Raw genomic sequence first — 72089 nt, 5'->3', positions numbered from 1 at the left:
CGCATAAGGCACTGGCCTGGCCTTAAGAAACTTTGGGCTTGCATTTTCCTCTATTTTAATCATTGCTGTTATGCCTTTTAGTGTTCCGAGACCCTCCTGGAACACTTCTTTTGCGTCAGTTAGCATTTTTGACAGTCGTCCAGGTGTGACGTCGTCATCCTTTTTGGTCTCAACCTTCAGTGCCTGTATGGAATGCCAATCTAATTGTATCTTCCGGATCCATTCACGTCCTAGCAGTGGTGGTCCTCCATCTGCCAATACATATATTGTAGGAGTCTACGTACTCCTAGCAAAGACTACTGAACTCGGAGAGGTTCAACAGAAAAGGTTTAATTGTTGAGACTGCATGTTGAACACAAAATGGCATCAGAGACTACAACAAGTCCAACTGCCTTTCATCAGTTCACAGCTTCGACTGGTCCTCCCCCGCTCTGGGCTTAACTATGTTTCAGTTCGAGTTTCTTAAAGGTGTGATCCTCCTTAAAGGCATGACGCCTGATTTATAGTCTACAGACCGAAAAGCGGATTGTGTCCTTTCTGTGATCGGTACGCCACAATATATCCATTTTAGGTATTTCCTGGCCTTTATATATCACTTTCACCCTTATTTTTCCTTTGGGGGTTGGCCCACTTGAACGGGTGGGGGTTGGCCCACTTGAACGGGTTCGTCGGGCTCTAGGTGCGCCAGCTTGAGCCGGTCGACCGACACCTTGTCAGTTCTGCCGCCCACTTCGAGGAGGAAGAACTTGTTCCCCGTCTGGAGTACCTTGTAGGGTCCGTCGTATGGGGGCCGTAGAGGTCCTCGGTGGGCATCATGGCACACGAAAACAAATTTGGCCATGTGCAGGCTAGGTGGTACGCGGGTTGCTGGTTCGCCGTGCCGGCCAGTGGGTACCGGAGCGAACTGTTGTGCTCGGTTGGCGAAAGCGCGGCGTTGCTGGTCAGCCGACCAGGGGGTCGTGGCGGTGGGCAGGAACTCTCCGGGTACGCGCAGCGGCTGGCCGTACACGAGTTCCGCCGCCGAGGCTTGCAGGTCTTCCTTGACCGCGGAACGTAGGCCAAGTAGCACCCATGGGAGGCGGTCGATCCAAGCCTCGTCCTCAAGGCTGGCGCGGAGGGACGCCTTCATGGACCTGTGGAATCGCTTGCACAGTCCGTTGGCTTGGGGGTGGTAAGCCGTGGTGCGGTGAACGGCCACCCCGAGGTTTCGGGCGATGGCGGCCCACAGATCAGAGGTGAACTGCGGGCCTCTATCCGACGTCATGTCGGAGGGGACGCCGAACCGAGTGACCCAGGTACCGAAGAATGCCCTCGCGATGTCGGCAGTGGTGGTGGACGTCAGTGGAATGGCCTCGGGCCAGCAGGAGGTACGGCCCACGATTGTCAGCAGGTGCGTGTGACCTTGTGATGGCGGCAGGGGGCCGATGAGGTCGATGTGGATGTGGTCAAACCTTCTTTCTGGCACGGTGAACTCCTCGAGTGGGGCTTTGACGTGCTGGTGGATTTTGGCACGCTGGCAAGCTATGCAGGATCTGGACCAGATGCGCACATCTTTGCGCAGGCCGCGCCAGACAAATCGGTTGGCCACCAGTCTAATGGACGCGCGGGTGCTGGGGTGTGAGAGGCCGTGGACGATGTCAAACACCCGTTTTCGCCAGGACGCCGGAACTATGGGGCGGGGTTGCGCCAAGGAGGTGTCGCATTTGACTGTGACGGCGGATGGGCCGCAGGCGACGTCGGTCAGTCGCAGCCCTGGGAGGGTTGTGGGCACGGAGAGCAGATCGGGGTCGGTGCGTTGCTCCGCTGCCAGTTGAGCATAGTCCACTGCCAGGTGGGCGCCGTGGACGGCGGGGCGGGATAGGCAGTCGGCCACCACGTTGTCTCGACCGGAGACGTGCCGAATGTCCATGGTGAATTCGGACACCGCGGCGAGCTGGCGTTGTTGCCTGGCTGACCACGGGTCCGCAGATTTCGCCATCGCGAATGTCAGGGGTTTGTGGTCGACAAACGTGGTGAAGGGGCGGCCCTCCAGAAGAAAGCTAAAATGGCGGACTGCCAGGTACAGTGTGAGGAGCTCGCGGTCAAAGGCGCTGTATTTGGCCTCCGGGGGGCGCAGTTGGCGGCTGAAAAAGGCCAGCGGTTGCCAGGCCCCGTCGACCCACTGTTCGTACACGGCGCCGACCGCGTGGTCGGAGGCGTCCGTGGTGAGGGCCACCCTGGCGTTGGGCTGTGGGTGAGCGAGCATGGTGGCGTCGGCGAGCGCCTTTTTGGTCGAGTCAAAAGCGGTCAACACGTCCGCCGACCACTCGATCGCCATTCTGTCTTTCTTGCCCCGGAGGGGTTCGTATAGGGGCCGCATGAGGGAGGCCGCTCCGGGAATGAAGCGGTTGTAAAAGTTGATCATCCCCAAGAACTCCTGGAGGCCTTTGATGGTGGTAGGCCGGGGGAACTGCTGGACGGCTTGCACCTTGGCGGGCAGGGGAATGGCTCCGTCCTGCGTGATGTGGTGGCCGAGGAATTCGATCCTGCTGAGGCCGAATTGGCACTTGGCTGGGCTGATAATGAGCCCGTGCTCACTGAGCCGCTGGAACAGGGTGCGGAGGTGCTCGATGTGCTCTTGCTTGGAGGAACTAGCTACCAGGATGTCATCCAGGTAGACAAAGAGGAACTTCAGGTCCTGGAGGACCGAGTCCATGAGCCGCTGGAAGGCCTGGGCCGCGTTTTTGAGGCCGAAGGGCATTCGGAGGAACTCGAATAGCCCAAAAGGGGTGATTATGGCCGTCTTGGGAATGTCCATGGGGTGGACTGGCACCTGATGGTAACCGCGCACCAGGTCAACTTTGGAGAAGACTGAGCGGCCGGCCAGTCTAGCTGAGAAGTCTTGAATGTGCGGTATGGGGTACCGATCCGGCGTGGTGGCGTCGTTTAGGCGCCGGTAGTCCCCGCAGGGGCACCATCCCCCGTCGGGTTTTGTGACGATGTGGAGTGTGGAGGCCCAGGGGCTGTTGGAGCGGCGGGTGATGCCGAGCTGTTCCATTGTGGTGAACTCGGCCCGCGCGATCTCCAGCTTGGCCGGGTCCAGCCTGCGGGCATGGGCATACACCGGTGGGCCTGTGGTGGGGATGAAGTGTTCTACCCCGTGCTTAGCAACCTTCGCGGAGAAGGTCGGGTTGGTGAGGGCTGGGAACTCAGCCTGGAGTGCTGAGTAGTCGTCCGTTGAGCGGGCGTGGCACTGCCACGCCATTTCGACGGGTTGGGGGGACCATGGCGCCCGGGATAGGTGACATGGTGTTCATGTCCACGAGGCGGCGCCGAGGCCTGTCGACCAACAGGCCGTGGGCGCACAGGAAATACGCACCGAGGAGCGGGGAGAGCACCTTGGCGGTGATAAACTCCCAGTGGTAGCGGCGGCCTGCGAGGTCGATGGTGACGGTGTGGGTGCCGTATGTCCGGATGTTGGTGCCGTTGGCGGCAGCCAGCGCAGGGCCGCGGCCGCCTCGTTGGATCTCGAGGGTGGACGCGGGGATGATGCTGCGCTGCGCGCCCGTGTCGCATAGGAAACGGCGTCCGGAGGCGCTGTCCGTAATGTACAGCAGAGCGCCTGCTTGCCCCACGGCCATCATGTAGGCCCGTGTGGGGGCGGTTGGAAACGTGCAGGGATGGCTGCAGCGGCGTGCCCGTGCGCCGAACCGGGTATGGAAGTAGCAGTAGCCCTGGGTCGGAGGGCTTGGGGGACGTGGAGGCCTGGGGGGCCTCGTGGCCGAGCTGTGTGACCGCGCGATAGAGGGTGGAGCGCGCGCCGACGCTGCGGAGGCCAGGTCGGGGGTGACGGCGTGGTTGGAGCCGGCGGACAGGAGCTTATCGGTTTCGTCGGCCAGGGCCTCGAGGTCCGTGAGGCTGGACGCCACGATCGCCGGGCGGATGCTGGGAGGTAGTTGGCGGATAAAGAGCGTGCGGAAGAGGGAGCCGGGCGGTTTCTCGTCGGTCAGAGCAAGCATGTGTGAGAGCAAGTCTGACGGCGTGGAGTCACCGAGGCCCGGGAGGTCGAGGAGGTGGCAGTTGCGCAAAAATTGGGAGGCTGTGAATTTTTTAAGGAGCGCGGCCTTGAGATGTGCGTACTTGCCTTCCTCCGAAGGGTTTTGTAGTGTTGTCCAGACTTTCGTGATTGTGGAGCTGCCCAGGGAGGTGAGGAGGTAGTCGTACATCATTGCGTCGGCGGTAATGCCGCGGAGTCGGAATTGCGATTTGGCTTGAAGGAACCAGGCGGTGGCTAGGTTCTCCCAGAACTCTGGCAGCTTCACAGAAACTGCGTTTGCGTCAGCCATGGTTACGCTTAGGAGTCGTCCTGAGCGTCGGGGTCACCAATGTAGGAGTCTACGTACTCCTAGCAAAGAATACTGAACTCGGAGAGGTTCAACAGAAAAGGTTTAATTGTTGAGACTGCATGTTGAACACAAAATGGCGTCAGAGACTACACCAAGTCCGACTGCCTTTCATCAGTTCACAGCTTCGACTGGTCGTCCCCCGCTCTGGGCTTAACTATGTTGCAGATCGAGTTTCTTAAAGGTGTGATCCTTCTTAAAGGCATGGCGCCTGATTTATAGTCTACGGACCAAAAAGCGGATTGTGTCCTTTCTGTGATCGGTACGCCACAATATATCCATTTTAGGTATTTCCTGGCCTTTATATATCACTTTCACCCTTATTTTTCCTTTGGGGTAGAATTTTTGCCCCCGTGTACGTCTTCAAGACAGTTTCTGTAGCTTTCAAGGGTATATGTGAAAATAGCCGCTTGTAGTCCCTTTGGTTTATGACTGTTAGGGCTGATCCTGTGTCCAATTCCATTTTCACTTGGACTCCGTCTATCTTGAGTGTAACCCAGATAGTCTGGTGATCCTCCATTTTGGTTACCTTATGTAGTTTCAGACAACCCAGCTCCTTGCTTCCAGAGTCTGTGTCACTTTTCTGTTCGTCTGAACTACTGTCCATCACCTTGTGTACCTTTTTGTACTTCTCCTGTGGAGATTTCTTACTGTTGGTTTTCTTCCCAGACCTGCAGACTCTTGCTATGTGTCCTGCTTTTCCACACTGTCTGCACACTTGGTCCTTGAACCAACAATCCTTCTGGTCATGTGTTGTTCTGCCGCAGCGATAGCACTTCCCTGTACAATAGGACATTTCATTGGTGCCATATTCTTGCGCTCTCCGTTGTATCTCTGCAGCGCCCCTTGCGGCTGCTTCGTGTGATACTGCCATACTGAAAGCCTTGTCCAGCATAAGATCCTTTTCTGATAGAAGCCGTTTCTGGGTTCCTTCACTTTGTAGCCCACACACAAACTTGTCCCTTAACGTATCTGCTAGTCCCGCTCCAAACTGGCAGTGTTTCGATAGCTTGCACAGTTCCATTAGGTACTCAGCATTGTTTTCGTCTTTGTGTTGGTTCCTTTTATAGAACTTAAATCATTCTGCTATCAGCAGCGGTGTGGGGTTTAAGTGGTCCTGTAGGATTTCTACTATGCTTTCGAAATTCTTGTTCACAGGCTTCTCTGGGGTTATTAGGTTTCGCAGTAACCCATAAGTTTTTGCACCCATGGAATTTAACAAAACCAGTGCTTTCCTAGCATCTGGCACTTAATTCGCCCTGCAGTACACCTCAATACGTTCCACATATGTCGCCCAATCTTCGACTTCATTGTCGAACATAGAGATACTGCCACACTTTGGCATCCCTGGGTGTGATTTAACTGTCAAAAATGGCGTCTCCCGTGCTTCTCCTTCTTCTCCGCTGGCACAAAATGGCGTCTCCCGCGCTTTCCTTCCTTCCCGCACTCGCCCTTCTTCTCCGCTGCGGCTTCTAAAAATTGCGTCTCCCGCGCTCTCCCTTCTTCTCCCCACGGACACTGTTCAGCCCTTGTGCCCTGGCTGTGCTCTGCGCGTTCTTTTTTTTTTTTTTTGTGCGCCTTTCCCGTTTCCGCCGCTTGGTCCTGAACCCGGCTGTTGCTTTACCCTCTCTCTCTCCATTTTGTTTTTCCTCGACGCCGCTCGGTTTTCAACCCTCGGCTGCGCCCTGTGCGCTTCACCCTCTGTCTTACCCCGTCGACGCTGCTCGGCTTTCTCTCCGCCGTCGGTCGGTTCCAGCCGCCACTGTCCGGGAAGGGTCTGCGCTGTACCTGTCGTCAGTCTATTGCTGATCGTCGTGGCTGGGAAACCAAGCCCGGCTCTCCACAGCCTCCCCTGCGATGTTCACTCTCTGCCGGACGACTGGGCGGTTGCTCGTGGTCGACGCCCGTGCTTCTGGCCTCGACTTTCTTCCACCGCCCTCCCGGAGCGAATCCTCAAAGGGAAATGCAGAGTTGCAGGTAGATTCGAATCGACACTCGTCGCCACTGTTAGATCCGTGATTCTGAGAGTATGATGTTTTTCAATAACCACACGGATGCTGTAACTGAACAATCAACAGATATTTACTGGAGTAGGGTAATCTCAAGACTGGGGTACAGAGGCATGCTCAAGGCTTATATACAGGTGTGGTCACTGCCGGTACTACAGTATACAGGAGCTGTAAAAGTAGTTCTCTCTTAAAGGTACATACACTACAGACCAGGCAATGACCGTTCATTTAAAGGAGGTCATTGCGGAGCTGGAAAGGCACGCTAAAACTGTTAATGATTTGATACGGGAGGACAGGAATACCTCAGAGCAGGCTGCATGGAATGAGATGTGTGTGTTGTATGGAGCATGGTTGCTGGGCGAAGGCCGCAGTAACCTGGAGGACCTGAGACAAGGTCGTGTCCCTTCATGGTTAAGCAACAAGCATCTCACCACGCTGCACCCGTATGGCAATTCGTTGAGCCCGTGCCAGCTTCATTTAGCCTCTGAAGCCTACCCTGTCCCTGTAGATTGCGGGTGGTCCAACCATACAGTGATGGGAATTGTAGTGAGGATGCCGGTAATGGGTGGGTTATCCCGGCCAGCACTGGTATACAGGGTTGAGAATATCGGGGTCATTCATGGAGGAGTACATGTTCATTTTAAAGCGGTCCCGCCATATGTCATAAAGTGGGAGCATGCTATGACAGGCATTGACCTCTCTGGATGCCAGAGCCAGGGTGCACATGTAATTCTGTGTCCCCAGCACTTGAATGCGTTTGTGCGACCAGAATGTGGGTTTGCTTCTGCAGGCATGGAACCTATCAATTGCACCGTGGAAGTGATGGCACCAGATCACGTACCTCCACAGGTAGCATACGTAGGGAGTGGGACATACTGTGCCACCACAAGTGCACTCCGCTACCAGTACAGCCAGGACATGTGATGATCGGTGAGCGAGAGCAGTTTTTGCTTCAAACCCAAGGCTAAGGTTCAAGTGGCACAAGAGTAAATTACTCCCATCCCCAAACCTCGACCATTCACCTCACTGTGAACAACACCTTCACGCGTCTCCAGGACTATGTGGAGCATTTCGGGTACCCGATTCCTTTTCTGCCGGAACACCTCACTGAGTTAATAAAGACCGTTGAGCTCTCCCAGAAACATTTTTACAATTTAGGGCAAAAGACAGTAGAAGTGGGGGAGGAGATCAAGGGGACTGTCTCGCCACCATGGTGGGACATCGGTCTGAGTAGAGAGATTCCTCCCTGGATCCGCATCTGTTCCCATGCATTAGTTATCATACAATTGTTGCTTGTAAGCTACTTGTTTTACACCAGCTGCAGGCGATGGAGCCAGATGCTCCAAGCGCGGTGGCAAGGGGTGTTAGGTCGATCCGGAAAGGTGTAATTCGATTTGTGTTGATGATGGTTTCTCCCTGCAAGACTTGTAATGTACCAAAGTTCTGTAAGCAAGTGTATTGTATTCTGGTTATAGTTTTACACTCTGTATTGTTGCATTTTTGTAATGTGTTACCACCTGTCAATGCTGTACTGTGTGATGTGCGTGGTGACTTTTTGGTAACGTCCTGTGGATCTTATTAATGTTCTGTATTTTGACTTGAAGTTTGTCGGTGGGAATTGGAACCCAGCCGCTTGAATGTGTTAAGAAGCCGTTTCGCTGACAATTTGACTTGGTAGAAGGGAACTATGACATGTAGTAAGGGGTACAGTTCTGGGGTTTAAAACGTAAAATCAGGGAAACAGCTTCACTTGTGGGAGACTTTGGCCTTTGCTCTCTCGTCGAGTGATGCTTTGTGGAAAGAAAAGCATCAAACGGAGGACTGAAGAGATCGTAAAGTCTCTGTTTGAAGAATGGACTCAGTCGAGAATATTTTGTGGACTTTATGGGAGTTTTCTGAGGGCATTTTCCCTGTGATGGGATCGCCCTGTGCAGATACATGAAAAGAACTGGTTTGTTAAAACTCCAGAGAATGCATGGCAGTTGGTTGTGACAAAAGAACTGTCAGTCACCCAGAATGTATGGGTTCGCCCGACAGTCCTGAAAAAAGGAAGGGGGCCATTGACGAAGGGGCTGAGGACCCTGAGGCACCCGTTGAACTTGAACCTATTAGAAAGCCACTCTAATATGCAAAAGCACTTCTCACCTCCATCTCAGAAGAGAAGCAGAATAATGAACCCACTAGCCTAGCCAGCCGCAGAGGAGCCAGTTTTTCCCAACACAAAGACTGAAGATATGTCCCAGACTTAGGGCCCTTAGTCCAGTCACGGAATACTCATGGGTCTGATGATAGCCCATTACTGATTAAGCACCGGAGTGCTTAGAATCAAAAGGATTTTAAAGATTGGCGGGAAAGATAGGGGTAGCCAGACTCCGATAAAGATAAATCCTTTTCCACCATTCTCTCTCTCTCTCTCTCTCGCTCCACCAAGATCGACCTAACAAGAAGAAGTACCAGAGGAAGAAGCCGCTGAGCGGAGCGATCGAGACCGACAGTGTGTGGTGGTAAACATGGTCTCGAGTGTCCCAAGCCGGTAACCAGATATCCCAGGCAAGCTGGGTGAGGTGTAACGGCTCAGGGTTTTTCTCAGAAGTGAAGTTTTTGGGCTATTCCGGGGTGGAAGCTTCATTTGGTTCAGCCAGGTGAAGGGGCTTATGTGACTGGGTAATTCATTGTTAGGGGTGGAGTTAGAGTCCACCATAGCAACAAGGGAGTTACTGCATGTTATAGTCCCCAGTTGTGTACTGTGTATATTTTGTTTGTAACCTGGATCTTATTCTCCACAGAGACAGTGATTTTGTTTAGTAGTGCATGTTTTAGCCAGTGTATGTTAGACCAAATAAATATAAGTACGATTTTTCACCAAAGCATTCCTGTCCATGACTTATTCCATTTACACTCTGAATAATAATTCCCGGGTATAGAACTTTTGTAAGGCAGGGGCGATTCGAACCGTCCGTCTAGCAATTGGGCTAGGATCAAAACCGCTTACAGCCCTTCGGCCCATCATGTCTGTGCCGGCCATCAAGCCCTGTCTATTCTATTCCCACTTTCCAGCACTTGGTCCGTAGCCTTGTATGCTATGGCGTTTCAAGTGCTCATCCAAATGCTTCTTGAATGTTGTGAGGGTTCCCGCCTCTACCACCCTTTCAGGCAGTGAGTTTCAGATTCCAACCACCCTCTGGGTGAAAAAGTTCTTCCTCAAATCCCCTCTAAACCTCCTGCCCCTTACCTTGAAACTATGCCCCCTGGTTATTGACTCCTCTACTAAGGGGAAAAGTTCCTTTCTATCTACCCTATCTATGCCCCTCATAATTTTGTACACCTTAATCATGTCCCCCCTCAGCCTTCTCTGCTCTAAGGAAAACAATCCCAGCCTGTCCAGTCTCTCTTCATAGCTGAAACGCTCCAGCCCAGGCAACATCCTGGTGAATCTCCTCTGCACCCTCTCCAATGCAATCACATCCTTCCGATAGTGTGACAACCAGAACTGCACACAGTATTCCAGCTGTGGCCTAACTAGCGTTTTGTACAGCTCCATCATAACCTCCCTGCTCTTATATTCTATGCCTCGGCTAATGAAGGCAAGTATCCCATATGCCTTTTTAACCACCTTATCTACCTGTCCTGCAGCCTTCAGGGATCTATGTACATGCACACCAAGGTCCCTCTGATCCTCTGTCCTTCCTAGGGTCCTACCATTCATTGTGTATTCCCTTGCCTTGTTAGTCCTCCCAAAATGCATCACCTCACACTTTTCAGGGTTAAATTCCATTTGCCACTGTTCTGCCCATCTGACCAACCCATCTATATCGTCCTGTAGCCTGAGGACCTGAGTACCTCCTCGCTATTTACCACTCTAGCAATTTTCGTGTCATCTGCGAACTTACTGATCATACCTCCTACATTCATATCTAAATCATTAATGTACACTACAAACAGCAAAGGACCCAGCACTGATCCCTGCGGTACCCCACTGAACACAGGCTTCCAGTCACAAAAACAACCTTCGACCATCACCCTCTGCCTCCTGCCACTAAGCCAATTTTGGATCCAATGTGCCAAATTGCCCTGGATCCCATGGGCTCTTACCTTCTTGAACCTGTCTCCCATGCGGGACTTTGTCAAAAGCCTTACTGAAGTCCATGTACATCAACTGCACTACCCTCATCCACACACCTAGTCACCCCCTCGAAAAATTCAATAAAATTGGTTAGACTTGATCTCCCCCTGATAAAGCCATACTGACTATGCTTGATTAATCCTTGCCTCTCCAAGTGGAGACTAATTCTGTCCCTCAGAATTTTTTCCATTAATTTCCAATAATTTCCCTACCACTGATGGGGACCTCCCAGCTCCCAGTGAGACAATTAAATATCAGCGACCCACATGTTATACAGCACTCAGTCAAGTTGACTTGATTTCAACAGTGAATGAAATACAATCATCTTCATAATGATACATTGCCACATTCTTACCTTGCCAGTACTAATTCATTACCTTTCTATCCTCCAGGGCCTTAACACATGCAGCGGCAGTCGGTGGACCTCCTGGACGACGAATCCTCAGAGGACCTGATTGGTTCTGAGGGTGCACCATCACAGGACTCATGCTTAGCCTGCACCAGCTCAGATACTCGCACTTCAGTGGGACCAGTAAGACAGATAGTTGGGTTTTCACCTGGTGATTCACACTTCACAAGTGACCAAGAGCAGATGGTGGTGTCAGGGACAGCGATGGAGTGTCCGCGTGGGAAGGTGCAGCCCTCTCCACGCTCTGATCAGCTGGACACAGATGCTGTACCCTGGGGGCTGTTGATGAAAAGGATAATCATTGAGCAGCAGCAGAGAATGTTCAATGTAGTGACAGGCCTTCCAACCGCACCAACCACGCCTACAGAAAGAATGGAGGAGTCCACCTCAAGCATGAGTGTGTTGATGTCTAAGGGCATTCAGAGGATGTCTTCTTCCATGGATAGATTGACCAGCTCCCTGGAACATCAAACGGGCAATCACATAAGTCCATGCATGCCTTGACCGTGAACCTGCAGAATCTGGATGACAACATGTCTGCCACCTTAAATAGGATGTTGTACGAGTCTATGCACTCCTAACAAAAACACTGTGAACTAAACTGGTAGTTAACAAACTTAGTTTAATGTACTGAAAGTATTACAAAACAAGAAACGCAGGAGAAACTCCAAACAGGTCTGTACACTAGCTCACTCCACGAGGACTAACTGGAAACGCCCTCCAACCCTGACGTCATGACGTCATCACGTTTCCCGCCGTTGGGAACGTCACGTGTCCCACGTGATGACATCATCGCGTCAGATCGCGATTTTATTGATCCCGCGCTGTTTAAACAGGGCAAACATTAAAAGGTAACAATAATGATTAAAGACAATTGTACAAGTTACTGTGAGAGTCTCTTTGGTGGCTTTGCCACATACGCCCCCCCAGAATTGTCTTTAATGAGGAAAGTCAATCGCCGAGGAGGTCGGACAAGCCTGTTTGACCGACTCCTAAATTCCCGGAGAGGAAAATGCTGAGCAGGTGGCGAGCTGGCAGGTAGCACGGCACGGTTAGGTGTAGCGGCGACCGGCGGCCAGCCCCGGCGCGGAGGCTGCACCAGTTCGACCGGCTGTTCGAGGTCCAGGTGCGCAGGTTTGAGGTGATCAACGGAGATGTGATCAGGCTTGCCCCCGATGTCGATCACAAAACTCTTGTCCCCGGTCTGTAGAACCTGGAACAGACCTGCATAAGGAGGTGCGAGCGGGGTACGATGGCCGTCTTGGCGCACAAAGATGAACTTGGCCTTTGACAGTTCCCCAGGGATGTTGGAAGAAGGCAAACCGTGCTGTGAGGTCGGAACTGGGCGGAAACACTGAGCCGCGTCCCGATGGGCCTCTCGCTGACTGGCTGCAGACCACAGCCGCGTAGGGGACGGCAGGAACTCGCCTGGAACTCGAAGTGGCTGACCATAAACCATTTCTGCGGCCGACGACTGTAGATCCTCCTTCGGCACCGTGCGCAGTCCTAGCATCACCCACGGCAGTTTATGGACCCATGCTGCATCCAGAAGGCTGGCCCTGAGCGACGCCTTCAATGAATGGTGGAACCGTTCGCACAAGCCGTTCGCTTGCGAGTGATAAGCCGTAGTGCGGTGTAGTTTAGTGCTCAATACTGAGGCTACCTCATTCCATAGTTCCAACGAAAATTGCGGCCCGCGATCCGACGAAATATCCGCAGGGACACCAAACCGGGCTACCCATGATGAGATGAAGGCTCGCGCGACATCCGCAGAGGTGGTGGACATCAGGGGAACCGCCTCCGGCCACCTCGTGGTGCGATCCACCATTGTCAGAAGGTGCGTAAAACCACGGGACGGTGGAAGTGGACCCACTAGGTCAACGTGAATGTGGTCGAAACGCCGCTCCGGTACCTCGAAGGTGGCCAGGGGGGCCCTGACGTGCCATTGCACCTTGGCCCGTTGACAAACCACACAAGTGTTCGCCCAGTCGCGGACGTCTTTGCGTATTTCTCTCCAGACGAATTTGGAGACTAGCAGCTTCTGCGACGCCCACACTCCAGGATGCGACAGCCCGTGTATGGCATCGAAAATGCCTCAGCGCCAGGTGGACGGCACAATCGGACGGGGTGCACCCAACGAAACGTCGCAGAGTAGAGTGGTACCTGCCGCATGGAACGGTACATCTCTCGGCTGGAGGCTGGCGGACACAGAACGAAAGGCCTGAGTCTCCGGGTCGGCAGCCTGGTCGGCTGCCATTCCTGCAAAGTGTGGTAAACCACGTTCACTATCGTATCACTGTTAGTAGTTAGCACTGTTCACCACTGTTCGTTATAACTGTATCACTGACCACTATTGTATCACGGTACGAGGTCGCCTCTTGCCACACTGCTATACCTGGGATGACCACTGCCGACTCCGCCTTGGCTCCACCCACCAGGCCAGGTATAAAGGTGAGCGACTGGCTGGTATTCCTCCTGCTTGGATCGGATCACCCACGAGAGTGGGCTCTGTTATTTAGTCAATAAAAACCTTTAGTCACCTTCGTAACTCTTCGCCTTTTATTGGAGGAATTGATAGGTATATCAATTTTATTGACTAAATTTAATGATGTCCGACAACGAGTCACAACCGGCGGAGGAGCCACCAGCGCAGCTCCCAGGAGCACAGCCACACCAGCCAGCTTGGCTGCGAGCCCTCAGACCGCCGTACCTGGACCTGAACCCACGAGCAGCAAACTCAGCCGCAGACTTTAAACACTGGCTGGTCTGCTTCGAATCATACCTGAGAGAATCCAGCGTCCCTCAGGCATCCAAACTAAGTGTCCTGCAGGCACAACTGAGCCCGAGAGTATACACTCTCATCGAGGACATGACTACCTACGAGACCGCCATCAACCTGCTGAAACAGAAGTACCGGACCCCGGTAAACTACATGTACGCTAGGCACCGCCTAAGATCACGGCCGCAACAGCCAGGAGAATCAGTAGCCGAATTCTCACAGGCGCTATATGCACTCGCCAGGAACTGTGAGTTTAAATCGGTGTCGGCAGCCGAAAATACTGAAGATAATATCCGCGACGCATTCCTGAAAGGCCTACGGTCCGAGTACTCACGGCAAAGACTGCTGGAAGCTAAAGACCTCAGCATGGAAAAAGCTGAAGCCCTCGCTATCTCCCTGGAAGTGGCCCACCAAGATCAGGAAGCATTCACCAGGTACTGCTCGCGACCCTGGGACTCGGGCCCGACCCCTACCACAGCACCCTTCCCAGCGCCGCCCCCGGGACCTACCTCTGCGTCGGCGTCCCGGACCCGACCGGCCCCGCCACCCCCGGCACCGGCCCCGACATCGGGCATCCGCGATCGAGCCGCCGGCTGTTTTTTTTGTGGCCAGGAGAAGCACCCGAGGTCGCGCTGCCCAGCCAAGAACTCCATATGTAAAACCTGCCTGAAGAAAGGCCACTTCTCCAAGGCCTGCAGGAGCGGATCCTCAGAGGCCAGCAGTGCCGCATGCGAACTATGGGGGCGGCCATCTTCGTTTAGGGCAACTGAGGCCAGCATCCCCACACATGAGTCATGGGGGCGGCCATCTTTGTTTAGGGCAACTGAGGCCAGCATCCCCACACATGAGTCATGGGGCGGCCATCTTTGATTAAGGCAACCGACCCCAATAGTGCCTCATGGGGCCCTACCTCGTGGGAGACGCCATTTTACTCACCACGCCCGACCGCCTCGCCCGCAGATGACAACGACTCGCTCAGCTACACACTAGCTTCCGTCACCCTGGACCAAGCCCGCCCGCACCATCTGTCCAAGTCAATGATGGACATCAAAGTGAACGGCCACGCCACGACCTGCCTGTTCGACAGCGGAAGCACGGAGAGCTTCATCCACCCAGACACGGTGAGCCACTACTCCCTCTCTGTCCTACCAACGCGCAGCCGAATCTCGATGGCATCGAGGTCCCACGCCACGGACATCAGCGGCTACTGTGTCGTGACCCTGTCGGTTAAGGGCACGGAGTATAAAAACTTTAAACTCCTCGTCCTCCCCCATCTCTGCGCTGCCGTCCTACTAGGGCTGGACTTCCAATCCCACCTCCAAAGCGTAACCCTAGCATACGGTGGACCCCTCCCCCCACTCACAGTCAACAACCAGCAAACGTTAAACCGCCCACCGCGTAACACCTGCAGCCTCTCCACCCTCAAGGTCCCGCCACCCTCTCTGTTTGCTAACCTTACCCCTGACTGCAAACCCGTCGCTACCAAGAGCAGGCGGTATAGCGCCGGGGACAGAGCCTTCATTAGCTCTGAGGTGCGGCGCCTCCTGAAAGAGGGCATTATCGAGGGGAGCAGCAGCCCCTGGCGTGCCCAGGTCGTAGTCGTAAAGACCGGCGATAAAAACCGCCTGGTCATCGACTACAGCCAGACCATAAACAGATATACCCAGCTGGACGCATACCCCCTCCCCCGCATATCTGACATGGTCAATCAGATTGCACAGTATAAAGTATTCTCGACCATCGACCTGAAGTCGGCCTACCACCAACTCCCTATCCACCCTGAGGACCGCCAGTATACTGCCTTCGAGGCGAATGGGCGCCTATACCACTTCCTTAGGGTCCCCTTCGGTGTCACTAATGGGGTCTCGGTCTTCCAAAGGGAGATGGACCAGATGGTTGACCAGAACGAACTGCAGGCTACATTCCCCTACCTAGATAACGTCACTATCTGCGGCCGCGACCGGCAGGAACATGACGCGAATCTGGAGAAATTCCTCCGTACGGCCCAACGGCTGAACCTCACCTACAATAAGGAGAAATGCGTGTTTAACACCACGCGCCTTGCCATCCTCGGCTGCGTAGTGGAGAACGGAATCATCGGCCCCGACCCAGAAAGAATGCGCCCCCTCATGGAGCTACCCCTCCCCCACTGCCCTAAAGCACTTAGGAGAACCCTGGGGCTTTTCGCCTACTATGCCCAATGGGTACCCAATTACGCGGACAAAGCCAGACCCCTCCTGAAAGCCACTTCCTTCCCCCTCACGGAGGAGGCGTGCGCGGCCTTCTCCCTCATTAAGGGAGACATAGCCAAGGCCACGATGCACGCAGTGGACGAGTCCATCCCCTTTCAGGTGGAGAGCGACGCATCCGACTTCGCCTTAGCCGCCACCCTAAACCAGGAGGGGAGGCCAGTGGCCTTCTTCTCAAGGACCCTACAGGGCCCCGAGATCCGACATTCGTCGGTCGAGAAAGAGGCCCAGGCGATCGTGGAGGCAGTACGGCGCTGGAGGCACTACCTGGCAGGCAAACGATTTACCCTCCTCACCGACCAGCGTTCGGTGGCTTTCATGTTTAATAACAAGCTGAAGGGCAAAATCAAGAATGACAAGATTTTGAGATGGAGAATCGAGCTCTCCACCTACGATTATGAGATCTTGTACCGGCCAGGCAAGCTGAACGAATCCCCTGATGCCCTTTCACGAATGACATGCGCCAGCGCGCATATCGATAGGCTTCAGACCCTCCACGACCAGCTCTGCCACCCCGGAGTCACCAGACTCTACCATTTCATTAAGGCCCGCAACCTGACCTACTCCATCGAGGAGGTCAGGACCATGACCAGGAACTGCCAGACCTGTGCGGAGTGCAAACCGCACTTCTATAGGCCGGACCGAGCAAGCCTGATCAAGGCCACCCGCCCCTTCGAGCGCCTGAGCATCGACTTTAAGGGGCCCCTCCCGTCCTCTGACCGTAATGTGTACTTCCTCAACATCGTTGATGAGTACTCCCGTTTCCCCTTTGCCTTCCCCTGCCCCGACATGACCAGTAGCACGGTCATTAAGTGCCTGAATGCCCTCTTCGCCTTGTTCGGGTTCCCGAACTATATACACAGCGACCGGGGCTCCTCCTTCATGAGCGAGGAACTCCGGCAATTCCTCCTAGAGAGAGGTATTGCAGCAAGCAGGACCACCAGCTACAACCCCAGAGGTAACGGTCAGGTGGAAAGAGAGAACGCGACGGTAAGGAAGGCCGTCCTCTTAGCCTTAAAGTCTAAGGGCCTCCCAACCTCCCGCTGGCAAGAAGTCCTCCCGACAGCGCTGCACTCCATCCGGTCATTACTTTGCACGGCCACTAACACCACCCCCCATGAACGAATGTTCGTTTTCCCCAGGAAGTCGACTACGGGAACCACTCTACCAACCTGGCTGACCGCCCCGGGGCCGGTCTGGCTGCGGAAACACGTGAGGACCCATAAAACGGACCCCCTGGTCGAGAGGGTGAACCTCCTGCACGCCAACCCCCAGTACGCCTACGTGGCATACCCAGACGGGCGGGAGGACACTGTCTCCCTACGAGACCTCGCACCCTCAGCCGATCCGGAAACACCGCCACCACCCCCCCCAACCTCAGTCCAGGTAGACGGCATGCCGGAACCCCACGAGCCCTCGCCGACCACGCAAACACCAGCATCAACACCGGATAAGGCACCAGCACCGGGTAAGGCAACACCACCGCTGCGGCGATCGGAGAGGCTTACGAAGCCTCCGGACAGACTGACCTACCAGAATTGGTAGTACACTTCACCCCGCCGGACCTAATTCTAAACAAGGGGTGAATGTGGTAAACCACGTTCACTATCGTATCACTGTTAGTAGTTAGCACTGTTCACCACTGTTCGTTATAACTGTATCACTGACCACTATTGTATCACGGTACGAGGTCGCCTCTTGCCACACTGCTATACCTGGGATGACCACTGCCGACTCCGCCTTGGCTCCACCCACCAGGCCAGGTATAAAGGTGAGCGACTGGCTGGTATTCCTCCTGCTTGGATCGGATCACCCACGAGAGTGGGCTCTGTTATTTAGTCAATAAAAACCTTTAGTCACCTTCGTAACTCTTCGCCTTTTATTGGAGGAATTGATAGGTATATCACAAAGTCAATGCCTAATTGAACGGCCTGGATGGCAGCGCGGGAGAGGCAGTCAGAGACGACGTTGTCCTTGCCGGCCAAGTGCCTGATGTCGGTGGTGAACTCGGAGATGTAAGTCAGCTGCCGTTGTTGCCGAGCCGACCACAGTTCCGCTGTCTTGGCCATTGCGAACGTCAAGGGTTTGTGGTCAACAAACGCAGTGAAGCGGCGCCCTTCACGGAGGAATCGGAAGTGGCGGATGGCCAAAAACAAAGCTAACAGCTCCCTGTCGAAAGTACTGTACCGACATTCGTGCCATTGCAGCTGGCGGCTAAAAAATGCCAGAGGCTGCCATGCGCCGTCGACCCATTGCTCCTGGATGGCCCCCACAGCGTAATCCGACGCGTCCGTCGTGAGGGCAATGATAGCTCCTGGCAGGGGATGTGCCAACATCGTCGCGTTCGCGAGCATGATCTTCGTATCCTCAAAGGCGTGACCCATTTCTTGCGACCAAACCACGGGCTCCTTTCCCGTTTTGCCCCTGAGGGCCTCGTAGAGTGGCCGCATGAGCTGTGCGGCCCTGGGGACGAACCGGTGGTAAAAATTAACCATCCCCAGGAACTCCTGTAAGGCTTTCACGGATTGCGGCTTCGGGAACGCCATGATCGCCTCCATCTTAGCTCGAAGCAACAATGCCCCTGCGGAAGTTATGCGGTGGCCTAGAAAATCGAGCTGCGCCAGGCCGAAACGACATTTGTCCGGGTTCACAATGAGGCCGTGCTGCTGAAGCCGTTGAAAAAGGACACGGAGATGCTTGAGGTGTTCATCCTTTGTGGTGCTAGCAATCAGAATGTCATCCAAGTAGACGAACAAAAAATCGAGGTCCCGCAGAACCGAGTCCATAAGGCGCTGGAACGCCTGCGCCACATTTTTAAGCCCAAAGGGCATGCGGAGGAATTCAAAAAGTCCAAAAGGGGTGATGACCGCCATCTTTTCGACATCCTGGGGGTACACTGGGACCTGATGGTACCCATGGACGAGGTCGCCAATGTAGGAGTCTATGCACTCCTAACAAAAACACTGTGAACTAAACTGGTAGTTAACAAACTTAGTTTAATGCACTGAAAGTATTACAAAACAAGAAACGCAGGAGAAACTCCAAACAGGTCTGTACACTAGCTCACACCACGAGGACTAACTGGAAACGCCCTCCAACCCTGACGTCATGACGTCATCACGTTTCCCGCCGTTGGGAACGTCACGTGTCCCACGTGATGACGTCATCGCGTCAGATCGTGATTTTATCGATCCCGCGCTGTTTAAACAGGGCAAACATTAAAATGTAACAATAATGATTAAAGACAATTGTACAAGTTACTGTGAGAGTCTCTTTGGTGGCTTTGCCACAATGTCATATACCTTAGCCTTGGCCTTACAGTGCCGCACTGATCTCCACCACTGTGCTCTCCACCACAGTGGTAGCAGTGAAGTGCGGCTGGGCCATGAGAGGGATGATGGCGAAAGGGGACATGGAAGTGGGGACTCCACTCAAAGTGCTTCCACTTCTCTCAGCCGTTTCCCCCTCTGAGCCAATACCCGACATGCTGCCAAGTCTGCCTCTGCACAGGTGCAGATGGAGCAGTCTTTGGGGGGCCCCTCAAGGGCTTCAAAACCCAGAGGACATCGGCCAAGAGCATCTCAGCAGTCAGAGCAGGGATCTGAGCAGCCTGCCTCTACCAGTGCTGAAGCTGCAGGGGTTGCACCATGTAGAAGCGGTAGGAAAAGGAAGAGTAGGGCTTTGTAGTAGCTCAAGGGTATGCATGGGCATGAGAAACTGTTCTGTTGTGAAGTTTCTGTTCTTTAGTTCAATCGCATAAATTTTATTCTTTTGTACCAGTTTCCCATGTTGCCCATTCTTGGGTGCTGGGTGACAAGTCGTCTTTTAACTTGTTTGATGATGAAAGGGAAGTCATGAATTGATGGGGACCAATGGGGGGATGTTCAAGGGGTGGTTGGTTATTTGCCGAACTGCTTTGTCAGTAGCACTGGGGGACGGGAAGAGTGACCATTGCATGTGCTTCTGACATCGGTCCACTGTGCAACCTAAGTGAACCTTGCATTAATAACGGCATCCCTGGCATCCTGGACAGCTATGTGAGCTTCTGGTGGTGTATTGCCCTCATTACCATCCTCCTCTTCATCTTCCGCATCTTCCTCCTCCTCCTCCTCCCTGAAATCTGCGCCTTATTCCTCCTGCAGGTCCAAACCTCGCTGCTGCACAATGTTGTGCAGAGTGCAGCACACCACAACCATTCTGGACACCCTGGCTGGTGTGTAATGAAGAAAGCCTACAGATTTGCCTAGGCACCTGAAGCGTAACATCAGCATGCTGATGGCTTGTTCGATCACACATCTGGTGGTGATATGGCATTCATTGTAGTGCTGTTGGGCTTCACTGGTTGGGTTTCTGATGGCTGTCATTGGCCAAGTTTGAAACAGGTATCCCTTGTCTCCTAGCAGCTACCCCTTAAGTGTGCTTCCAGGTCCAAAGACGTCAGGGAGCTTGGACTGCCACAGAACGAAAGCCTCATGGCAGCTCCCCGGGAATTATGCACACACCTGTAGAAATATCTTTTTGTGGTTGCACACCAGCTGCACATTGATGGAGTGGAATCCCTTGCAGTTGATGAATATTCCTGGGTGATCTGGGGATGCCCAGATTGCCACATGTGTGCACTCGATGACACCCTGCACATGTGGGAAGCCAGCCAGCGACGCAAATCCAAGCGCCCGCTCACTCTGACTGGCGTTATCGCAGGCAAGGTTCACATAATTGCCAGCCCTGGCAAACAACTGATCAGTCACCTGTCTTATGCATTTGTGGTCGCCGCCTGGAAGGTCTTGGATATGTCTCTGACAGAGCCCTGGAAGGATCTGGAGGCAAAAAAGTTGAGGGCGGCAGTGACTTTGACAGCCACTGGTAACACATGGCCACCAGGTCCAACAGGAAGCAAGTCTTCTTCTAGCAGGCTGCAGATGTCCGCCACCACCTAACACGACAAACTGAGCCTCCTGAAGCACTGCTGTTCCGACATGTCAAGGAAATACAGCCTCTGCCTGTAGACCCTGTGTTGTGAGTAGTGCCTCCTGCAGCTTCCCTCTCTGCTGTCCAACTGAAGGTCTCTCAACAATAGGCTGCTGCTGGTGCTGACGCTGGTCATATTGCTCATCGTCTGAGGTCCAATCTAAGGCAGCCAAAGTACCACCCATCCTGATGTGACTCAGAAAACCTCCAAAGTGTAGAAAGTAACCTCTCAGCAAAAGTCCTGTGAACAAACCCTTTCCCAATAGTAGGTAAGAAAGCAGCTGTGAGTACTGAGTATTTATTGCAGTAATTCCATGAGTTTAATTCAGCCCCCCCCCCCCCCAACTGCTGTTGTGTTCTCACTTGGCTTTCACTGGTGAGTTTCAGGAAGCCTGGGAAACCCATAGATGTGCTGTTTAATTTGAAAGTCAGTTGAACTATCACTCCAATTGATTAGCATATGTTAATAGGTAGCCCGCCTCTTCCCAGGGCGTTGCACGCAAGCAGCCTAACGAGCTCCAGATAAACGGGAATGTCGGCGGGCTAGGGCCTGCTTCCCAACGCGCTCACATTCTTCCCGGTTTTCACGCACTCCTCAAGGTTAAATTTCTCCCTAACATTTCAGGGCAGTGACCTTTCATGAGAACTGGAAAAAGTTAGAAATGTAACAGGTTTTACAGAGGCTGGGAAAGGGGAGAAAGAACAAAAGGAAGGTCTGTGATAGGGTGGAAGGCAGGAGTGATTAAATGACAAAAGAGATGCTGGTGCAAGGCCAAAGGGGGTGATAATGGGATAAGTAAAGAACCTGTGGCATTGCTCATGGTGAGACAAGTGATCTCTTCCTATGTTTGGTGTATTAAGAATGTTTGAGGGAAGGGGTGGACATTTCAGTATGTGCCTTCTCTCCCTGAGTTCTTGGTGATTCAAACTGGCTTTCTCAGTCAGCAATATGTAACAATTTGGGGGAAAATTCACTAATTTTGACTTTCCAGTGCCAAATCAGCTGCTTAACTGCCTTCTAATCGCAGTTCACAACTGATTAAAACAATGCAGTGCTGCTCTGTACTCATTGGCTGGTTTTCTGTTTTGCCCAAAACTGAAAATAGCAATATGGTGGATGACATGAATCTGTCATTCATGAAAGAAAGACTTATGAAATAATACAGAGCAGCCTACGGGTGGCGCTGTCCAGGGAGAGTATAAATACTCGGGCACGGGCCCAGCTTGCGCATGACATTCTTAACAGGAACTAGTGAAGGACACAACTACACCTCCATGTTGTAAAACAGTTGATTAAAGCTTGTTTAACGCTTAGACCAAGTGCCGAGTAGTTTTCTTACGTCAGCGGATAAACCAGTAGCAGATCCCAAAAACCTTGAGTGGACTACAGTTTCCCGATGAATTATGCACCAGCAACAATTTCTGAGTTTATGGCCCCGGATCTCCTTACGCCAGAGATTCATTCCCAGCATGGAGTTGGCTGAGCGAGAAATATTGGCCAGAACACCAGGACTACTCCTTGCTCTTTTTTGAGTACCGTGATGCTTTATTTTAACCTCTTGTTTGGCTGTATAATTGCACCACGGGTGTGGATTACATTTTGTAAATATGTGTCACATTTAAAATTTTTAACGGCCTTATGCAAGAAAATTGCATCTTGAATGGTTGTAAATAATTCTGCTTCAACGATCCGTGCCAGAAATGTAATGGCCAATCACTGGCCGATCAGTTTTATAGAGGTAATTTCATGAATTTGCCCTTCTTTCAAGGAACTCTGGCTTCCTGGAACACATGCCAGTTATTTGGCTGCGACCCGTCCATGATTTACTGACCGTTAATAGTAATAGATGGTAAATTATGGGAAAGATATATGCTGCCAACAGGCAAAGTTCTGTGCTGGGAGTGTGAATTTATAAATCTACTCTTGATATATAATACATATAAGCAGGTAATGCTGTGATTATAATACATGTAAACATGCTTTTGCTGGGATAGGATGCAGGGAACTGAATGTAGTACAATGTGATGCATTAAATCTGAAAAGGTACCTTGATACACTGTTTGTAATGCAACTCTTATTGCAACGTTACCCTGACCAAGTCACCCTCTCCCTATTGGAATGCACAGGAGGTCAATCAGGATATGAAAGAGGAAGACAGCTTAATGTTATGGACAGGATCGTACACCTCAACTGGAGGTCAAGGGTGGGAATGTGGGTTATTAAGGCAGCCAGCTTACTCTTTTACAGGAGATTCAGTACTATACTCCTCTCTCTGTCCTGTTCAATGCTTATCTAACCATCATCACAAGTATAGTCACACCTCACTATAAAGCCATTAATATGAGCACAGCAGTTCTCATCAGTATCAAGAGTGAAGCTCTTCTACCGACTGTAAAGGAAAAAGACAAGTTTCATTTAACAAGAGGCTTACAAGAACAGGATTTGTTATATTGAAGTTTGATTTCAGAAGACGCATGCCTTTTATAGATTATCCTAGTGTTCGAGTAGGCACTTTACAGCCTTCCGGACTCAACATTGAGTTCAACAATTTCAGATCATAACCACTACTCCCATTTTTTTTGGACAGCAGCTGTTGGTAATGATTCTGCCATTGTCATTTACAGCTCTTCCAGATCCATCTTTTGTTTCTTTAATTGTCCCATTACTACCCCTTTTTGCCTTGCACCATCATCTCTTTTGTCACTTAATCACTCCTGCCTTGCAGCCGATCACAGACCTTCCCATTTGGACCCGACCGTGACAGGGGCGGGCTGCATAGGCGGGGGTGCTGAGTTTTGGACAGGAGTTCAAGTTCCCCCGCAAGTTGTGGTGTTTTTGTAAGTATACCTGCCCGGAAGTCAGCCTGATTGACAGGCTTGAATTCCAGTCGGGCTGGGAGCACTCCGGAACAGGCCACAGCCCCTGGTAGGGAGCCTGCTACTGGGAGTCCGGTCCCTGACTCTGGGGGCGGTCCAATCCCCACCCCGGAGGTCTTTGTATGGGGATGTGTGATGGGGCGAAGTCCGATCCAAGGCAAAAGGGTAAAGCTTGGGGAACGGGAGGAACCACTCCTGCTCCTCCTGACCCACAAGTAGTGCTGTAAAGGCATTTACCTTCTCCCCGAAGCTGTCCTTGCCTCCATTCAGCTGCCTGGTTTCCCGAGGCCTCCTGGGAGCAGGTTGGCTGCCCGCCCCTTGTCCCGCCTCCGTTAAACCCAGAAGTAAGCGGGTTGGAGTGGAGTTTAAGATTTTTAAAGTTTTAACATCTCACCCAACTCCAACCCACCCATTTTTGGGGGTTAAAATTCACCCCGTCAACTCTATCTCTCCCCACAGTTGATGCCTGACCTGCTGAGTGTTTCCAGCATTTTCTGTTTTTATTTAAGAATCCCAGCGTCTGCAGTATTTTGCTTTTGAATACATTTAGGTTTCTTGGCAAGACTGTGCGAGTCTAGGGGTTGAGGCAATTTGTTTGCTCTGTGAATCAGTTGTGTCAGGTTTTACCCACCAGTCATATTTATTGCGGTCAATGGGAGGGGGTGTGGCAAGTGAAGCTCCTCAAGCAGGCCCCAGACTACTTGATATTTCTCTCATTCAAGTCAGAGCCCAAAAAGTATTAATTCCGATTGTGATCTATCCCACAGGTTCTTCAGCACTGAAGGAGGCCATTTGGCCCGTCGTGCCTGTGCCGGCTCTTTGAAAGAGCTATCCAATTAGTTCCACTCCCCTGCTCTACCCCCATAGCCCAGCAAATCTTTCCCTTTCAAGTATTTATCCTTTTGAAAGTTCTTATTGAATCTTCTTCCACCAGCCTTTCAGGCAGTGCATTCCATCATAACTACTCATAAAAAATTATTTCCTCATGTCGCTTCTGGTTGTTTTGCCAATTACATTAAATTGGTGTCCTCTGGTTACCGACTCTTCTGCCAGTGGAAACAGTTTCTCTTTGTTTACTCGATCAAAACCCTTCAAGAATTTGAACACATCTATCAAATCTCCTCTTAACCTTCTCTGCTCTAATGAGAACAACCGCAGTTTCTCCAGTCTCTCCGCGTAACTGATGTCCCTCATCACTGGTATCATTCTAGTAAATCTCTTCTGCACCCTCTCTAAGGCATTGATATCCTTCCTAAAGTGTGGTGCCCAGATTTGGCCACAATACTCCATCTGGGGCTAAACCAGCATTTTATAAAGGTTCAGCATAACTCCCTTGTTTTTGTACTATGCCTCTATTTATAAAACCTATTTAACAGCCTTCTCAACTTGCCCTGCCACATTCAAAGATTTGTGTACATACGCCCCCAGATCTCTCTGTTCCTGCACCCCCTTTAAAATTGTATCATTTAGTTTATACTACCTCTCCTCATTCTTCGCGCTTTTCTACATTAAATTTCATCTGCCATGTGTCTACCAATTTACCAGTCTGTCTATGCCCTCCTGAAGTCCATTACTATCCTCCTCACTGTTTACTAAATTTCCAAGTTTTGTGTCATCTGCAAACTTTGAAATGATGCTCTGTATATCCAAGTTCAGGTCAAAAAAAGGAGTGGACTCAACACTGACCGCTGAGGTACACCACTGCACACTTCCCTCCAGTCTGAAAAACAACCCTTCACCACTACTCTCTGTTTTCTGTCGCTTAGCCAATGTTGTACCACGCTGCCACTGCCCCTTTAATCCCAAGGGCTTCAATTTTGCTAGCAAGTCTATTATGTGATACTTTATCAAACGCCTTTTGAAAGTCTATATGCACAACATCAACCACACTATCCTCATCCACCCTCTTCATCAAATAACTCAATCAAGTTAGTGAAACATGATTTGCCTTTAACAAATCTGTACTGGCTTTCATTTATTATCCCAATATTTTTCCAAATGTCAATTAATTTTGCCCCAGATTAATGTCTCTATAAGTTCCCCCATCACTGATGTTAGGCTGACTGAACCTGTAATGGTCGGGTTTATCCCTCTCCCCTTTTTTGAACAGGGGTGTAACATTTGCAATTCTCCAGTCCTCTGGCACCACCCCCACTACCATATCTAAGGAGTATTGGACGACTGTGGCCAGAGCCTCTGCAACTCCCACCCTTACTTCCCTCAGCCGCCTAGGATGCATCCCATCCAGACCGGAGGATGAAACTTGTGGAGCGTGCTGTACAATCTTGAGTTGTCCGCTGCACATTTTGATGAAGGTGATGCTGCTCCTGGCCTGCTCCCATAATTCTTGCCATTTCTTCTCTTAGAACAGGCCACCATGGTATTGTTCTCAGGCCCACTCCTCAGCTTTTTTGTCATGGAGGTGAATGTGGTGCGCAGAATGGAGATGTGTCAATGGTAATCAGTTGGGCACTGGAGGAACAATTCCTGAGTGGACGGCTCATGCTGAAGTCTGATAGAATATTGCTGGGTTCTGGAGGTAGTGCCCATCTGGAGGTAGCAGTATTGATCAGGCTGGGATGAGTACAATTCGTTGGCCAGCTGGTGGAAAGGTCTAATCTGACCCAGATCTATCTTTTGACTAATTCCTTTAACCCTACAACTGTCTCTGTGCTTTCAGCCAGCTTATCTGAAACAAATCGTGAATGAGCCAAAATTTTCTTCAAATGAACAATGGGTAGATCAAAGCAATTGTTTTCAGCCCCCACCAAAATCTTCATTCCTTTACTACCTCTGTGAAGTGCCTTGGGACAATTTTCTACCTTAAAGGCATTATAATGCAAGTTATTGAGTTTGCCTCTGAATCCATCTCATAGAGTGATAGGGCTCGAATTTCCCAGGGCCGTGGAGGCGGGAATGGAGGCGTGTGGGGTGTTAAAATTGCAAAAAGTGGTGGGCGGGCCCAACCCCGCCTCAATCCCGCCTCCAAGCAATTTTCAAGAAATCGTGTTTACTGCTCATGTCTCCGTCCTGCCTCCAAGAGGCGGGATAGGCCCTTAAGGCCCTTAACAAGCACTAAATTGCCTCTATTGTCCCATTTTGAAAGGCCTTTGTGATTTTAACCCTTTTCCCACGTGAAGCACGCCTGCTCTGAAACACGACGGTGAAACCTGGTGGGAGCACGTTTGGATTGCTGACTATTAGCTGCAGCTCCACCATTAAATAGGGTATTTGATCAGCCATCATTTGCAGGTGGCAGGACTTTGTTGTCTCAGGCCTGTGGGAAGTTTTAGAAGGCATAACCACAGCTGTGGAAGTTTGGAGCCTGACACCCATCTCCAGTGTGACCTCCTGGGAAACCCCTCTCGCCCCCTTGACTGAGCGCTTCCTCAACTGAGGCATATACCAGAAGCATGGGAGCCATTTATTTCCTTCCCTTCTGGACATCAGATGAGGACGAAGACCAGCCGCGACACCAGCAGAACTATGAACAACAGCAGCACCAACATCAGCAGCAACAACAGGAGTGCCAAGCTGCTGCTCACCCACCTGAAGATGCACAGGCCAGAAGGGGTCAGCGCATGGAAGCTTGTCAGCGCAGGAGATACCCCGCAAACAGGGTCTACAGACACAGGGTCAGCTACCTCAACATGTCTGAGCAGCTGTGCCAAAGGTGGTTCTGACTTTCGCGAGAGGTAGTGGGTCACACCTGCACAATGCTACAGCAAGACCTGCTGCCCAGAGGACCAGGTGGACACCCTTACCAGTGGCCGTCAAAGTCACCACCGCACTCAACTTTTTTGCCTTTGGCTCATTCCAGGGATCAGCAGCAGACATCAGCGGCATCTCCCAGGTGGCCGCACACACTTGCATCACGCAGGTAACTGATGCCCTCTTTGCCATCGTGCACAATCACATCCATTTCACCAAGGATCAAGCAAGTGTCACGGCGCGTGCGGTTGGATTAGCTAATCTGGCAGGCTTTCCAAGGGTGCAGGGTGTCGTTGACCACACACATGTGGCCCTTAAGGCACCCCATCGCAATCCAGGTATTTTTGTCAATCGCAAGGGCTTCCACTCCCTCAACGTTCAGCTAGTGTGTGACCACAAGAAGGAAATTTTGCATGTTTGTGCCAAATACCCTGGCAGTTGCCATGAATCCTTCATACAGCGCCAGTCTAGTGTGCCTCCGCTATTCAGTCCGCCAGACCATCTTAACGGATGGCTACTTGGAGACAAGGGCTATCCCTTGAAGACGTGGCTAATGACGCTGTTGAGGAGCCCATCCAACAAAGCTGAGGAGAGCTACAACTCCAGCCACATTTCCACCAGATCCATAATTGAGCAAACCATCAGTTTGCTGAAGATGCGCTTCAGATGCCTGGATAGATCAGGTGGAGCCCTGCAATACTCAGCAGCCAGGGTCTCCAGAATCATCGTGGTTTGCTGTGCATTTCACAACATGTCACAGCGTCATGGCTTGCAGATTCCTGAGGAACAAGTGGCTCGTCACATATCCTCCTCAGATGAGGAGCAGGAGGAGGAGGTGGAGGAGGAGGTGGAGGAGGAGGAGGAGGAGGAGAGCGAAAACAAACATCTTGCAGAGGCCCATCAACCAGCGGCAGCAGTACGCGAGAACATTGCTGCCCGGGATGTAAGGAACGCACTCATCTTGGTCAGATTTGTTTAGCCTAGCCAATCAAGCGCTTTTGCCTCGCAGCTTCTTACCCGAGCATCGACAATGGCCAAGAACCAGCAGATCCCTAGCAATTTGACCACCATACTGACAATTGCAAGTAATCCTAAGCCCGCAATGTGGAAGTCCCATTAGCGAAATGGCACATGCCACAACTGCAGCAGTAGCCATCAGATTTTTTATTTACAGTAACCATCTGATGGCTTTTTAACATTTAACATCAAATTTCACCTAAGTGACAACCCTTGTGATTATTTGTGCAGTATCTTTCTCTTACACGTGCTTCTACGTGGTGCTTCCCCTGTGGCTTCAGCAGAAGTGGAGGCCCCTTGCTCAGTTTTTTGCTGCTCCTGTCTCGACACCTTTGGCGGGCGTCCTCTGGGGTTGCGAACCTGTTAGGGCTCGCCAACAGTCTGCTGCTGCTGTGGCTGTGCAGGGGTTGAGACACCGATCTCAGTTGGGTGGGGACTCTGGTGGGGCTCTGACCGAGGGCTCTGCAGAGGCATGGAAGTGTGAGCGCTTGGAGGGGAACCCCCACTTCCTTGATGTCTGCCACCAACTTCACTCTCATGGGTCAGGTCCCCCTGAGCACTTGGAAGTGGCTTGAGAGCACCTTGCTGCACATCAGGGGGGCCATGTGGACCCGTATCTGCACTGGCAGTCCTACTCAGAAGGGCTTCCATGAAGGTTTGGTTTCTCTGTTCAATAGATGACCATCGCTCCTCCAGAGATGTCATTCCATTCAGAACACTCACCATGTTTTCTGCACTCTGGTGACTTATCACCTCCATGGAGGTTGCCATCCTTTCCATGGTGATGCGTTATGTGCCAATGACTCCACAAAGGCTCTGCTCATGTTCGCAATGGACTCCTCCATTTGCTCCACACTCGCAGCGACCCTGGAGACAAAACCTGCCAGAGACTCCTGCATCTGTTCCTGGACCGTTGATTTTGTGGATGGACCCAGAGGCAGAGGGTCGACATGCAGCTGAGCCGAGCTGGGAGAGTCCTGCGACCTCCAACTAGGGTTCTCCACTGCTGTCCCTGTCTGCACAATCTGCTGATGCTCACTTGTGAGCTGTGATACACCAGGTGACAACACTGCACTATCTCGGGAAGGTACCACCGAGGTGTGAGTGTCTGCGCTGGTGCTGGGTGCACTGAATTCTGCTGACCCTGTGCCCTCAGAGGTTGCAGCTTCCTCTGAGGAGTCTGGATGCTCAGGCTCTTCCTCCTGGTTGTGGGGACAGGTGCTTACGATGGTCATGTGGGGGAGTAAAGGAAAGAGTCAGAGATGTGATGCCAAGATTACATGCACATTGCATATTGCAGATGATCATAAGTCCATCTGTTAGAGCTTCAGAATCATTATCAGCGACTCATGCAATGTCAATGAGATGGAAAACTATTCTGTCACCAGCTCGCTGTAATGTGCCCGTCTGTCCGTCCCCCACTTGCGCATCATCCTCCACTCCCACAATCTCCAGTACCGCATCCTCCCAGGGTGTGAGCTAGGTTACTGAGGGTGGCCCTCCTCCTGACCTCGCTCTTTCTCTCTTATTGTGAGCTCTCTTTTCCTGCAATGAGGGAGACAAGAGGAGTTTGAGTGAGAATGAAGGAGTGAGTGTAGAGAATCCATAGCATAGATGCTTAGAAGGAGACAAAGATGGAGTGAAGTGGCAAGACCAAGAGACCTCCCTGTGTGTTGTCAATTGTTTTCATAGCATCACAGTGATAGGGAGTGTGAGGGCTGCATAGTCGAATAGTTAGGTGAATGTGACCATAGAGAGAGAGGGAATGGGTAAGGGTGCATGGATGTCAGTGTCAAATGGGATGTGGAGGAAGAGATTGCTAAAGCTGAGTGCTGGGGAGTAGAGGCAATGGGGATCAGATTGAGGGTGATGGGAAAGTCATACTCACTTTTCCAGTGCGCAGAAGGTCATGAAACTTCTTCTTGCACTGAAGCCAGGTTCTGTGGGTTATCGACAAAGAGTTGACCTCCTGGGCTACCTGGATCCACACAGCATTGGTCTGCTGGGGAGGCTTCTTCCTCCCTGAAGAAGGGAAGAGCACCTCTTTATTGGATCTTGCTCCCTCCACTAAAGCTTGCAGGGCAACGTCTTCAAACCAGGGAGCAGACCTACGTCTCTCACTGGTCATTCTGCCTCCAGGTCCCTGTAGCATGAAAGGCCAAAAGGTTGGCAGTCTGCAGAAGAAGCAAGGCTTGTTGCAGACCTTAAATGCAGCAGCAATGATGACGTCATCGGAGGCGAGTTTCAGACTGAAAAAACTAATTGGGCCATGGGTTCACACACGCTGGAACTCAATTGCCCACTTAAGTTAAAATCGCATCATTCTCCCACATCGATTTAGAATCGGGTGGCTAACACGAAAAGCGGATTACACGACCCCAGCCCGCCCCAGTGACAAAATCCAGCCCATAGAGTTATACAGCACAGAAAGAGGCCCTTCAGCCCATCGTGTCTGCGCCGGCCATCAAACCCTGTCTATTCTAATCCCATTTTCCAGCACTTGGTCCGTAGCCTTGTATGCTATGGCGTTTCAAGTGCTCATCTAAATGCTTCGTGAATGTTGTGAATGTTCCTGCCTCTACCACCCTTTCAGGCAGTGAGTTCCAGATTCCAACCACCCTCTGGGTGAAAAAGTTTTTCCTCAAATCCCCGCTAAACTTCCTGCCCCTTACCCTGAAACTATGCCCCCTGGTTATTGACCCCTCTACCCTATCTATGCCCCTCATAATTTTGTACACCTCAATCAGGTCCCCCCTCAGCCTTCTCTGCTCGAAGGAAAACAACCCCAGCCTGTCCAGTCTCTCTTCATAACTGAAGCGCTCCAGTCCAGGTAACATCCTGGTGAATCTCCTCTGCAGCCTCTCCAATGTAATCACATCCTTCCTATAGTGTGGTGACCAGAACTGCACACAGTATTCCAGCTGTGGCCTAACTAGCATTTTGTACAGCTCCATCATAACCTCCCTGCTCTTATATTCTATGCCTCGGCTAATGAAGGCAAGTATCCCATATGTCTTTTTAACCACCTTATCTACCTGTCTTGCTGCCTTCAGGGATCTATGTACATGTACACCAAGGTCCCTCTAATCCTCTGTCGTTCCTAGGGTCCTAACATTCATTGTGTATTCCCTTGCCTTGTTAGTCCTCCCAAAATGCATCACCTCACACTTTTCAGGGTTAAATTCCATTTGCCACTGTTCTGTCCATCTGAGCAACCCGTCTATATCGTCCTGTAGCCTGAGGCTTCCCTCCTCGCTATTTACCACTCCATCAATTTTCGTGTCATCTGCAAACTTACTGATCATACCTCCTACATTCATATCTAGATCATTAATGTACACTACAAACAGCAAGGGACCCAGCACCAATCCCTGCGGTACACCACTGGACACAGGCTTCCAGTCACAAAAACAAACTTCGACCATCACCCTCTGCCTCCTGCCACTAAGCCAATTTTGGATCCAATGTGCCAAATTGCACTGGATCCCATGGGCTCTTACTTTCTTGACCAGTGTCCCATGCGGGACCTTGTCAAAAGCCTTACTGACGTCCATGTAGACTACATCAACTACACTACACTCATCCACACGCCTAGACACTCCCTCAAAAAATTCAATCAAATTGGTTAGACATGATCTCCCCCTGACAAAGCCATGCTGACTAATCTTGATTAATCCTTGCCTCTCCAAGTGGAGACTAATTCTGTCCCTCAGAATTTTTTCCAATAATTTCCCTACCACTGATGTTAGGCTCACTGGCCTGTAATTCCCTGGTTTATCCCTACTACTCTTTTTGAATAATGGTACTATGTTAGCTGTCCTCCAGTCCTCTGGCACCTCCCCTGTGGCCAGAGAGGGTCTGAAAATTTGTGTCAGAGCCCCTGCAATCTCCTCCCTTGCCTCACACTGCAGCCTGGGATACATCTCGTCTGGGCTTGGGGATTTATCCACTTTTAAGCCCGCTAAAACCGCTAGTACCTCCTCCCTCTCAATGCTGATTTGTTCAAGTGCATCACAATCCCCCTGCCTGATTTCTATGCCTACATCGTCCTTCTCCATAGTGAACACAGATGCAAAATATTCATTTAAGACCTCACCTACATCTTCCGGCTCTACACACAGATTGCCACTTTGGTCCCTAATGGGCCCTACTCTTTCCCTGGTTATCTTCCTGCCCTTAATATAATTATAAAACACCTTGGGATTTTCCTTTATTTTGCCCACCAGTGCTTTCTCATGCCCCCTCTTTGCTCTCCTGATTTCTTTTTTAAGTACCCCCCTGCACCTTCTATACTCCTCCAGGGCTTCCACTGTTTTTAGTCCTTTGTATCTGCCAAAAGCTTGCCTTTTTTCCTAATCCATTCTTGTATATCCCTTGACATCCAGGGTTCCCTGGATTTGTTGGTCCCACCCTTGACCTTTACAGGAACATGTTGGCGCTGTACTCTCTCTGTTTCCTTTCTGAATTACTCCCACTGCTCTGATGTGGATTTTCCTACAAGTAGCTGATCCCAGACCACTTTGGCCAGATCCTGCCTTATCGTATTAAAATTGGCCTTCCCCCAATTTAGAACCTTTATTTCCTGTCCATCTTTGTCCTTTTCCATGACTACCTTAAATCTCAACAAATTATGGTCACCAAAATGCTCTCCTACTGACACTTCTACCACTTGCCCGGTGTAAGGTTCTCAAAATTCCCACATTCCCCCAAGGCTATTGTTAAGTCTGTGTGTTCTAGTTATTGTTAATAAGAATCACTGCACACAGACCACAAGAGTAAATTCAACAGGTCTTTACTAGTCGGAGGTCAGGCTGAACTGCCCAATAAATCATTACACAGCACTTATATACCGGTGTGGTCACCACCGGTATTACAGTATACAGCAGCCAAGATAAAGTAGTGCATCTCTTAAAATAGTTCTCTTAAAGGTGGAACGGTTACATACACCACAATCCTCCCTTTTTAGCTTAACAGTATATATTCCCCATTAAACATAACATAATAACATATATACACAACTTCATGTAAAAACAGTTCACAGATTCAGTCTCTGAGGGGGCCTCCTGATCCGAGATGGATAACGCCTTTCAGGGGTCTCTGGTTCTCGTTGCTGGGGTGACTCATCTAGTTGATCCCCTATGGATAGGACATCATCATCAGGTATATTCACTTCTGAGGTAGATGCTTCAGGTTCACTAACTTCCTCCACGGTTGTCTCTGTCATAACCATGGGCTCGACCCTTGTTCTCGATCCCACCAGTTGGTCAGCATGACGTCGCATTACATTTTCACCAACATCTACCGTGTACATCAGGGGTCCTTGTCTGGCCCGAATTGTTCCAGATTGCCATTTCTCGTTTTTATAGTCCCTGGCTAACACCGGTTGTCCTATTTCAAAACTCCGAGTGGGCTTGTTATTGATATGCTGGAACTGTTTGTTTTCGACTTCCCTCCGCACATTTGGTTTTAACAAGTCCAACCTGGACCGCAACCTCCTGTTATAGAACATCATGGCAGGACTTTGGTTTGTTGTTGCATGGGTGGCGTTTCGATATGCCAGGAGGAAATTGTCCACCTTATGTTGCAGTGGAATCTGATCTTCGCTCATGGCCTTTATTGCCTTTTTGAACGTCTGTACAAACCTCTCGGCCAGCCCATTCATAGCTGGATGATATGGGGCAGAGGTATAATGTTTCAGCCCATTCTTCTTCAGGAATTTCTGGAATTCCTCTGACACGAACTGTGGTCCATTGTCTGAACATATTTGCTCTGGCAATCCATTTCTTGCAAATATCATTCTTAGCACCGCGATCGTCTTCTCCGAGGTAGTGGTAGTCATTTTAATCACTTCTGGCCATTTAGAATGTGCATCCACCGCAATTAAAAACATGGAATCCATGAATGGACCAGCAAAATCAATATGTACACGTTGCCATGGGGTTGAAGGCCATTCCCATGGATGCAGCGGTGCAATTGGAGGTGCATTTTGGACTTTTTGGCACCCTGAGCAGTTTTTCGTCAGATCCTCTATCTGTTGGTCGATACCCGGCCACCACACATAAGCCCTAGCAAGGCTTTTCATCTTGACTCCCCCCAGATGACCTTCATGTAGTTCTTTTAGAACTCTCTCTCTTAACTTAGGAGGGATAATCACCCTTGTTCCATACATCAATGTTCCCTGACAGATGGACAGCTGTTCTCGTCTTGCTGAGAATGCCGGTAACAGTGGATCACCATGGGCTGGCCATCCCTTTACTGTCAATTCGTAGACCCGGGACAGTGTCGGGTCATTCCTAGTCTCCCTTTCAATATTTGCATTGGTGACAGGTAAACATTCGATGATGGTCGAGTGAAATAACTCCACCGGGTCAACCGTCGGTGCCTCCTCCTCAGTAGGTAGTGGCAGGCGCGACAGCCCATCAGCATTACCATGCTGCTTTGTACCTTTGAATTCTATCTGATATTGATGTGCCCCTAGGAAAAGGGACCATCTCTGGAGCCTCTGTGCTGTCATCACCGAAACACCCTTCTTAGGGTTAAAAATGGATACCAACGGCTGGTGGTCTGTCAGCAGTGTAAACTTCTGGCCCTGCAGGTAATGATTAAACTTCTTTACTCCCCACACAAGGCTGAGAGCCTCCCTATCTATCTGAGCATAGTTGCGCTCAGCGGAGGTCAATGATCTGGATGCAAATGCGACTGGCCTTTCCAAGCCATTTGGCAACTTGTGTGAGAGTACTGCTCCAATACCATAAGGAGAAGCATCACAAGCTAAACGAATAGGTAGCGTTGGGTTGAAGTGAGCCAACACTTCCTCTGAGGTGATCAATGCCTTGCTTTTGCGAAAGGCCTTCTTACAGTCCTCGCTCCACTTCCATGGTACTTCTTTCTGCAAAAGAGCGTTCAGCGGGTGCAGCACCGTGGATAGATTTGGCAGAAACTTATGGTAATAGTTAATCAACCCGAGGAACGACCTCAACTGGGATACATTTTCCGGAGCGGGAGCCTTCACAACAGCTTCGATCTTGTCAGGTGACTTGTGCAGCCCCTCCTGGTCAATGACATGACCACAGTACGAGATCCGTTTCTGAAAGAACTCATATTTCTGGCGATTAACTCGAAGTCCATATTCCTTCAATCTGGTGAGCACCAGTTTCAAATTTGCAAGGTGTTCCTCATCGTCATCTCCTGTAATCAGGATATCGTCCAAGTAACATTGAGTGCTTGGAATTCCCTGTAATACCTGCTCCATGGCCCTCTGCCAAATTGCTGGAGCCGAAGCCACTCCAAAAACCAGTCTATTATATCGATACAAGTCTCTGTGCGTGTTGATTGTGAGATACTGGCGCGACTCTTCCTCAACTTCCATCTGTAAGTACGCTTGCGCCAGGTCTATCTTGGTGAAGTGTTTCCCGCCAGACAATGAAGCAAAGATATCCTCAATCCGCGGAAGCAGATATTGCACCGTGTGAAGCACCGGATTAACCGTGATCTTGAAGTCTCCACAGATGCGGACCTTCCCCGGTTCCCCTGGCTTGTTACTCGATGAACGCTTCATGACGGGAACAATGGGCGTGGCCCACTCACTCCAGTCCACCTTAGACAGTACTCCTGAACGTTCTAGCCCTTCCAGCTCAGCTTCCACAGCAGGTCGTATCGCATAAGGTACCGGTCTGGCTTTGAAAAATTTTGGGTTTGCATGTTCTGCAATCTTGATTTTTGCCGTAATTCCTCTCAGTGTTCCCAGTCCCTGTTGGAACACCTCTTTAGCCTCATCCAATATTCTGGACAATCGTTCAGGTTTGACATCTTTTTTTCCGGAATCTACCGTTATTGCTTTTAGGGAATGCCAGTCCATATTTATTTTCCTGATCCACTCCCGTCCCAGAAGTGGTGGACCTCCCTCAGGTAGTACATATATGTCCATTCCTTGGTGTTCTTTGCCCTTGTGTACCACCTTGACTCTTATCTTTCCGATGGGGTATACTCTTTGCCCCGTGTATGTCTGCAATACTCTCTCCGTATCCCGTAGGGGAATATGTGTGAATAACCTTTTGTAATCTTGCTTATTCATGACCGTCAACGCCGATCCGCTGTCCAATTCCATCTTCACTTGGACTCCTGCTTTCTGAAGTGTGACCCAGATAGTTTGTAGGTCAGCTTCCTTACTCACATTGTGAATTCTCAGACTATCCAGTTCCTTGCTGTTGGAGTCTGAATCCGAATCCTGTTCATCCGAACTCTTCTCAGCCACCTTATGTACCTTTCTGCACTTTTCCTGCGGTGACTTTTTGTTCCAAGTCTTCTTTCCTGACCGGCATACTTTAGCTATGTGACCAAGCTTGCCACATTTTCTACATTCCTGGTTTTTAAACCAGCGTTGGTTCTGATCGTGTGTTGTCTTTCCACAATGATAACATTTCGCTGTACCCAAAGCCATTTGATCTACGCTGAGTACCGCTGCCTTCAGTTGCATTTCCACAGTGCCTCTCGCTGCGGCTTCGTGCGATGCTGCAATAGTGACAGCCTTATCAAGTGTAAGATCATTCTCTTCAAGCAGCCGCTTTTGTGTTCCTCCTTTCGACAATCCACACACGATTTGTCTCTCAGTGCCTCTGTCAGTCTTTCCCCAAACTGACAGGATTTCGCTAGCTTACGCAGTTCAATTAAATACTCCGCGTTGCTTTCCTCTTTCAGTTGCGTTCTCGCATAAAATTTTAATCGTTCCGCTAACATCAGCGGTGTGGGGTTCAAATGATTTCTCAGGACAGCAACAATATTAGTGAAAGCCTGATCCGCCGGTTTAGCTGGTGATAGAAGATGCTTCAATAGCCCGTATGTCTTCGCACCCATTGAGTTTAGTAAGGTTAGTGCTTTATCTTCATCTGATATTTTATTTGCCTTGCAATAAATCTCTATGCGTTCTACATACGTGGCCCAATCTTCAACATCGGGATCGAAATCGTTGATGTTACCACGCTTAGGCATCCTCACAATCTTCACCGTGATAGAAGGGATGATCACTGCCTGTTGCTGATGGAAGGCTTCGTGTCAGGATTCTTCTTTGCTCTTCAGACCCGAGTCTTTTCTCAGCAGGATGATGAGGGCGGATGCCTCTTCTCGACGCCCGTTAAACTGCCTTGGATATATCTCTGCCGCAGGGTAAGATCGTCATCGTCGCCACTGTTAAGTCTGTGTGTTCTAGTTATTGTTAATAAGAATCACTGCACACAGACCACAAGAGTAAATTCAACAGGTCTTTACTATTCGGAGGTCAGGCTGAACTGCCCAATAAATCATTACACAGCACTTATATACCGGTGTGGTCACCACCGGTATTACAGTATACAGCAGCCAAGATAAAGTAGTGCATCTCTTGAAATAGTTCTCTTAAAGGTGGAATGGTTACATACACCACAGTTATTAATAAAAGGGACCCTGTATGGACAATTTAAAAAGGGCACCCAAAAAGATGACGTCCGCACCTCGTGACCAAAAGCCTGCAAGATTTTCTGCAGCACAAGCAGGCAGCTTTGGGAAATCGAAACTTAAAATGCATTTCTGTGAAAAGGACTTTGTGTTTGAAAAACCAGACAGATAGGCAAACATTGAATATGCATTGCATCAAATCGAAACAGATCAAGCCCAGTTAGGCCTTAGCATAAATAATCGGAAACAGCTCAAGGGAGCCACCAAGGCTGGACAGGCCAATTAAAATGCATTAATGACAATACAACCCAGACATCGGGGCCATCAGGTGCGATAAACGGCCATCTAAAGCCAGTTAACTTAGATTGGTATAATCATTTAAAACAGCCCGCCAAAAGTTAAACAATGGACTGACCTGATTTGGCGTGCAGATAAGGAGTGGAAGAATGGGTATATCTGTAGGCCCATCAGTAGCAATCACTCTCTTGACTCTGACCTCTTGTTTGGTCTTGGGCCGCTGCTGCTCGTACTCATGCCCTGGCCTCGTGGCGGGTTCTCTTCTCGCTCCCCACATGTTTTTTTTACAACCAAGCACATCCATACCAATCGCGGGAGGGGGAACGAGACCCGAGTTCAAAGTCATACAGGACACACGGGCCACGAAACGAGACAAAACGAGATGAGACGAAGAAGAAGGTAAAGACCCGACAAGAGCAGAGAAGGGCAGCAGAAGACGCATTGGTAAAAACCAAACACCTTGTTATAAGCTGGCGTTTGGGGGAGAATTCGGCAGTGTATGTATGTATGGACAGTGAGAATAAGTTGGCAACTAAACACTGCGAATGAGCTGACATTAGATGCGGGTGTCCACACCACAACGAATATACCAGCGTTCAAAGAATAGGTAGAAGAATCGAATAAGCAGTGAAGACTGCCAACCGCCCCACAACCGCAACGTTACCACCGACGACTGCCCGAGGGAGAAGAAGAAGAGAACCCATCACGACGAGACGACGATGGTAGCTGAGGAGAGGGAAGGTGTGTCGCAGCAACAACTCCAGCACCGCGCCCTGAGACCGCGTGGTGACAGAGTACCCCAAAGGACAGGAGACCAAACCTCAAAACTCGCAACTGTTAAAGCAACAGGTTTTGGATTGGTGAGCATGAATTCCTGGCCCGTCATAGCTTAATCTAGTTCGGTATAGGGGTGGGATAAGAATAAGGGGATTGTTAATGTAATTGTTTTCCCTCGATGTGCCATGTGTTCCCCATTCCCTGTATAAGTGTAATTGTTTATGCCTGTATTTTATACCAGTAACTTCTCATAAGACTGTGTTTTATTCTGTTTTAATAAAATCTTGGTTTTCTTACACCAAACCACTTGTCTACTCGATTTTCTGTATCGCCGCCTGTACCTAAGTCCGGTGTCTAGAACCCAGGGGTGTGGGAGCGATTCGAACCGCACACAGGCAGTCAGGGGCATAACTGACTGGGCACACGCCACCCCCTACACTGGCTACATTCCCTAGAATTAGGTCCAGTACCGCCCCCTCTCTTGTAGGACTTTCTACATGCTGGCTCAAAAAGCTCTCCTGGATGCACTTTAAGAATTCTGCACCCTGTAAGCCTTTCACACTCTGACTATCCCAGTTAATATTGGGGAAGTTGAAACCCCCTACTATTATTACCCTATTATTTCTACACTTCTCTGAGCTTAGCCTACATATCTGTTCCTCTATCTCTCCCTGACTGTTTGGGGGCCTATAGTACACTCCCAGCAAAGTGCTTGCCCCCTTTTTGTTTTTAAGTTCTACCCATATGGCCTCACTAGAGGAACCTGCTAAGATAGTATCCCTCCTTACAGCAGTAATTGACTCCTTGATTAATATTCCGACACCCCCTCCTCTTTTACACCCCCCACTGTCTCGCCTGAAGATTCTATACCCCAGAATATTGAGTTGCCAGTCCTGCCCCTCCCTCAACCATGTCTCTGTGATAGCAAAAATATCATACTCCCATGTGTTCAGCAACACCTTCAATTCATCTGCCTTACTTGCAAGACTCCTTGCATTAAAATAAATGCCATCCAGCCTTGCCATACTCCCTTGTGCCGTTACATATTTGCTCTGCCTTCCAGACTGAATTGTTTTTTCCTCTATATTTGGCTGTGCATCACCCCCTACTATAGCTCCACTCCCTATCCCATCCCCCTGCCAAGTTAGTTTAAACCACCGCCCGCCCCCCCCCCAACAGTACTAGCAAACCTCCCCGCAAGGATGTTGGTCCCGTTCTGGTTCAGGTGCAACCCGTCCGACTTGTACAGGTCCCACCTTCCCCAGAAACAGACCCAGTGATCCAGGAAACTAAAGCCCTCCCTCCTGCACCAACTCTTTAGCCACGCATTCATCTGTTCTATCCTCCTATTCCTATACTCACTAGCACGTGGCACCGGGAGTAATCCAGAGATTACAACCTTTGAGGTACTGCTTTTTAATCTGCTACCTAGCTCCCTAAATTCTTGTTGCAGGACCTCATCCCTCTTTCTACCTCTTTGAAGCAAGTCCTCCGAGGAGCTACCTGTAACAAAAGGGAAGCAGTTTTGTCTGACATTTACCAAGGTATTGGCTTCTTTAATTCTGTCCTGATACAGAAGGTATTTGATAAGGTGTCTCACGAGACTTGTTAAAAAATTCAAGTGCATAGCATAAGAGAAAATGTTACAGCTTTTGATAGTAAGTAGGTTGACAGAGCAAATGCCAAGTTAAAATAATTGGATATTGCGCGAATTGGAGAAGGGTTCGAAGAGGTATACCGCAAGGGTCAGTGCTGCATCCACTTTTGCTCTTGTTATTGGATTACATATGAAATAGGAGCAGGAGTAGGCCATACTGACCTTCGAGCCTGCTCCGCCATTCAATAAGATCATGGCTGATCTTCAACCTCAACTCCATTTTCCCGCCATATCCCTTGATTTCCTTAGAGTCCAAAAATCTATCTCAGCCTTGAATATACTCAATGACTGAGCATTCACAGCCCTTTGGGGTAGAGAATTCCAAAGATTCACAACCCTCTGAAGAAATGTCTCCTCATCTCATCCTAAATAGCTAAACCCTTATCCTGAAACTATGCCTGCTAGTTCTAGACTCTCCAGCCAGGGGAAACAGCCTCTAAGCATCTACTCTGTCAAGCCCTCTCAGAATCCTATATGTTTCAGTGAGATCACCTCTCATTCTTCTAAACTCCAGAGAGTATAGGCCCATTCTATTCAATCTCTCCTCATAGGTCAAACCTCTCATCCCAGGAATCAATCTAGTGAACCTTCGTTGCACCTTCTCGAAGGCAAGTATATCCTTCCTTCGGTATGGAGACCAAAACAGTACTCCAGGTGTGGTCTCGCCAAAGCCCTGTATAATTGCAGCAAGACTTCCTCACTCTTGTACTCCAACCTTCTTGCAATATTGTCAATTGCTTGCTGTTCCTGCATGTTAACTTTCTGTGTTTCATGTACAAGGACACAAGGATTGTAACATAGGGACCAGGATCTCAAACTTTGCTGATGGCACAAAAGTAAGAGATTTGGCAAGTAGAGAGGAGGGCTGTAAAAGACTTCAGGAAGACATGGACAAGTTAGCAGAACAGGCAGACAAGGGTCCAATGCAAATTAATGTGGATAAGTGTGAGGCTATACATTTTGGAAGGAAAAGGAGGAAAAAGATTATGCATGCAACAGAAAGATACTGAAATATGTGGATGAACAGAAAGATCTCGAGGGTTCATGTACATGCTTTCCCAAAAGTGCTAGTGGAGGTAGATAAAGCCTTAAAGAAGGCTAACAGTCTTTTGGGTTTTATGAATAAAGGAATAGAATACAGGAGTAAAGAAGTCATGATAAATCTATACCAAACATTGGTTAGGTCACAATTAGAGTGTATGTGCGGTTTTAGGTGCCCCCATTGTAAAAAATGTTTTTAAGTCATAGCGTACTACATTGATTCACTAGGATGATGGCAGGGATGGGAAAATATAGTTATGATGAGGAGAGATGTGATACTGGGACTATTCCACTGGAGCTGAGAAGACTAAAAGGAGATTTAACTACTGCCCCATCTGCAACCTCCATTTCCTCTCCAAAGTCCTTGAACATGTTGTCGCCTCCCAAATCTATGCCCATCTTTCCTGCAACTTCAATTTTGAACCTCTCCAATCAGATTTCCGCCCCTACCACAGCACTTAAACAACACTGAATCAAAGTCAGAAATAATATCCTCTGTGACTGTTATCACGGTACACTATCCCTCCTCATTCATCTCGACCTCTCTGTAGCCTATGGCACGATCAATGACGCCATCTTCCTCCAATACCTCTCCTTCATTGTCCAGCTGAGTGGGACTGCCCTTGTCTGGTTCCACTCTTACCTATCCAGCGGTAGCCAGAGAATCTCCTGCAATGGCTTCTCTTCCCGCCCTCACACCGTTGCCTCTGGATTCCGCCAATGTTCTATCCATGGCTGCCTCCTATTTCTCATCTATGTGCCTCAGAAGACAGACATGAAAATAGGTTTCACATGTAGGCTGATAACACCCAGCTCTACCAAAGCACCACCTCTCTCGGCACTCCACTGCATATGTGTCAGCCTACTTGCCCAACATCCAGTTAACATGGTTTTAATAGTGAATAAGGAAATCATGTTGTTTTCTGATTTGAAAGTCAATGAATGGCAAGGATCATCAATTTAAAATGATCATTAAGGGAGAGTTTTGGAGAAATTTCCTTTACACGGAGGATTGTTGGAAAATGAAAGTCTTTGCCACTGGGAATGGCTGAGGCAGAGATTATTGTATCTTTTAAAAGAATATTGGATAAATATTTAAAGCAGAGGAACATACAAGGTTATGGGGCAGTAGCATTGGTTTTTGATTGCTTTAGCAAACAGCCAGCACAGACACGATGGGCTGGACAGACTCCTTCTGTGCTGTAAACTTCTATGGTTCTGTGGTTCTAAAAAATAGCTTTAATCAGAAATTTTGCTCCATCTTAACTCGATACATATTGTGTTTGGCTGGTTACCGAGCAGTTTGGTTGAGGGAGGAGCTAAGACACTCACTTGAAATAATTTGTTCAGATATGTGCCTGAGTAATAGCTTTTTCAATTGAACAGTCACTTAAATTCACAAAGCTCCAATTATTGTTTCAGGGGTATTTATCATTCTGTATTTTTCAACTTACTGACTTTGATCTGAAGTCTTCAAAGATTTTGCCCGACTGGAACCTTTGAAGAGAATAAGACATGACAAATCACTTATCTAGTTGATGAGGAAAGGATTAGTTGAGCAACATAAAAATGTCAATATAGCTGCAAATACTGTTGCAGTGTCTGAGGTGCCATCTTTCAGATGAGACGTTAAACCAAGGTCCCATCGGCCCTCTCAGTGGATGTAAAAGATCCCATGGCACTATTCGAAGAAGAGCAAGGGAGTTCTCCCCAGTGTCCTGGCACTATGTAAATGCACGTTTTCATTCCTTCCTTCTTTCCTTCCTTTCTCTGTATTTTCTAATAAACTCAGTGAAATATATTTGTGTGTGATTGCTTGCTTGTAGGTTGGTTGTATAAGGACAGAGCTGTTGAAACATGAAACCAAATCTAAGCTTTACTTCGAAATAGTAAAAAAACCTCACCCAACATTCTAAGCTTGGCTCAGCTTGTAGCACCTTAACTTCTGACTTAGAAGGTTGTGGGTTTGGGCCCCTGTCAGAGTGCTGCATTGTTGGAGGTGCTTCCCACAGATGAGATTTTGGTCCTTCGAGCCTGCTCCGCCATTCATCAAGACCATGGCTGATCTTCTACCTCAACTCCACCTTCTCGCACTATCCCCATATCCCTTAATTCCCTTCGTTCCCAAAAATGTATTGACCTCTGACTTGAATATACTCAATGACTGAGCAGCCACAGCTCTCTGGTGTGGAGAATGCCAAAGATTCACAACCCTTTGAGTGAAGAAATTTCTCCTTATCTCAGCCCTAAATGGCCGACCGCTTATTCTGTGACTGTGACCTCATGTTCTAGATTCCCCAGCCAGAGGAAACATTTTCCCAGCATTAACCCTGTCAAGCCCCTTAAGAATTTTATATGTTTCAATTGGATCACTTCTCATTCTTCTAAACTCCAAGGAATATAGGCCTAGTCTACTCAATCTCTCATCATAGGGCAATTCCCTCATCCCAGGAACCAGTCTAGTGAACCTTCGTTGCACTCCCTCTAAGGCAAGTATGTCTTTCCTTAGGTAAGGAGACCAGAACTGTACACAGTAAACCAAGTGTGGCCTCGCCAATACCCTGTATAATTGCAGTGAGACTTCTTTACTCTTATACTCTAATCCCTTTGTAATAAAAGCTAACATACCATTTGCTTTCCTAATTGCTTGCTGTACCTGCATGTTAACTCGCTGTGATTCATGTACAAGGACACCCAGGTCCCTCTGAGTGCAAACATTTCCCAGTCTCTCACCATTCAAAAAATATTCTGCTTTTTTGATTTTCCTACCAAAGTGGATAATTTCACACTTCCCCACATTGTAATCCATTTGTCATGTTCTTGCCCACTCAGTCAACCTGTCTATATCTCTCTGCAGCCTCTTTGCATCCTCCTCACAGCTTACTTTCCCACCTAACTCTGTATCATCAGCAAAATTGGATACTTTACACTCAGTCCTTTCATCTAAGTCATTAATATAAATTGTAAATAGCTGAGGCCCAAGCACTGATCCTTGTGATACTCCGCTAGTTACAGCCTGCCAACCTGAAAAAGTCCCGTTTATTCCTACTCTGTTTTCTGTCCGTTAACCAATCCTCAATCCATGCTACTACACTACCCTCAATAACATGAGTCCTAATTTTGTGTAATAACCTCTTCTGTGACTTTTTGAAAATCCAAATACACTACACCCACTGGTTCCCAATGATCCAACCTACTAGTTAGATCTTTGAAAAACCCTAACACATTTGTCAGACACGATTTTACTTTCATTAAAGCAAGTTGACTCTGCTTAATCATATTATGGCATGGGAACAGTAGCATAGTAGCAATGTCACTGGGCTAGTAATCCAGCTGCCAACTCACGTTCAAATCCCACCATGGCAGCTGGGGAATTTAAATTCAGTTAATTAAATAAATCTGGAATAAAAAACTAGTGTCAGTAATGGTAACCATGAAACTATCGGATTGTCGTAAAAACCCATCTGGTTCACTAATGGGCAGGAAATCTGCCGTCCTTACCTGGTCTGGCCTATGTGTGACTCTAGACCCACAACAATGTGGTTGACTTTTAACTGCCCTCTGAAATGGCCCAGCAAGTCACACATTTGTAACAAACCGCTACAAAACAAAATAATAAAAATGAAACTGGCCGGGCCACCCAGCATTGACCTTGGCACCGGCTACGGACACAGCAACGGCACACCATGCCAACCCTGCAAAGTCCTCCTTATCAATATCAGGGGACTTGTGCCAAAATTGGGAGAGCTGTCTCACAGACTAGTCAAGCAACAGCCTGACATAGTCATACACACAGAATCTCAATGTCCCAAACTCCTCCATTACCATCCCAGGGGTGGCGGCACAGTGGTATACAGTTGGGAAGGAGTGGTCCTGGGAGTCCTCAACATTGACTCTGGAACCCATGAAGTCTCATGGCTTCAGGTCAAGCATGGGCAAGGAAACCTCCTGCTGATTACCACCTACCGCCCTCCCTCAGCTGATGAATCAGTACTCCGCCATGTTGAACACCACTTGGAAGAAGCACTGAGAGTAGCAAGGGCACAGAATGTACTCTGGGTGGGGGACTTCAATATCCATCACCAAGTGTGGCTCGGTAGTACCATTACTAACCGAGCTGGCTGAGTCCTGAAGGACATAACTGTCAGTCTGGGCCTGCGACAGGTGGTGAGAGAACCAACACGAGGGAAAAACCTGCTTGACCTCATCCTCACCAATCTACCTGTTGCAGATGCACCTGTCCATGACAGTATTGGTAGCAGTGACCACCGCACAGTCATTGCGGAGACGAAGTCCCTTCTTCATACCGAGGACACCCTCCATCATGTTGTGTGGCACCGTGCTAAATGGGATAGGTTCAGAACAGGTCTAGCAGCTCAAAACTGGGCATCCATGAGGTGCTGTGGGCTATCAGCAGCAGCAGAATTGTATTCCACCACAATCTGTAACCTCATGGGCCGGCATATCCCACACTCTACCATTACCATCAACCCAGGGGACCAAACCTGGTTCAATGAGGAGTGTAGGAGCAGCACCAGGCATACCTAAAAATGAGGTGCCAACCTGGAGAAGATGCAACACAGGACTGCATACATGCTAAAAAGCAGAAGCAGCATGCTATAGACAGAGCTAAGCGATCCCACAATCAACGGATCAGATAAAGCTCTGCAGTCCTGCCACATCCAGTCGTGAATGGTGGTGAACCATTAAACAACTAACGGGGGGAGGAGGCTCCATGAATATCCCATTCTCAATGATGGCGGAGCCCAGCATGTGAGTGCAAAAGACAAGGCATTTACAACCATCTTCAACCAGAAGTGCCAAGTGGATGACCCATATCAGCCTCCTCCTGAGGTCCCCACCATCACAGAAGCCAGCCTTCAGCCAATTCGATTCACTCCATGTGATATCAAGAAACAGCTGAGTGCACTGGATACAACAAAGGCTATAGGCCCTGACAACATGCCGGCTATCATGCTGAAGACTTACTCACCAATAGCCTGCTCACTGATGCCCAGTTTGGGTTCCGACAAAACCACTCGGCCCCCGACCTTGTAGGATTCGCAAAATTGAACTTTATATTATAAAGGGTCGAATGGCAGAAGAGCCCATGATTTTAAAGACTGTTTTAAAAGAAGCCTAGGAAAAAGGGGCATTCAAAATGGCCGCCAGACCCAGTGACCAACTTATTGGGACACTTTAAAATGGTTCCTGCAGTCCCCAGACAGCTTTGTGGATTCAGCCCACAGTAAGTTCTGGAAGCCGTTTCTGAGAGAACGAAACCAGACACCCACATATACATATAGATTGGATGCAGATCCAGTAAGGATCGGCCTGTAGATAAAGGCCATCTAAATGTTTACCAAGACAAAAGGGAACAGTCTCATATTCATGAGAAGAGCATCAAGGACCCGTTAAGGACATCACCAGGACATTAAAAACAATGAAGGTCATTCCAGACCAGAGATGGCCGTTACCAGCCATCCAAGAACAGTTTAAAATATAATAACTATCCCGTTGTGCTCCCAGCCCACCAAAATTAAAACAAAAGACTAACCTGATTTGGTGCAAGATAAGGGCTTCTGATGAGAAGTATATCTGGGAACCCAGGGGTAGAAAAAAAAAGCGCCCATCGTGGTGCGACCATCGTATCGGTAGGCGTCATCGCTAGAAGAAGGAGAAGAAGACGGTTCGAGTTGGCGTCCCGCCCCGGGGTAAAACATCGGGAGATCATCGACCAACCCCGGGCCGTTGATGAAACGGGAGGCCATCGACCCACTCTGGCTCGGGAGAAGAGGCAATAAAAAATTGAAGAAACTATGGGGGTCAGCCCGAGGCTCCACTGACCGGGGTCGAGCAGACGATCCCCGACCCCGCCGACATCCAGACCAGCCAGTGTCCAGCCGTCCCCGACCCCCACCTCAGGAGAGAGGTGTGGCACAGCTCGCTGGGGCTCCACTGACCACGTGGAGACAGGACGCCTGAAAGGATCAAACGCAGACCTGTTTCAAAACCTTACACTTCCTAGTTGGATTGGTGAGCATGTTTCTGGCCCTTCATAATCAGATCTAGATAGGTTTAAGGGGGTGGACATTTAAGGGTATAATTAACATGAGTTGTTGCCCCTCGATGTTCCGTGTGTTTCCCCATTTCATGATGCTCTTTGTAGAGTATAATATGCCTGTATTTGCCTTAGTTAGTATTGTGTCATTATGATTTGTTTGTGTTTTCCCTCCCATGCACCCTCTTATTTGCTTGCATTTGATTTGTGTTACCTTATGCAATAAAATTCCATTTCGTTTCATCAAACTTGGTCTATAAGAGTTTTCTCTACATTGTAGTTCCTGCCCCAAATTCCAGAGTACAGAATCTAAGGGGCGAGTGGGTCGAACCACTCACAGTTTTACTGTGCAAGAGAGAGAGGCCTCTAGAGAGAGAAACCTCTGTGATCTAGAACCCCTTACAGAAAATGGCGACCGCGGCAGGACTCTGGCAGCAGGATTGCAATGTACTAGATCCAAGTTTGAATGGATGAAATGCAATGGATGAAAGGATAGTGGATTATGTCTTTGGCAAGGTAAATCTCACTAAGCAATTCATTTCCGATCTCTTACTGGATGGGCGTCCGGTGGATGCAGCCATCGGCTGGACAGAGAGCAAAGAGTATAAGAAGTCAGTGGAGAAGGCAGTGTGGCTGATGTGTTACAAGAAGCAAGTCTAGATCTTGGACTGGGTCGTTGCAGCACAGGCAGCCAGGATCACAACCCAGGCAGCAGAGATAGAGGAAAAGGCCATGGGTGGGGAAAAACTAATCACAGCGCTTCACGTGCTGAATCAGGACCGCCAAGTGGTAGCTAGTCAACATCAGGCTAGGATAGAGTACCTGGAGTACCAGGTTACTGAGGCAAAGATCAATGAAATGAGGATACGGGAGAAAAACGCCCCCCTCGCACAACAGCTAAGAGCGCAGGATGAGAGAGTAGTGGAGGTTAAAGCAGCTTACAAGCTAGCCCTCGAGCACGGGTTCGAGAGCACAGACCACGGCCCCTGCCAAAAGACCATAGAGGACCTAAGAATGGCCCTGGTTAAGGCAAAAGGCATGGTGTGTCTCGTCAGCCCGAAAGCCAGTCACATGGACTTTTTAAAGGAATCGAAACAGCCGATTCCAGCCGAAGTAATTCTGGTACCAGCCACCGAGCCCTCAGCACTGCCGAGCTATAGTGAGGCTTGGCTGGAAAAACAGGGGGTGGTAAAAGAGGAGGTAGCCGAGGTGGAATGTGAGGAAGAACAGCCACTGGTAGCAAAGCCGGGACCGGCACCGATGTGTCCTTCTCGGCACCAGAGGTTTGGTCCCAACGTCGCAAATGGTGATGCCGGACCCCACCAGAACCAGCTCGTGGTGCCCTACGCTGCCCAGCAATTAAGGTCCATGGTGAGCCACCTCGCAAGACTCACAGTAAAGGGAGATCCCTTGATTCATTTCAGGGAGATAGAGAAGACAGCAGCCATTAATGACTGTGATGATCAGGAACAGGCGAAAATGTTGCTTTTCTCCCTGGATTGCACAATCCTTCAGTGCCTCTTGGATGAGAGCAAGAGAGGACGTAAAGGGTATGAGGATGTCAGGGAGGAAGTTTTAGAAGTTATGGGAGTGGACGACGGTATTCCGTTCGACCGTGTGGAAGGGACTGTGCAGCTATCTGGAGAACCCCCACGGGTTTTCGCAGAAAGGCTGTGGCCAGTGTATCGACGCAGCTGTCCGGGCATGCCTGACCGGGTTGCAATGAATGACGAACAGTGGGTTCATTGGCTCCGTTGCTTGGTTACCAACAGCTTGCCGCAGATACGGGCCCTAGCCAGATCTTGGTTTGATCCCCAAGGTCCCGGTGTCACAGAGGAGACGGTGCTCCGCCAGCTCAACGTTGCGTATAAGAATTGTAGAGGTCAGGAAACACCTCCCCAGAAGGGAAAGGTGCATGAGGCAAAACCCGCAGCCCCAAGCAAGAAGGAGTGGCGTCAGGAGGAGAATCGCCCTGCCCAAGCTAAGCTCAATTGCTACGGGTGTGGGAAGGATGGACATTGGCGCAAGGACTGTAGAAATCCGTGGAAGGATAATAAGGGAAAAATTCCCGCAGCCCAAGCCCAAGCCCAGACCGCCGCCCCAGCACCAGCCCAAACCCAAGCCGTAGCTCCTGCCCCAGCACAAGGAGTTGGTGCAGCTATGGATCCCGCTGCGATTGAATCAATTTTAGAGACAATGTGGTCTCTGATGATCGCGCAGGGGAAGATAGCCATCACCACTGGTCTTGTCGTTCCCGAAACCCCGACCGCTGTGCCCAAATGACTAGAGCCGGCGCAGCCCATCTACCTGTGTGCGCTGCGATATGATGTATGGAGGCGACCCCTCATGGAATTGGAGGTGCGGGAGGTAAAGGGGCACTATCTGTTGGATACGGGGGCATCGTGCACCGTGATCCATACAGATGACCCTGTCACCTCACCTCTGTCCACTGGGGTTCCCTATCTTCTATCGGGCTTCACAGGCGAAGAACAGGCTGGCGAATATTCCATTCCCTTCTCCATTCATTTAGGACCACTCCGCACCATGTGGAAGTGTGCACTGATGAAGTGGGAGGGGGGTGGTGGAACGGGAGTCCTTGTGTCTGATTTCTTGGTAGTCCACGGGATCCTCGTGGACCTGAGAAATCACTGTCTCTGGGGAGCGGGTGCAGGCGTGAAAGGGATAGAGGATGCCAAGGCCAACCCAACGAAAGCACGGGTGGGCCGGCGGGAAGTCAAATTCCTGGGTCTGACCCTCCGCGCTGGCGAGAGAGGCACAGACCAGGATAGACAGAAATCGGTGCAAGATCCACCGGTCCCCGCCAGTCGCGCAGTGGAGGTACCCCGACGCAACAAGTGGTTTCACATAAAGTGGTGCAAACTGTTTAAGCCGGGTGCAAAAGGACCAGCAACCGAAGCCAGGTCTGAGGGCGAAAATCTTCAGCCTGAGGCATGCAAAAAGTCACAGACCCCACAGGCTGGCGTTGTAGCCTGCTTGGAAGGAGAAGCCGTCCCGCCCACCTGGGGGGAGGTTTCCCCAATGGCCTGGGACTCGGACGAGGAGGAGCCCGAAGATCAAGGCCCTCCCCCTGATCCGAATGCTATCAGAGCCGAGGAGCCCGAATAGCTGGGCCACGCCCTTGATACGATTCTGGAGGAGGTGGAGTCGGAGGACGGAGATCCCGCCCTCGACTCAAGTTTGGGGGAGGTAGAAGTTGGGGGCGGAGATCCTCCATTTGTAGGGACAGGTGAGGAGGAGTTGTCTGCCACAGACCCAAATCCCAAAGGGGCGGAGCCTGAGGGAAGGGAGCCGAAGCCGGCAGTCGTGGAGGAGCCACGGGCTGTGAGAGCCAAGGTCCCACCCAAAGGTCCACTCGCTATGGGAGCCTCACCAAAGGCACCCCCTCGCAGGTCGCCTCGGGCGCCCCAGCCAAGGAAGCCCTGGCCCGATTCCCCCACCTTCAGTAAACGCAGACTTGGGAAACCCCTGGCAGAACGCAGTCCCCAGTTGACAGCAAAAGGCTGCGAGGAACCCAAGCCACAGGTCACTGCAGCCCCACCACAGGGAGCGGCAAGCTGCGGCCCAAACAGGGATTAGGCAAGCCGCCCGGGGACGGGCGGCGCTGTACATAAGTTTAAGTTTTAAGTTTAAGTTGTGTAAATATTAAAGTGAGTAGTGTTAAGTAGTTTTGGAATCTGCACAGTATGTGTGTTGTTTTGGATCGAGGTTGAAAGACCCGATCATGCCTTCACCTAAGCCAGAATCTCTCGGGAGCCTGGCTATATTGTTTAATTTGTTACAGGAACCAAGAGGATGATAAGCAGAATCCTCCTTATGGTCATGGTAATCGGGTGGAGCTGGGCCTATCGGGGCCACACCAAAGACTCCACGATCTATGGGTGCTCTGGCAACAGAGGCCCCATCGCGATCGACGGAACCGGCCCGCGGGACGCTGAAGAGACTGCTGCCTACTTCCATGAAGGAAGATGGCCAGGCTGGCTGGGGTCGAACTCTACTGAATACTCCAGCCAGACGGGGTTTGCATACAGAGAGACACCTCTGATGTGCCCCAGGGTGCGGATCATCGCACCCAGAATAAGCGTCACCGACAGGAAGAAGATTTGCCTGGTGTGCAATGGACATGTACCTTTGAATCGCTGGTGGTGGCTGCGCAAGTTGAGCAGCACCATGAAGAACTCCACGGTCGAGTGGGAGAGATTGGGTAACAACACCCATCGGACTATTATGGGGACTCATGGGGGGTTGAGTGTCTGCTGGGACAAATGGTGGGAACCAGATGAGGGGATCTACATCTGTATGTGGGGTTCAGAACGCGCTTGCCCCACAGGCATCTCCATCTTTTTCCAAAGGCAGTGGCAAGATGCTGGGAGAGGAATGAGGTGGGACATCAGCACACGGGCGTGCGGAGTCCCATACTCTCAGATCCCAGTAAACGCCACTGAGCTCATCACCTGCCCCCGCAGACCCCTGCCCACGATTTCGGTCGCCAAAGCCCACAAGGAAGGGTGCCCCACCACTACCAAGGGACCCGGGAACGGGTTGGTATTAGTACCCACAGGTCAGGTGCTGTACCAAGGGGTACACTACGCGGTGGCTTCATTGATTTTAAACCTCACCGAGGTGCGCTTGCCTGAGGGGTGCCCCAGGGAAACGGAGCAATTGTACCAGGTCCTGTTAACAAACATGTCTAAACAGTTTTATGAATTCGACTTTGCCGATGTTGACAGAGCCGAATTGTACACCACACCACATGAGGTCTTGGACAGGATAGGGAGACAAAGAAGGGGTGCAGTAAATGATATTTTCACAGCTTTTAATACAGGAACTTCCGTCATCAACACACTGGATGATGTGGAGCTGGAAACCCAAATCAATGGTTTGATGACACAGTTAAGAAAGATACTGACTGACGAGAATAAGGTAGTGGGTTCTGGGTTACATGAGGACCAGGCCATGACACTACACGTAAGAGAAATTATAGCTGAGCTGGAGAAACACGCCAGAACGGTAAATGCTTTCACCAGGGAGGATCGGAATGCAACGATCAGGCTGCGCAGAACGAAGCTTGTGTGCTATATGGGGCGTGGTTACTGGGCGAGGGCCGCAGTAACCTGGAGGATTTGAAACAAGGTTTAGTCCCCTCCTGGATCAGCAACAAGCACCTCGCAGCCCTCCACCCTTTTGAGAATGCATTGAGTCCATGCCAGCTCAGACTAGCTTCAGAGGCCTACCCAGTCCCAGTGGACTGTGGATGGTCTAACTATACCATTAAGGGTATAGTGGTAAGAATGCCAGTGATGGGATAGACAGCTAAACCCGCCCCGGTATACAGGGTGGAGAACATTGGAGTCATTCAGGGGGGTGCGCACATTCGCTACACAGGGGTCCCACCTTACGTCATTCGATGGGAGCATGCAATGATGGGTACTGACCTCTCGGGGTGCCGGAGCCAGGGAGCACACAACATCCTGTATCCCCAGCACTTGAATGCCCATTCAAAGCCACAGTGCGGGTTCAGAACTGCTGGCGCGGAGCCTATAAATTGCCCCATGGAGGCAATGGCACAAGGCCATGTGCCCCCGCAGGTGGCATATATAGGAGATGGGACATACTGTGTCACCACTGCAGCGCCCCACTACCAACATGGACAGCACAGTTGGTGTCCGGTTAGTGACAGCAGCTTCTGTTTCAAGCCCAGGGCAGAAGTTCAAGTGGCCCAAGAGCGAATTTTCCCCATTCCTGAACCTTCCACTGTTCACATCACTGTTAAAGAGAATTTCACCGATCTGCAGTGATTCGTTGCACATTTTGGATATATCCTTGAACACTTCACCAAGATATTAAAAGCCGTTGTTGTTTCACAGAAACATTTCTATAAACTGGAGCAGAAGACTTTAGAGATAGGGGCAGACATATTGGATATAGTGGCCCCACCATGGTAGGACCTGTTCACTAATATAGAAGTCCCTTCTTGGATTAGGATAGCCTCCCACATTCTTGTATTGTGCCAGTTTATCATTGTAGTTTATTTACTCTTATTTAGTTTGTACACTGTAAAAAGGTCAAACATTCGCAAAAGTATGAGAACAGAGGGGAATGGAGGGAGCATTATGTGCGGGTAGAAGAAGAGACACCCATTTAGATTTTTGCTGCTCTGTATAAAGATAAAGTTTTCCCTCCCTCCTCTGTATTATTTTGATATGTATTCATGTGCATTTGACTTTTTGTGTGTGTACTTTATTTTTTATTCTTGAAGTTTATTAGATGTGTTGTTATTATTAAAAGATAGTGTGTATGCACCAGGTGATGTAAGGGTATTAGACCCCCCTCCACGCCTGGAAGTGAGTATGTCAAATTTCACATCTGAAGTATTGCCAGCTATAGATGCTTAATGTACACCAGGTTTTTCTGAAATGGGAAATGCATGTGTCATGCGGTCATAGATAGGTAAATACTGGGGATGGTTTGATTATGGAAAGTCAGAAAATTTTGTTCACCCAGAATTATGATACTTCAAGCAAGTTACAGTATCATCAGGGGGGAGTGTAGGATTCGCAAAATTGAACTTTATATTATAAAGGGTCGAATGGCAGAAGAGGCCATGATTTTAAAGACTGTTTTAAAAGAAGCTTAGGAAAAAGGGGCATTCAAAATGGCCACCAGACCCTGTGACCAACTTATTGGGACACTTTAAAATGGTTCCTGCAGTCCTCAGACAGCTTTGTGGATTCAGCCCACAGTAAGTTCTGGAAGCTGTTTCTGAGAGAACGAAACCAGGCACCCACATATACGTATAGATTGGCTGCAGGTCCAGTCAAGATCGGCCTGTAGATAAAGGCCATCTAAATGTTTACCAAGACAAAAGGGAACAGTCTCATATTCATGAGAAGAGCATCAAGGACCCATTAAGGACATCACCAGGACATTAAAAACAATGATGGCCCGTTACCAGCCATCCAAGAACAGTTTAAAATATAATAACTACCCAGTTGTGCTCCCAGCCCGCCAAAATTAAAACAAAAGACTAACCTGATTTGGCGCGAGATAAGGGCTTCTGATGAGAAGTATATCTGGGAACCCAGGGGTAGAAAGAAAAAGCGCCCATCGTGGTGCTACCATCATATCGGTAGGCGTCATCGCTAGAAGAAGGAGAAGAAGACGGTTCGAGCTGGCGTCCCGCCCCGGGGTAAAACATCGGGAGATCATCGACCAACCCCGGGCCGTTGACGAAACGGGAGGCCATCGACCCACTCCGGCTCGGGAGAGGAGGCAATAAAAAACTGAAGAAACTATGGGGGTCAGCCCGAGGCTCCTCTGACTGGGGTTGAGCAGACGATCCCCGACCCCGCCGACATCCAGACCAGCCAGTGTCCAGCCGTCCCCGACCCCCACCTCAGGAGAGAGGTGTGGCACAGCTCGCTGGGGCTCCACTGACCACGTGGAGACAGGACGCCTGAAAGGATCAAACGCAGACCAGTTTCAACACCTTACACTTCCTAGTTGGATTGGTGAGCATGTTTCTGGCCCTTCATAATCAGATCTAGATAGGTTTAAGGGGGTGGACATTTAAGGGTATAATTAACATGAGTTGTTGCCCCTCGATGTTCCATGTGTTTCCCCATTTCATGATGATCTTTGTAGAGTATAATATGCCTGTATTTGCCTTAGTTAGTATTGTGTCGTTATGATTTGTTTGTGTTTTCCCCTTCCATGTACCCTCTTATTTGCTTGCGTTTGATTTGTTTTACATTGTGCAATTAAATTCCATTTTGTTTCATCAAACTTGGTCTATAAGTGTTTTCTCTACATTGTAGTTCCTGCCCCAAAGTCCAGAGTATAGAATCTAAGGGGCGAGGTCGAACCACTCACGGTTTTACTGTGCAAGAGAGAGAGGCCTCTAGAGAGAGAAACCTCTGCGATCTAAAACCCCTTACACCTCATTACAGCCTTGGTCCAAACATGGACAAAAGGGCTGAATTCCACAGGAGAGGTGAGAGTGACTGCCCTTGCCATCAAGACAGCATTTGACCGAGTGTGGCATGAAGGAGCCCTAGTAAAACTGAAGTCAATGGGAATGGAGGGAAAATGCTCCACTGGCTGGAGTCATAACTAGCACAAAGGAAGATGGCTGTGATGGTTGAAGGTCAATCATCACAGCCCCAGGACATCGTTGCAGGAGTTCCTCAGGGCTGTATCCTAGGCCCAACCATCTTCAGCTGCTTCATCAATGACCTTCCTCCCAACATAAGGTCAGAAATGGGGATGTTCACTGATGACTGCACAGTGTTCAGTGCCTTTCACAACTTCTCAGATAATGAAGCAGTCCATGCCCGCATAGAAACATAGAAACATAGAAACTAGGAGCAGGAGTAGGCCATTCGGCCCTTCGAGCCTGCTCCGTCATTCAACGAGATCATGGCTGATCATCCAAACCCTAGCACCCGGTCCCTACACCGACAGCCATCCCACCCAAGCCCTATCCCCGTAACCCCATAACCCTACATATTTAATCCCCCCTAACACTAAGGGCCAATTTTTATCATGGCCAATCAACCTAACCCGCACATCTTTGGACTGTGGGAGGAAACCGGAGCACCCAGAGGAAACCCACACAAACACGGGGAGAATGTGCAAACTCCACACAGACAGTCACCCGAGGCCGGATTTGAACCCGGGTCCCTGGCATGCAACAAGACCTGGACGATGTTCAGTCTTGGGCTGATAAGTGGCAGGTAACATTCGCACCACAGAAGTGCCAGGCAATGACTATCTCCAACAAGCGAGAGTCTAACCACCACCCCTTGATTTTCAATGGCATTACCATCACTGAATCCCCCACCATCAACATCCTAGGGATCACCATTGACCAGAAATTTAACTGGACCAGTCACATAAATAATGTGGCAACAAGAGCAGGTCAGAGGCTAAGTATTCGATGGAGAGTGTCCCACCTCCTGACTCCCCAAAGCCTTTCCACCATCTACAAGGCACAAGTAAGGATTGTGATGGAATACTCTCCACTTGCCTGGATGAGTGCAGCTCCAACAACACTCAAAAAGCTCGATACCTTCCAGGACAAAGCAGGCCGCTTGATTGGCACCCCATCTAGAACCTTAAACATTCTCTCCCTCCACCATCGGCATACCGTGGCTGCAGTGTGTACCATCTACAAGATGCCCTGCAGCAACTCACCAAGGCTTCTTCGGCAGCACCTCCCATACCCGCGACCTCTTCCACCTAGAAGGACAAGGGCAGCAGATGCATGGGAACACTACCACCTCTAAGTCATAAACCATCCTGACTTAGAAGTATATCGCTGATCCTTCATCGTTGCTGGGTCAAAATCCTGGAACTCCCTCTCTAACAGCACTGTGGGAGTACCTTCACCACACGGACTGCTGCGGTTCAAGAAGGTGGCTCACCGCCACCTTATCAAGGGCAATTAGGGATGGGCAATAAATGCTGGCCTTGCCAGCGACACCCACATCTCATAAACGAATAAAAAATTAAAATAAAAAAAATGTTCTAAGTGCCCTGTTACCACGTCCTACTAATATCTCATAAACGAATAAAAAATTAAAATAAAAAAAATGTTCTAAGTGCCCTGTTACCACGTCCTACTAATAGATTCTAGCATTTTGCCCACTACTGACATCAGGCTAACTGGCCTATAGTTCCCCGTTTTTATCTACCTCCTTTCTTAAATAGCGGGATTATGTTTGCTACCTTCCGATCCTTGGGGGACTGTTCTAGAATCTAGGGAATTCTGGAAGATTAATACCAATGAATCCACTATCTCTGCAGCTACCGCGTTTAAAACCCTAGGATACGGGTCGTCAGGTCCAGGGGATTTGTTGCCACTTAGTCCCATTCATTTCCCCAGTACGATGGCTTTATTTATACTGATTTCTTTAAGTTCCTCATTCTCTCCAGACCCTTGGTTCCCCATTATTTCCGGAATGTTTTTTGTGTCCTCTATTGTGAAGATAGATACAAAGGGCTAGATTTTCCCTTCCCAGTGGAGGCAGGTTCGCGGCGGGAGAGGTAGATGGCGGGTTCTGGTTCCGCTCCCGGCTCCAGCCGCTCTGCGCAAACAATTTTCCATTGATTGGGCTTGTTAATCCCGCCATGCGCGTTACCCGGCCTAATCACTAGGTGCGGGTCTGCTGAGCTCCACTGATGACGCGTTTGCAGCCGATGTATTTAAGGGGGCCATGTCCCCATTTGCTCTCACTTCGGTTTTGATGCTCCAGACTGCTGGTGCTTTGAATGATGTCTGCAGAGAGACCAAAGGCTGCTTCACGCTTTAACAACGGCTCCCTCTATGTTCTTGTGGAGGGAGTCAGAGGATACAGGGAGGTACTATTCCCAGGGAATGGAAGGAGGAAACCTCCTCAGCAGACAAATGCAGCCTGGCTGCAAATAGCTGAGGAGTTAAATTCAAGGTGTGTGTGTACTTGCACCTGGGTCCAATATAGGAATAGGTTCAATGATCTCCTGCGTTCAGGAAAAGTGAGTATAAAAGCAAACTTACCTTAATTCTGCTGTGTCTATCATCACATCCCCATCACTCTGCATTGCCAACCCTACTCCTGCACATCCTAACTCATCCCAACATCCCTTGCACCATCACCCATCCCTCCCTCCCTGTGTACAGAATCACATCCCCATCTTACTATGCGCCCCTCACACTCACCCTCAATGTTATGCAATGACATCAACTAACAACTGAAAAGGAGGAAACTTGGCATTGGCAACTCATTCCATCACTCTCACTAAAACTATACTTCTTTCCCTCATTGCAGGAAAAGAGAGCCCACAATAAGAGGGAGAGGGAGAAAACAGGAGGAGAACCACCATCGTTGGTTAGTTCGCCCACGCTGAGGAGGCAGCTCTTGACATTGCAGGAGCAGATGACCAGCTTGAAGTGGGGGACAGAGAGAGGGGCTCAGAAGAACAACCTGGTGACGGAAGTTTTCCATCCATCTTATTTGGCGTTCATGAGTGACTCATATGGGATACGATGTCAATAGAAATTGAATGCTCATCATGTGCATAATGGGATGTGTCTGCAATCTACATATCACATGTCTAACTCATGTCTTTACTCCCCTACAGGACCATCAAGAGCCTCCATCCCTACTGTCTAGGAGGAAGAGCAGGAGGACTCCTCAGAGGATGCTTCAGCCTCTGAGGGAGCAGCGCCAGCAGAAATGAGCAAACCCAGCACCAGCGCAGAGACGCACACCTTGTTGGGTCCTTTGCGAGATAGAGTAGTGTTGTCAGCTGGTGTATCACAAGTGAGCAAGAGCAGATGGTGGAGCCAGGGACAGCAGTGGGAAGTCCTCGTTGAAGGCCGCAGGACGCTGCTAGCTCTGCTCAGCTGCATGTAGACGCTGAGCCTTGGTGGCCATCCAGAAAGATAGTGGTCCTGGAGCTTCAGGAACAAGTGCAGGAGGCTCTGACTGGATTTGCAACCACGGTGACTGCGAGTGTGCAGAGAATGGAGGCGTCCATCTCAAATATGAGCAACGCCATGGCACACGCACTGGCAAATGTAGGTACCACCGTGGAAAGGATGGCAACCCCCAAGGAGGACATAAATCACCAGACTCAGGAGAACATGGTAACACTTCTAAGTAGATGGTCAGCTATGGGGGCTAGATGGGCATCTATCAAGGAGAGAAACCAGAGGTTCATGGACGTCCTTGGTATGAGGAATGTCAGTACAGGCACGGGTCCTCATGGCCCCACTGATGTGCAGCAAGGTGCTCTCCAGCTACTTGCTAGCAGAGAAGTGTGGGTGGCGCATGAGAGGGATGACGGTGGGAGGGGACATGGAAATGGGGGCTCCTCTCCAAGCACTGAAACTGCCATCCCCTTGCCCACCCTTTGGTCAGAGCCCCAGATGCCTCCCCGAACAGTGTTGGCCGAGCCTTCTCCTGCACAGCCGCAGGAGGACCAGACTTTGGCGGGGCCTTCACAGGCTCCAAAACCCAGAGGATGATTGCCAAAGGTGTCTAAGCAGGCGCAGCAGGGACGTGAGCAGACTATCTCTACATCTGCTGAAGCCACAGGGGTAGCACCACATAGAAGCACGTGTAAGAGAAAGCTCCCACATAAATAGTCACAAGGGTAGTCACTTGGGTGTTTTGCTATAAATCAATGGTTAAGTTTCTGTTCTTTTATTTTGTTGTAATAAAGTAATGTGTCAATGTTTGAATTCATTGCCATATGTGTGCTTACAATTTGAAGTGGAACAGTGAAGGGTGAGGGCACCTTTTATGTGCAGCAATGGTGGTGACAGTGCAAGGAATGCACAATTCATTGTAGAGATGCTCTATGGTGTTGAAGTGGGGTCATGCCAACCTTCATGTGGATGTGGCAACCACATGTCTGTGCTGCATAAATGTAGGTGAATCTGGCATGGATTAGGCCAATTCTGGCATCACGGGCAGCAATGTGCTCGCGTGCTGGTCGCAATGGGTCAGCTGCCTCCTCCAGGAATTCCTCATCTGGCACCTCATTCTGCTCCTCCTGCACCTCCTCCTCCTCCTCCTCTGAAGAGGCTGTGCGCTCTGCACCTTGTTCCTCACCCAGCGCTAATCCTCGCAGCAGTGCAATGTTGTGCAGGGCGCAGCAGACAACGACGATTCTCGAGACCCTGACTGTAGGGCTCCACCAGATCTGTCCAGGCACCTGAAGTGCATTTTGAGCAACCCTATTGTTTGCTCTATGACACTTCTGGTGGAAATGTGGCTTTGATTGTAATGCTCCCCAGACTCGTTTGATGGCCTCCTCAATGGTGTCATTAGTCATGTCTTCAGGGAGCCCTTGTAGGGGGTTTCTCTTGCTCGTTCTGGTCTCCTGCCAGGCTTTGTGCAATAATTACCCTTGAGTGGTTCGACCCACTTTCCCCTACGGTTCTAGACCTTGGACTTAGATGCAGAGAACTGTAGTGCAGAGAAAGGACTCAATAGACCAGGTTGAATAGCACGAAATGGATGCTTTTATTTTTAAACAGTTTGAAGCATTACAAAATACATGTCATAGGCACAGATTAAAATAACTACAATCATGCACAAATTTATGAACTTGACTCTATGGAAATGGGGAACACACGGCACGTCGTAAAAGGGAAAACACATTACGATTTAACCTTACTCCCTCCCCTAAATACCTAAACTAAGTTTCGATTTGAGGAACTCGGGATCATGCTCACCACTATCAGAATCGCAAAAAGGGGTTCGCAATCTTTTAGCACAGCTTTCCGTCGTCACGTGGATCTGGAAACTTCTGGCGCAGTCAATATTCTCTCTCTCTCTCTCGAGGCGGCGGGGTAGACACAGCCTCGATGAGCGCTCGTCAAGGTTGAGATCCACTAGTTTCGATTTGGGTTCATGGAGCAGTCCCTGCCACCAATGTGATACTGAAGAAATGGATGCACATGTCGAGGCCTTGCCTGGCTAGGCTCGGAATGTCCTTTTTATCCGACCTGGATCGTCGGTTTTTCCCGAGGGTGTCTTCTCCTTCGGCCTGGGTCGTCGATGATCTCCCGACAACAGCACCCGGGCCACCCTCGTCGTCTTCCCGTCGTGGCCGAGCCTTGTCTGGCTGAACACCGATCGTGTCCCGAAATCGAAGTGCTGCCTTGCACTGAAAAGTCTGTCCGAAGCGTCCTCGAAAAGAAGAAACGTCTTGGTCGAATTCCGAAGAAGTGAAACGTGAACTTGATCTTGGATCTGTGTAACCGTAACCGTTTTTTTGATGGACTTTCAATCCATAGTTATACCCTTTTGGGACAGTCTTATCTCCCGCCAAATCATAGTCCTGTCTTTGTATTAATTTTGGCGGGCAGAAATCTCTGCAGGGGCGCTTTGTCTTGTAACGGGAGCCGGTGATAACTCAACTGGCCTTCCTGGCCGATAATGTCCCTTAATGTCTTTTACATTGTCACCGTGACTCGGTTCGCATATTGATCGGTCTGGAGATTTCCCTTGATGGCTGTTAAACGGTTTCTCCTTTGTACATTAAATGGGTATAAGTGTTCATGCATTGTCCGCCCATATCTTGATGGGCCCCATCCTGTTTGCCTGAAACCGCCCTGTACTTAGAATCCATTGAATATGTATGCTGTTTCCCTGAGTTTCGGTTTCCCGATACTGGCTTTCGCGGGCTTACTGTTTTCAATCCACAAGCCTGTCTGGCTTGCAGTAACAGAAATCAAATGGTCCAGAAACTGATCACGAGGCCCGGCGGCCATTTTGTATGCCCTTTTATCAAAGGTTTTCCTGTGCAAGCTTACTTTGGTCAATAAACTGTCTTATTTTATCCTGTTTTCTTGCGTGATTATTGCTGAAAATTTCGAATCTTATACCTTGTCTCCAAGGATCCAGTCGGATAGTTCGTTTTGCAGAGTGAAGAGATGAGGGACAGTGGACTGGTGCAGGATGTAAGAATCATGGTAGCTGCCAGGGAACCTGGCGCACACATGCATGATGCTCTTCCTATGGTTGCACACCAGCTGCATGTTAAGGGAGTGGAAGCCCTTGCGGTTGACAAATACCACTGGGTTCTGATGAGGTGCCCTGATGGCTACATGTGTGCAGTCGATGACGCCCTGCACCAGTGGGAAGCCAGCCAGATTGACAAAGCCTAGCGCCCGCTCAGTAACACTTGCCTCGTCATTGGTAAAGTGGAAGTAATTGGCGGACTTGGCAAAGAGGGCATTGGTAACCTGCATGATGCATCTGTGGGCGGCCGACTGGGAGATGGCGCTAATGTCTGCTGCTGATCTCTGGAAGGACCCTGACGCAAAGAAGTTGTGGGTGGTGGTGTCTTTGACAGCCACTGGTAAGGAGTGTCCACCTGCTCCTCTGGGCTGCAGGTTCTGATCGAGCATTGTGCAGATGTCAGCGACTACCTCTCGCGAAAGTCTCAGCCTCATTTGGCATTGCTGCTCAGTCATGTTGAGGAAGCTCATCCTCGGCCTGTAAACCCTGTGTTGGGGGTGTCTCCTACGGCGCGGTGCAGCTGATGGCCTCTGCCCTGTGCAGCATCAGGTGGCTGAGGAGAAGATTGACGCTCTTGTTGTTGGTGATGCTGGTGTGCCTGGTTCTGCTGCTGCTGCAGCTGATCCTCTTCAGATTCTGAGGACCAGGATGAGAGAGTGTAAATCATTCCCATTCTGCTGTTATATACAGGGTATGGCAGTTGAGGATAAGATCTTAGAAGCAGTCAGTCAATGGGGAGAGAGGCTATTCCAAGGAGGTGACAGTGCATATAGAGTTTACAACACACACTTACAGTCTTAATACAGATCAAATGTGTCTTCCGAATCCTGAAATCAGCAACCTCTGACATTTGAAAGTGAACAGAATGACAGTTTAGCTTTTAAGCTGCAGTTGCAGCTGTGAACTATTCAGCTCATTAGAACTCCTGACATACTCACCTGATGTCATCTGCGAACGATGTGAAACCCATTGAAAATGTGGCAAAATAGCAGGTAACAAGCACTTAACAAGCAGTTATGTATCTTAAATGCCTCCCCCGCCGCTTGGTGTTGGGTCTGTTCTGAAATCGCAGACCCATCACTTTGGAAACTCACATGGAGGCAAATTCGCAGAGGGCTTATGGCGGGTTTGCAACCCACCGTCAATCATTTTGAATTTAACAGTTGACCCGCCTCCAAACCCGCCCTCTGAGCGCCGGCAAAATCGCAGCCAAAGTATTTGTTTAATGTCTCTGCCATTTCCTTATTGCCCATTATAATTTCTCCTGTCTCTGCCTCAAATGGGCCAACATTTACTTTCACTAATCTCTTCCTATTTACACACCTATAGAAATGTTTACAATCTGTTTTTATGTCTCTTGCTAATTTAATCTCATATTCTTTTTTTCTCTTTCCTGTACTGTACTACTCACCAACCAGTCACTGACCTGTTGTCCTGTGAGTCACTCCTTGATTTTTTGATTCCACTGCTCTGCTGCTCCCGACGAGTTTATTTATTTAATTAAACTCAAATTACAATTAAAATTAGGTAAACAGTTTTTATTAAAAAAAGCAAATGACTTACTGTTTACTCATCAAGTTTACTCAGACTCCGAGCTCCTCCTTCGTGCTCTCCGTGACTTCACTTTATCGATTTTCCCTTTTGTTAGTTTCACTGCCTGCTCTTCTTAAACTATTTTTTATATCAATTATCAATTATTCTGAATATTTATTTAACAATTTATTTACTGTTAAATTATAAATAAAAAATTAACACGAAAGAGTGTATAAAGTAGATTAAATATTGAGCTCAATTTCCTCCAGATCCGGTGCTGATTATGAGATCACTTTGTGATTTTTTTTTCTCTCGGTTTTTTGCTCAGTCGCTCCGCTCACTACTCCTGCTCTGTTCAAACAGTCGCTCCACTCACCGCTCCCGCTCTGTTCAAACAGTCGCTCCACTCACCGCTCCCGCTCTGTTCAAACAGTCGCCCCACTCACCGCTCCCGCTCTGTTCAAACAGTCGCCCCACTCACCGCTCCCGCTCTGTTCAAACAGTCGCCCCACTCACCGCTCCCGCTCTGTTCAAACAGTCGCTCCACTCACCGCTCCCGCTCTGTTCAAACAGTCGCCCCACTCACCGCTCCCGCTCTGTTCAAACAGTCGCTCCACTCACCGCTCCCGCTCTGTTCAAACAGTCGCCCCACTCACCGCTCCCGCTCTGTTCAAACAGTCGCCCCACTCACCGCTCCCGCTCTGTTCAAACAGTCGCTCCACTCACCGCTCCCGCTCTGTTCAAACAGTCGCTCCACTCACCGCTCCCGCTCTGTTCAAACAGTCGCTCCACTCACCGCTCCCGCTCTGTTAAAACAGTCGCTCCACTCACCGCTCCCGCTCTGTTCATACAGTCGCCCCACTCACCGCTCCCGCTCTGTTCAAACAGTCGCCCCACTCACCGCTCCCGCTCTTTTCAAACAGTCGCTCTACTCACCGCTCCCGCTCTATTCAACATAAGAATATAAGAAACAGGAGCAGGAGTAGGTGAATTGGCCCCTCGAGCCTGCTGCCATTCAATAAGATCATGGCTGATCCAATCTTGGCCTCAACACCACTTACCCGCTCTCTCCCCATACCCCTCGACTCCCTTGTAGATCACATGTCTGTCAATCTCCGCCTTGAATATATTCAATGACTCCGGCTCCACAGCTCTCCGGGGTAGAGAATTCCAAAGATTCACGACCCTCTGAGAGAAGAAATTCCTCCTCATCTCCATCTTAAATGGGTGACCCCTTATTCTGAAACTATGCCTCCTAGTTCTAGATACCCCCACTAGGGGAAACATCCTCTCAGCATCCACCCTGTCAATCCCCCTCAGAATCTTATGTTTCAATAAGATCACCCCTCATCTTCTAAACTCCAATGAGTATAGACGCAACCTACTCAACCTTTCGTCATACGTCAACCCCTTCATCCCAGGAATCAACCTAGTGAACCTTCCCTGCACTGCCTCCAATGCAAGTATATCCTTCCTTAAATATGGAGACCAAAACTGTACGCAGTACTCCAGGTGCAGTCTCACCAGCGCCCTGCAAAATTGCATCCAAACTTCCCTACTTTTATACTCCATCCCCCTTGCAATAAGGGCCAACATTCCATTAGCCTTCCTAATTACTTGCTGTACCTGCATGCTAACTTTTTGTGTTTCATGTACGAGGACCCCCAGATCCCTCTGTACCACAGCATTTTGTAGTCTCTCTCCATTTAAATAATAATTTGCTTTTTCATTCTTCCTTCCAAAGTAGATAACCTCACATTTTCCCACAGTATACTTAATCTGCCAAATTTTTGCCCACTCATTTAACCTATCTATATCCCTTTGCAGACTCTGTGTGCTGGATTTTGCCAATGGGGAGCTTTTGGAGGCGGGACTCCCACTTGTCGGGTTTCAGTCCCGTCTCCATCAACTTCTGGCCAACCCATGCTATTTTCCCTTGATTGACCATTTGAAGCCCGCCCAGCAGGCTTAGCAGGCCAATTAAGTGAAAGCCGGTTACAGAGAACATCAACGTATGATGTTTCATCTGTCAAAAAAGCTCTATGAAGCTGTCAAACACTGACATTCTCTGTAGTTTGATGAGTTCTTGAATTCAAAACCTCATCAAACCTCTTTCTTTTGCAGAAATTAAATTAGAAGTGGAAAGTGTTAGAAAAAGTGTACTTACCTTTGTTTCTTCCGGCAGGCTTCAGTCGGTGTGTATGTTGAGAGTCTCGCACCTCCGCGGTAGAGATGACAGATGGCCGTTGCATTTTCAAACAGTCGCTCCGCTCACCGCTCCCGCTCTTTTCAAACAGAACGGGAGCTAACAGAAGTCTGTTCTACAGGGTCAGGTGGATGTTAAAGATGCTAAGGCTCTTTCTGAAGAAAAACATGAAGTTCTTTCATGTCATGGACACCAATTCTCCCTCAACTAATTCCACAAAAAACAGATTAACTGGTCATTCATCTCAGTGCTGCTGCAGAATGGTTGTCATGTTTTCCTACAGAATGACTGTTACTGCATTACAAAAGCATTTCATTGTAAACTTTGAAATAATTTGCTGTGCTAAGATACTGTGGCGGAGCCACTGAATGACTCTGGGAACTGTATATAATTCCCTTCAACAATGTTCTAACACCAGCCTAAGCCGGTACCATTGTGTTTTGTATATAGTGTTTGTATGTACGGGGTGTGGCCCCTTTAAGAGCGCAGGAAAACGCGGGCAAACGTGATGACGTCACGTCGCAAACCACGTGACTGCCGAGGCAGTCCTCATGGAATCTCCATCTTGTTAAGAACTGTTTTCGTGGTTCTCCTGTATCGATCTCAACAAACTGTTTGAACTGGTTTAGTCTTACATTAAAGACCTGTTTGATTGATCTCCTGAGTCGACCTCAGTTATTCGTTAGGAATTCGTCAATTCCTACATTGGTGACCCCGTTTTGGAATAGTTCACGGAATAGGAAGCATTCTGGTTCTGAGCCAAGGAGTGTGAGCATTTGGCTCATTAACTCCGAAGGCTTGGAGTCCCCGAGCCCGGGCATAGCGAGCAATTGACGGGCGCGCTCCGATTTAGTGAACCCGAAAACTTGCAGCAACCGCGCCTTGAGGGTTTCATACTTGCGCTCCGTTAGAGGGTTCTCGAGGAGGCTGATGATCCGTGAGGCGGTAGAGCCATCGAGTGCGGAGACCACATAGAGATATTTGGTCTGATCCGCAACAATGTCCCTCAGGGTGAATTGTGCCTCGACCTGAATGAACCACGAATATGCAACACGTGGCCGGTAAGGACAACCTGGTGGCAGACTGCCTCTCCCGCGCGACCGTCAATACGGTTCATTTGGGCATCGATTACGCTCTCATGCCAGCGGACCAAGCCTCAGACCCAGAAGTCCAAGCCTGCAGAACGGCCGTCACTGGCCTCCGGTTGGCTGACGTCAAGTTCCATTTGGCAGGTAACACGCTGTTGTGTGACGTCTCCGTACGGGACCCTCGCCCGGTCGTGCTGGTCATCTGGCGCCGTAAAGTGTTTGACGCCATACATGGGTTGTCACATCCAGGAATGAAGGCCTCTCAGAAGCTGATGTCAGCGAAATTCGTATGGCATGGCGTGCACAAGGATGTCCGTGACTGGGCCAACACCTGCGTGGTCTGCCAAAAGGCCAAAGTACAGTGCCACATCAAAGCTCCGTTGGCCACCTTCACAGTTCCGGAGCGACGTTTTGACCATGTCAATGTGGACCTGGTAGGACCACTCCCACCCTCCCATGGTTTTTCACACATCCTGACCATGGTTGACCGCACCACCAGATGGCCGGAGGCGGTTCCCCTGTCATCCACTACTCCGGCGGACGTGGCCAGGGCGTTCATTTCCACCTGGGTCACCCGTTTCGGAGTGCCCGCAGATATTTCTTCCGACAGAGGACCGCAGTTTTCCTCCGAACTCTGGAATGCAGTGGCCCAAGGACTCGGTGTCAAATTGCACCGCACCACGGCCCACCACCCACAGGCGAATGGCCTCTGTGAACGCTTCCACCGATCACTGAAAGCCGCCCTGAGGGCCAGCCTCCAGGACACTGGATGGGCAGACAAGCTACCATGGGTCCTGTTGGGCCTTCGCATGGCCCCCAAGGAAGACCTTCACTCTTCATCAGCGGAGCTGGTGTACAGTCAGCCGCTGCGAGACCCAGGGGATTTCCTGCCAGCATCGACGAAGCCATGGTCCGCGTCTGACCAGCTTACTAGTCACCAGGAGGCGGCCAGATGCTTCGCACCGGTGCCCACTTTGCATCATGGGCTGCAGAGTTTGCACGTTCCCCAGAGCTTCACAAGGCTGAGTATGTCTTTATTCGCCATGATGCTCAAAAGGGATCCTCTCAAGGCCCCATATACTGGTCCCTTCCGCATGTTGGAGGCAGGGGACAAAAACTTCACGGTGGATGTCAGTGGTAAACCGGACCACATTTCGGTCGATCGCTTAAAGCCAGCACATCTGGACCTCGACCGCCCCGTCGAGACAGCACAACCGCCGAGACGAGGTCGGCCACCCATCGCCGTTACAGCAGACCAAGTGCAACCGCCCGCCAGACCGCCAGCCGCCCAACAGCCTCCACCTCAGGAGTACAGGAGTCGTTCTGACAGGCTCATCAAACCACCTCACCGCTTGACTTTGTCCGTTAAAGCGAATTCTGGGGGGGCGCATGTGGCGGAGCCACTGAATGACTCTGGGCAACTGTATATAATTCCCTTTAATGATGTTCTAACACCAGCCTAAGCCGGTACCATTGTGTTAGACATTACTGTGTTTTGTATATAGTGTTTGTATGTACGGGGCGTGGCCCCTTTAAGAGCGCGGGAAAATGTGGGCAAACGCGATGACGTCATGTCGCAAACCATGTGACTGTCCAGGCAGTCCTCGTGGAATCTCCATCTTGTTACGACCTGTTTTCGTGGTTCTCCTGTATCGATCTCAACAAACTGTTTGAACTCGTTTAGTCTCACATTAAAGACCTGTTTGATTGATCTCCTGAGTTGACCTCAGTTATTAGTTAGGAATTCGTCAATTCCTACAATACTACAGTATATTAATGCATTTGTTTTTGCAATAAAGATACGTTGAAATAATTGATACATTGCTCTGTTACTCAATTAAAAAAATACACTACATTTTCTCCACAACCTCCTTTGACTTGCAAGGGTAGAGTATGTAATTCTGCAGAGCTACCAGCATTGTTGGCTGGCAGGAAGGGAGGTTCTGGTGACAAGATGTTGGATTTTCCTTTGCCAAGTAAGAATATCTCAGATTCATGTAGCACCTGCCCACTGCAGAGATCGAGCAGCAAACTCCCAGAACTGCTCCAGGCAAATTTCCATGACAGACAACATTAACTCTAGCGCACAATGTACTAATCAGAGAGCAAATTTTGTATAACTTAACCAGGTCACCATATAATCCTCAGCTCAGGTCCAAATTTCAGTATCTCTGGTATAATTAAGTTTTAGTGTTTCATTAAATCAAGCAGCTGAAGCATCAGTATACTAACCAGTGTGGACAAGAATTAACACTTTGGTTATGATAAGTGTCAATAATTAATTTAACATTACACTGCAGACATAGTGAGCAAACAGATATGGTCAATGATCTTGTTCAAGATGCCTGTGCTTATTTTTAAATGATTTTTCCTTGATAACCAGTTTATGGTGATTTGTCACTGTAATTGGGTTGGATGTAGTGATGATAATATGTATTGACTAATAATTGAATACATTCCCAGCATGCTGATGTCCTCGCATCAAACAGCTTACCTCATGTTTCAGTGTTAGATCTTGGCAAAGACTTAATACACCAAGGCCCAGTTGTGATGAGTGAAAGGTCTCTTTATATTACAATTTCTAATAGTCATACTAAATGAAAATACAGAAAAAGGAAAGAAAAAAAAGAAAACATATGCGGGAGGAAATCTCTTCCTTCCAGCAGAGCATCTTCACATCTCACAAGATGATTTCAGATGGCAATGGCCTTTTGGCCAATTTGATGTCATCCTTCCAGAATACCAACCCTACCATATTCCCACTAGAGCTTTAATATCCACATGAACAGATGAACAGGACTTTCATTTAATGAAGGATGGGTCTTAGCCCTGTACACCAAGAGGACACATTTCTGAGTTCACACTAGTGGCCGGGGATCTTGCCCACTGACTGTGCTTATCCTTTATCATTAGAATCCTGGAACTGCCTACCTAAAGCATTGTGGGAACACCTTCAACACGCAGACTGCAACAGAAGATGAAGGCCCGCCACCACCATCTAAACAGCAACTAGGGATGGGCATTAAATACTGGTCTTGCCAGTGATGACCACATTCCAAGAATGTATTAAAGAATTCAGAAAATCACAATCGTGCAACCCATGATCTTCCACCCATTCATTCTAAAGGATGAAAAATTGTGGGTATGGTGCCAATGATTTTCTAAAATGTAAATCAACCAGATGAGGCTTCCAGGCATTAGTACAACTCAGAAAATCAAATCTCAAGGGTCCTTGGGGGAGACATTTGGTAACTTAGCACCTTCAGTTAGCACCTGGTGGGGGCTAATGGGGCACAGAGGCAGTGGCGCTGCAGCGAGGCGGATCCAGCAGCGTACGTCAAATTTGCCCCCCGTAGCGCCACCGCTACAGGTTAGCGCCAGGGACTTCAGTGCCAGGCAGATCGTGGGGTCAGTGAGCGTGCAACACTAACTTAGCACCCGATCTGCCAAATTGAGTATCGCCCCCTGCCTTAGTGCCTGCACCCTACAGCGACAGGGAGAGGAGGCATGAAGCAGTCAGTAGCCGGCTCCAGGGACACTACTTAAAGGGATCATGAGTAATGAGTCGTAGCTCGCAGGTTAGTGCTGTTTCACTGCTTCCTTGTCAGTTTGAGATAGTTCAAGAGATGAATTCAGTCATTCAAAGGTTGTTTAGTCTCTGGAGTGTCGCGGCTTCTAAAAGTTAGTTACATTTATTCTCACAAAATATCAAAGTGCTGCACTTCCTTACATTAATGGGAGCTGTACTGGCAGTCAACCTTGCCCCCCAGGATCTACTGCGGAGGGAGCGCAGGCAGCAAGAAAGATTAGAACATGTGGCCAGAGGGAGGAGGAGGGCCATCAGGGCTCCCAACAGGAGGCCTCACACTCTGAGGGTATTCCGGCAGCAATTCTCCTACCTCCAATTAAGCCAGGAGAAGTAACTTAGAAGGCTTCACTTCAGCAAGGAGGTGGTCACAGAACTCTGCCACCTCCTGCAACCAGACCTCGGGCCTCAGATCAGGATGACCATGGCTCTCTCAGTGGCAGTCAAGGTCACCATCACCCTCAATTTCTTCACCAGCGGATCGTTCCAGTCTGCAACAGGAGATATAGGTAACGTCCTGCAGTTTGCCATCCATTGCTGCATCTGGGAGGTCACAGAGGCTCTCTACAGTAGGAGAAGGGACTACATTTCATTCCCCATTACCAGAGAGAAGCAGGACAAGCGCACATGTGGCTTTGCCAGGATAGCGGGATTCCCCATGGTGCAGGGCGCCATTGACTGCACCCACGTGGCTTTGCGGGCACCACATAACAATCCTGAGGTCTTCCGTAACCGCAAAGGCTACCACTCACTTAATGTCCAGTTGGTGTGCGACCACAGACAGCGAATCCTCAATGTGAATGCCCGCTATCCTGGCAGCAGCCACGATGCCTTCATCCTGCACCAGGCTGGTGTGCCAGCACTCTTCCAGCCACCACATCAAGCTTGCCGCTGGCTGGTTGGAGACAAGGGGTATAAGCTCTCTACCTGGCTCATGACTCCCCTCCGCAACCCCAACAGTCCTGCCCAGCACTCATATAATGAGAGCCATGCCACCACCAGGAACATTATTTAACAGACCATCAGGGTGCTCAAGCACCGGTTTCACTGTCTTGCCCGCTCATGAGGAGTCCTCCAGTAGTCGCCAGAACAGGTATCCCATTTTGTGGTGGTCTGCTGCATGCTCCACAATCTGGCCATCATGAGGGCCCAGCCCTTGCCACCAAGGATTGTGGGACCACCTCAGGAAGAGGAAGAGGGAGAGGAGGAGGACGAGGAACAGGAACGAGGGAGGAGGCAGCCATTCAATCAGCCTAGCGGAAGGGCGGTCTGTGGCCGCCTAATCAGACTGCGGTTCCAGTAAATTCAACCCCAGATCCCCGTTGCTCACCACATCCCCATCATTCCATCCCTGTC

Source organism: Somniosus microcephalus, chromosome 15 (genome assembly GCF_052327205.1).
Source record: "Somniosus microcephalus isolate GS21.2 chromosome 15, FLI_Smic_1.0, whole genome shotgun sequence".
NCBI lineage: Eukaryota > Metazoa > Chordata > Chondrichthyes > Squaliformes > Somniosidae > Somniosus > Somniosus microcephalus.
The sequence above is the reverse complement of the archived record's forward strand: the minus strand, read 5'-3'. Positions refer to the sequence as shown.